A 72089-nucleotide genomic window follows, 5' to 3' on the forward strand; every position below is an offset into this window, starting at 1 on the left:
CTGAAGCTCTCCTGTACTGACACATCAACCTATGAAACAGCCATGTATGTCTGCTGCATCATGATGCTCCTCATCCCTTTCTCTGTCATCTCAGCCTCTTATACAAGGATTCTCATCACTGTTTATAGAATGAATGAAGCAGAAGGAAGGCGAAAGGCGGTGGCCACTTGCTCCTCACACATGGTGGTTGTCAGCCTCTTTTATGGTGCTGCCATGTACACCTATGTGTTGCCTCACTCTTACCATACCCCTGAGAAGGACAAGGCCGTATCTGCCTTCTACACTATCCTCACACCCTTGCTCAACCCACTCATCTATAGCCTCAGGAACAAGGATGTTAGCAGGGCTTTAAAGAAAACTCTGGGCAAGTGTTTGTCCTCAGGAAGTGTATCCACCTTCTAAAGAAATTTCATTTGCCTCATACAATTTGAAGAAAAGAATACAAAACATTATCATTACCTCAAGATTTACATATTGGAAACTTAACAAGTCATTCACATGCCAGCAAGCAAAAGTGGGGTATTCTTGGGATTTGAAAAGCTGACTGCAGGATTTTGAGAAGTTAGCCTTTTTGGGGGGGGGGAGTATAAGTGTTCTGAACAGTGGATAGCTTGAGCTGGAGTTGTAATAAAGTTGCGTTTTTGATAGCCACTGTCTGCTTTCCACAAAGCACGCATGCCATTGGAAATTATGAAGTTGCCTGTTTCTTGCAACAGTCAGTAATGGCAAAGGAAATGCTTATCTTCAGCTATTCCTTTGACTTTCCCACCAGTCTCTCTCTTAGACAATTTACAAATTGACCATTTCAAAAAAAAATCAACTGTCCAAATATTGTTTTTATTGTATTTCAAATGTTATTTCAATCTCTACAAACGATGTTGTTGCTATTCCACATTTAATTCAATCAAGTCAATATTGGCATTATTTGTTGAAAACAACGGTTTGGTTCTATGTTATTAACTTTCTCAACTGAATCTCATAAATAGGCTCGTAAACACAATAGCACACATCAACTTTTGGAGGAGGCCAGCAATTTTAATTCTTTCTCCTTAAAGTTTTACTAAAATCATCCTAGAATAATGAATTCAGTATTTTAAAAGTGTGGTTTTGAAGCATTGGTAAACAGGTATTGCTCCTATATTTTCTACCCCTCCTTGCCTCCAACTCTTAATGATATCATTTTATTTTTATTTTATTTTTTTAATAAATTAATTTTTATTGGTGTTCAATTTACCAACATACAGAATAACACCCAGTGCTCATCCCGACAAGTGTTCCCCTCAGTGCCCGTCACCCATTCACCGCCACCCCCCGCCCTCCTACCCCTACACCACCCTAGTTCATTTCCCAGAGTTAGAAGTCTTTTTTTTTTTGAGTTAGAAGTCTTTATGTTCTGTCTCCCTTTCTGATATTTCCCACACATTTCCTCTCCCTTCCCTTATATTCCCTTTCACTATATTTTATATTCCCCAAATGAATGAGAACATACACTGTTTGTCCTTCTCCGATTGACTTACTTCACTCAGCATAATACCCTCCAGTTCCATCCACGTTGAAGCAAATGGTGGGTATTTGTCATTTCTAATGGCTGAGTAATATTCCATTGGATACATAAACCACATCTTCTTTATCCATTCATCTTTCGATGGGCACCGAGGCTCCTTCCACAGTTTGGCTATTGTGGACATGGCTGCTAGAAACATCGGGGCGCGGGTGTCCTGGCGTTTCATTGCATCTGAATCTTTGGGGTAAATCCGCAGCAGTGCAATTGCTGGGTCGTAGGGCAGATCTATTTTTAACTCTTTGAGGAAACTCCACACAGTTTTCCAGAGTGGCTGCACCAGTTCACATTCCCACCAACAGTGCAAGAGGATTCACCTTTCTCCACATCCTCTCCAACAACTGTGGTTTCCTGCCTTGTTAATTTTCCCCATTCTCACTGGTGTGAGGTGGTATCTCATTCTGGTTTTGATTTGTATTTCCCTGATGGCCAGTGATGAGGAGCATTTTCTCATGTAGGATGTTGGCCATGTCTATGTCTTCCTCTGTGAGATTTCTGTTCAAGTCTTTTGCCCATTTCATGATTGGATTGTTTGTTTCTTTGCTGTTGAGTTTAATAAGTCTTTATAGATCTTGGAAACTAGCCCTTTATCTGATAACGTCATTTGCAAATATCTTCTCCCATTCTGTAGGTTGTCTTTGAGTTTTGTTGACTGTATCCTTTGCTGTGCAAAAGCTTCTTATCTTGATGAAGTACCAATAGTTCATTTTTGCTTTTGTTTCTTTTGCTTTCGTGGATGTATCATGCAAGAAGTTACTGTGGCCGAGTTCAAAAAGGGTGTTGCCTGTGTTGTACTCTAGGATCTTGATCGAATCTTGTCTCACATTAAGATCTTTCATCCATTTTGAGTTTATCTTTGTGTATGGTGCAAGAGAGAGGTCTAGTTTCATTCTTCGGCATGTGGATGTCCAATTTTCCCAGCACCATTTATTGAAGAGACTGTCTTTCTTCCAGTGGACCGTCTTTCCTCCTTTGTCGAATATTAGTTGACCATAAAGTTCAGGGTCCACTTCTGGGTTCTCTATTCTGTTCCATTGATCTATGTGTCTGATTTTGTGCCACTACCATACTGTCTTGATGACCACAGCTTTGTAGTACAACCTGAAATCTGTCATTGCGATGCCCCCAGATATGGTTTTCTTTTTTAAAATTCCCCTGGCTATTCGGGGTCTTTTCTGATTCCACACAAATCTTAAAATAATTTGTTCTAAGTCTCTGAAGAAAGTCCATGGTATTTTGATAGGGATTGCATTGAACGTGTAAATTGCCCTGGGTAACATTGACATTTTCACAATATTAATTCTGCCAATCCATGAGCATGGAATATTTTTCCATCTCTTTGTGTCTTCCTCAATTTCTTTCGGAAGTGTTCTGTGGTTTTTAGGGTATAGATCCTTTACCTCTTTGGTTAGGTTTATTCCTAGGTATCTTATGCTTTTGGGTGCAATTGTAAATGGGATTGACTCCTTAATTTCTCTTTCTTCAGTCTCATTGTTAGTGTATAGGAATGCCATTGATTTCTGGGCATTGATTTTGTATCCTGCCACGCTACCAAATTGCTGTATGAGTTCTAGCAATCTTGGGGTGGAGGCTTTTGGGTTTTCTACGTAGAGTATCATGTCATCGGCGAAGAGGGAGAGTTTGACTTCCTCTTTGCCAATTTGAATGCCTTTAATGTCTTTTTGTTGTCTACTTGCTGAGGCTAGGACTTCCAGTACTATGTTGAATAGCAGTGGTGAGAGTGGACATCCCTGTCTTGTTCCTGATCTTAGGGGAAACGCTCTCAGTGCTTCCCCATTGAGAATGATATTTGCTGTGGGCTTTTCGTAGATGGCTTTTAAGATGTCGTGGAATGTTCCCTCTATCCCTACACTCTGAAGAGTTTTGATCAGGAATGGATGCTGTATTTTGTCAAATGCTTTCTCTGCATCTAATGAGAGGATCATATGGTTCTTGGTTTTTCTCTTGCTGATATGATGAATCACATTGATTGTTTTATGAGTGTTGAACCAGCCTTGTGTCCCGGGGATAAATCCTACTTGGTCATGGTGAATAATTTTCTTAATGCACTATTGGATCCTATCGGCTAGTATCTTGTTGAGAATTTTTGCATCCATGTTCATCAGGGATATTGGTCTGTAATTCTCCTTTTTGGTGGGGTCTTTGTCTGGTTCTGGAATTAAGGTGATGCTGGCCTGATAGAACGAATTTTCTATCTTTCCAAACAGCTTTAGTAGAATAGGTATGGTTTCTTCTTTAAACGTTTGATAGAATTCCCCTGGGAAGCCATCTGGCCCTGGACTCTTGTGTCTTGGGAGGTTTTTGATGACTTCTTCAATTTCCTCCCTGGTTATTGACCTGTTCAGGTTTTCTATTTCTTCCTGCTCCAGTTTTGGTAGTTTGTGGCTTTCCAGGAATGTGTCCATTTCTTCTAGATTGCCTAATTTATTGGCGTAGAGCTGTTCATAATGTTTTTTAAATTGTTTGTATTTCCTTGGTGTTGGTAATGATCTCTCCTTTCTCATTCATGATTTTATTAATTTGAGTCTTCTCTCTCTTCTTTTTAATAAGGTTGGCTAATGATTTATCTATCTTATTAATTCTTTCAAAGAACCAACTCCTGGTTCTATTGATCTGTTCCACAGTTCTTCTGGTCTCAATTTCGTTGAGTTCTGCTCGAATTTTAATTAACTCTCTTCTGCTGGGCGTCAGGTTGATTTGCTGCTTCTTCTCTAGCTCCTTTATGTGTAAGGTTAGCTTTTGTATTTGAGTTCTTTCCAGTTTTTGAATGGATGCTTGTATTGCGATGTATTTCCCTCTCAGGACTGCTTTTGCTGCATCCCAAAGATTTTGAACAGTTGTATCTTCATTCTCATTAGTTTCCATGAATCTTTTTAATTCTTCCTTAATTTCCTGGTTGACCCTTTTATCTTTTAGCAGGATGGTCCTTAACCTCCACGTGTTTGAGGTCCTTCCAAACTTCTTCTTGTGATTGAGTTCTAATTTCAAGGCATTATGGTCTGAGAATATGCAGGGGACGGTCCCAATCTTTTGGTATCGGTTCAGACCCGATTTGTGACCCAGTATGTGGTCTATTCTGGAGAAAGTTCCATGTGCACTTGAGAAGAATGTGTATTCAGTTGAGTTTGGATGTAAAGTTCTGTAGATATTTGTGAAATCTATCTGGTCCAGTGTATCATTTAAAGCTCTCGTTTCTTTGGAGATGTGCTTAGAAGACCTATCGAGGGTAGAAAGAGCTAGATTGAAGTCACCAAGTATAAGTGTATTATTAAATGATATCATTTTAAAGGAGCAACCAGGGAAATTCGAAATAACATCTTTCTCACTGCATTTATGTTGTCTGATGGTCTAACTTTTTATTTCTAACAATTCTTATGATAGGACTCTTTTGAGAGCTAAAGGTTGATTATTCTTTTGGAAATTAACATATTTATTATTCAATTATTGTTACTCACTTTTTAATATTCTCATATTCTTAAATTTAGCCTTATTTATTTATTTTAATAACTGTACTTTAACCAGTATTCTTTGGAGGTAGAGAAAATTATTTGTTTCTCTTCTGTTTTTCATGCTTTTCCTTACTTGACAAAATTCATTCTCTTTTAGGTTCTCTGCCTTTCTAACATCCTGCTTTCTTATCTTAGAGCTTACTTACATTCCATTATCTATGAAGAAAATATTTTGCAACATAAAAAACAACATGTGTTTATATAAAACCGTATTTGAAAAATCTATAAGTATTAGGGTGGCTTAAATGTGTATAGGCAAGTTCACTGGGAGTTAATATATGTTTTCAAAATTACATTGTTTTCATACTTTGAAAAAGAAAATGAGAAACATCTCATTATAGAGCTTCCAAAGACAACTTATTTTTCTATTTTGGATTTCCACAGATTACAGTTGGATGATGGCATTGTTTCTTATCCTTAAATGTAGGCATCTGTCCTACATTTTCATCAATAACACTCAAATTGGAACCAATCCACTATAATCTGATATCCTAGGATTCCTCAACCTAGTTCTTCACTCTCTTTGAACTTTATTTTCTAACATCTGTGTCATGAAGAGAATGATTTGGATGAGGATTAGTCAGTTTAGGCCATTTTCTGTTTTGGAAATAGTGGGTATGCATTATAAGTGAATTATTGTAGGAAAGAATTAGAGAGGTTAGAAAAATTATATTCTCATTATGGACAAATTTTACCATTGTAACCCTTGTAAAATTCTAATTATAGAATAGTTTAGTATATAAAATTGAACAAAATAATTTATTGAACTCTTGTTTCTGAATTATTAAATTAGGATATTCTAACCTATTTCTTTTTTAAAAAAGATTTTATTTCTTTATTAATGAGAGACAGAGAGAGAGAGAGAGAGAGAGAGAGAGAGAGGCAGAGACATGACAGGTGGAGAAGTAGGCTCCATGCAGGGAGCCCTATGTGGGACTCAATCCCGGGACCCTGGGATCATGCCCTGAGCCAAAGGCAGATGCCGATCCACTGAGTTACCCAGGAGTCCCTTATAACCTATTCCTTACCTCATAACAAATAAATCTAGAGAATATGAGATTACCGGTGCAAAGCAATTTTGGCTTTGGAAGGTGCTTTATGCCATGATGTATTATTATGATTAATTCATCACTATAGATCAGGGACAGTGAAACTTGCTTCCCTCAACCACTTCTATTCCAGTCTTGTTTCTTGACATTGCACTTAAAGCATAATTCTTTCTTGACGAAATCAGATTACAGAGGGTAATCAATTCCTTCTAATTCCCACATAAGACCTCTAATAAAATATACAGAAAATTTTTTAAGGACTGTTATTAGTCTGAGTGGTCATTACACATACTTCTGATAGAATAAGTCATTGCCTCTAGTATATCTTGAGGGCTGATGTCATGAGGTCCCTTTACATTGATTTTCACCTGACCTCAGAAATTAAAGAACCTAAGCAAAAACTCCTCGACATGAAAATAGTTTTTTGGTGGGAGAAAGCTACTCAACCAACTGTGTAGTGTTTTACTCCTTATTTTCCCAACCTAATGAAACACAAAGGGCTACATTCCTCCAGACACATTTGTCATGTATGTTTCCTTTTTTTTCAGTTTAGTTTTGGACATATACTTGGTACTCAAATTAGTAAATTGAAAGAATGAAATAAATGTCAAATGTTCTATAATACTGTTCCTTTCAACATCAGTCTATTTTCTCCCTTCTAGAGTAGTAGTAGCATATTTGCCATTAGTGGGCTCTGTCTTTCCTCAATGTAAGACTTTTTATTTCCTCTCTCTTTTTCTTATACTCCTTCTTCTCTTCCTTGATTTATATCCCTTTCTCTTCCATTCCTGACTAACATGTCTTACCTCCTAACCTTTTTCCACTTTTCTTTTTCTCACCCTTTGCTCTTGCACTTTTTCCATTTCTACTTTTTCTGTTATTTTGACTATACTCCAGCTTCCCCTGGAGGTGGTGTATCTGAAGTGTCACTGCACTTCTGCAGTGGTGGATGAGATTTTAACTAGCTTAGATTAGCAGGATATCCAGGAACAAAGGAGTTTCATGGTCTTTTGAAATGGGCTTCTAAACTGTATTAGCAATGATGTGATAGGGAAAGGTGATTTAGCTAATGTAGAGAAATTTGTAACAGAAACTTATTTAACACAGATGCACTTGTCTTGGTTAGATGCTCTTAGTTGTAGCAAGAGGTTTATGTAAAAGAAAACAGAGGCAAATCTGTATCTGGTCCTTTTATAGTATGCTCCGTAGTGTTCTCTGGTTCTGATATATCAATATAAATATTTTTAGTCTAAAATAAATGAAAATTCACCCAATAGTCCAGAATCTACTGTTCCATAATAAGAGATAACTATAGAGAATTTTGTTTCCTACTATGGGAAGGAATCTGATTCTCAACCTATGACTGCATTCTCTGACTCGGGTGTCAGATCCATCATGAGTGCTCTGGTTAGGCTCTTTCATCTGCTTGTGACTTCTTATGACATTTTGCTTTAGAATGTAGACATCGATTTTAGTGATTCCCAGTCTTTGTTTATAGGTATCCCAGAGTACCTTCAATAATCTCAGGAGAAATGCTCTGAATATGATTGTCTTCACTTAGTTACTTGTAGGAAATAAATATATTAAGCTGACTTTGGTAATAGTTATAGGATTATTGTAGGTGAAGTAAAAATCATTAAGCAATAAGAAGACAATTATTTTGTTTATTTATTGGAAACATCACTGCAATACTGTATCATGGAATATTGGAACTTGAAGTAACCCTGCAGATGGTTGTGTCAAAACTTTTTATTTAATGGAAGAAACAAACAAATATCTGAGAATGGAAATCAATGCCTAATTACACATGAGAAATAGCAAAACTTTAGCTGTAATCCCAGTATCCTTATCCCAAGTCTAGGCATCTTCGGCATTTCTTCTGAGTCTTTCCACTTAAATCTTTTCTCAGAAGATATGGTTGAAGTCTATAATTTCTGAGCCATTGTTAAGATCCAATATTCTACCAGCTGTGAAATTTCCCTTTCCCAGTTCTCTGAATGTCTTCATGCTTGATTCTTCTGAATTTCCATTTAGGAAACCTTTGTCTTTGTCTTCCAGGGACAAGAATAAAACTAAAATCTTTAGAAATTTAGAAAGGACATTCTAAAAAAATACATTAATGTAGGTTTTATCATAATAAATAGCAGAATTTTAATCAAACAGAATTCACTGCAAATGCCAGGTAGCCCATTTTAGTGGTGTCAGTGGACAAAATTACTTGAACTCAAACCAAACACTGGGAATATAAATAACCCAGACTTTGGGGATTGATGTTTTGGACTATAGAGACCGTGTCTATACCTCTATGCAAGGCATATTACTGGAAATCTGGAAATTCCTGAAGGCGTGGAAGATGAGGAAGGGGAGAGCTAAAAAAAAAAAAAAAAAAAAAAACAAAAACAAAAATGAGTCAAGAACATGAAAAGCAAGGTGGAGAAGTCACAAAATATCTATCATCTATAAATAATTTGGGATCTTGTATTTTTACAAAATAACTAAGTTCAACACTAGATGAAAAATTGTGATATTCACAGGCTGTGCTGCTTCCCTTACCAAATTAGATGCTAATAATAATAGACACCTGACTTAATTGTTATATCAACACTTCCCAATCATTCTCACAACATGGGTATCAAAATAAATGATAGAGTGCTTGGGGTGCTCAGTCAGTTAAATGTCTAACTCTTGGTTTCAGCTTAAGTTATGATCTTGGGGTCCTGGAATAAAGCCTCTCATTGGGCTCTGCACTCAGTAGGGAGTTTGCTTGAGATTCTCTCTCTCCCTCTCTCTGCCCACTCCCCAGCTTGTGTTCTGTCACTGAAATAAATAAGTGAATCTTTAAAAAGAAATAGATAAATACATACATACTAGTCATGTGGCAAACTGGTGGCTGTTGACAACCAGATCAACTCCCTGCTGGCTGTAGTCAGTGTGGGTGCCACAGACCAATCCAGAGCTAAGAGGGTCAATATGTGGTTGTACCCCATTGGAGGCTCTATACTAAGCCACATCACAGTAAAGGGAGGATCCTATTCAAATTGACTGAGCATCTCACTGAGGAAATTTTGTATTTATTGGAGACATAAGAATTATTCTTCAAGAATAATTAGTTTTTAAATAGCATTCTAAGTGGCTAGAAATATGTGTGAGTTTTAATCTGTAATGTAGAGGATGTGAGACTTAAGGTCTAGGCCTAATACATTTGTGAGGATTAGAAATCATGATAGGAATGTGCCCATCACCAGGTGTAGTGCATACAAAGCATTCTATCACGATATTTGTTATCATTATTATTATTGCTATTATTTCATTAGTAATACTTAAGTTGTCCACCTCCCCAAACAAGACCACCTTTTTATTTACTCTCTAGATAAATAAAATGAATTTCATTTTTAGAAACTTCTATTTATTTCACATTTAAGTTTATTAATATATTTATGCAAAGTAATTTTAGAAAATGTATGACTTCTGTTTTACTTCATCTCTTATTCATTTTTCTTTCCTTCCCCTTCCACTCTATTTCCATTAATACATTCTTCTCTTCTATTTTCTTGTCTCTTTATCATGTCTCCTTATTTCATACTGAATTTCAATTCCTTCTCCACTAATCACTAAATAAATAATTATAAAAAACACTTAACCTCTGTCAAATGCATATTTTTACATAATTTTATTCAAACAAAATAGGCCAGTGACATGAGAGAAATTTTTAGTTTGGCATAGCTTCTTTTAAATATATTGTTTTCATTTTATTTTTTATTTTTTTATAACTTTATTTTTTATTGGTGTTCAATTTGCCAAGATATAGAATAACACCCACTGCTCATCTCGTCAAGTGCCCACCTCAGTGCCCGTCACCCAGTCACCCCCACCTCCGGCCCACCTCCCCTTCCATGACCCCTAGTTCGTTTCCCAGAGTTAGGAGACTTTCATGTTCTGTCTCCCTTTCTGATATTTCCCACTCATTTTTTCTCCTTTCCCCTTTATTCCCTTTCACTATATTTTATACTCCCCAAATGAATGAGACCATATAATGTTTGTCCACCATTTGCTTCGACATGGATGGAACTGGAGGGTATTATGCTGAGTGAAATAAGTCAATCAGAGAAGGACAAACATTGTTTTCATTTTAAATTTAAATGAGCCTTGGACAGCCTTGGGTGGCTCAGTGGTTTAGCGCCGCCTCGGCCCAGGGCGTGATCCTGGAGACCCACATCAGGCTCCCTGCATGGAACCTGCTTCTCCCTCGGCCTGTGTCTCTGCCTCTCTCTCTCTTTCTCTCTGTCGCTCATGAATAAATAAATAAAATATTTAAAAATAAATAAATAAATGAGCCTTACTTATACTCCTAGGCCACATTTCTTTTATAATTATTCTAGAATGATGCCAGGGTAAGGTAAGTAGTTCAATGACAAAATTTCAAGAAATAATTACACTCTTACTTGAGAAAAGAATTCATACTCTAGAAAGATGGGTTTTGGTTGACCTTCCTTATAATGCAGAAAGTAAACCTTGTAAATTTAGATTAATTGCTAACCTGGGGATTCCTCCTGCAAGATGCTGAAATCCATTATTAATTAAAAATATTCTGACCTAGCCCCACCTCCCTATCCAAGCATTTAAGAAGTCTTATTTTCCACTGTCACCCTACTAAGGCTTGGACTCTGCTATTCTGAGGTAGGACCTTAGATTTTCATGGAAACCAAATAATATATTCCCCAGAGAGTGAGATACTTTCTTTAGGCATCACTCTGTGACGATTAGAAAGTCTCCTCAAGATTAAAAATGATGAATTTATGCATTCACTTTTTTTACAATTAGATTATTGGAAAAGGGATATTTTAGTTCAAAATATGGGACCCTAAGGGGAACCTGGTATAGTTTGTAAGGATGTGCATGGATTCACTGAAGAGGAAAGGGCTTAAAAGAGCTGACTGGTTGAAAGAAGGTGCTTAGTATTTATTATGAGGAGTTTTCAGGCATTAATGTGTAGGTGTCAAATATGTTACCCAGGGAGAAGCATGGATTTCCCTCTGAATATTTTTAAGACAAGGGTTACCTTCTTTATAAGTAGATAGGTATAGTTGAAGTCTTTCTGCATGCTTGGGACAAAGCTGAGATATGTTCATTGTCTGCCAGGAGCAGCCACAAGAAGATACAGAGGCAAGGCTCAGAAAAAAAAAAGAGAAAAGAAAGAAAAAGAAAAAGAAAGAAAGAAAGAAAGAAGAAAGAAAGAAAAAAGAAAGAAAGAAAGAAAGAAAGAAAGAAAGAAAGAAAGAAAGAAAGAAAGAAAGAAAAAAAGAAAACTGTATTATACTTACAGGTCTTAGAGACAGGAAGCATGGCACAACACCAAGAGCTAAATGGAAAAATTACGAAGATGGTCAGGAGGCAGGAGGCAGGAGTGAGGCTTTTATTGGGGGTTTCTCCTGGAAAGATAAGACAAGGTATGGGAAACAGGTTAGGATTGGCTCCTTTAGGTAATTTTGTCTGGTTTTACTGTGATCTCTAGTTGCCTGGTACCTAGCTCTGGAATGATTAGGGCAGAGAAGTATTTCCTCTAAGGGTGCACATGCCAGATAGAGGAGGTCTGGGTCTGAATAGGTTAGTTTTCATATCAAAGACATGGCTCTAGCTGAGCCTTTTGCTATCTCTGAAAATTTGGCTAGTCCTGGAAGTGGCAGACCTTCCATGGTTAGAAAGGTTTTTAAGATGGACAAAACATTATAACATGCAGAAAACTGAAAATATATGCATACAGGGTATCAGAAAGGATTGTTCCAAAACTTCTCATTCTTAGACAGCACTTCTTCGTGATAAAATATTGCCTAATCTCACTTGGAATTCTCTTCTTTCAAGAAGCTATGAAGGTTACAAATTACCTGGGTTTCTGTGGCTTTTCCCAGAACAACTGCAGGTCTGTTGTCTTGAAATGTGACTCTTCTACCAACTGGCACCCTACACAGAGCTCCTCCTACATCTCTTTACTTTCCTTCATTTAGAAGACCACAGGCAGGATCAACACCCCTTACAAAGCTCATTCTTCCTTTCCACACTTTGACTGGACCTCCTCCACTCCCATGTCCTAGCAAGGCTGGGTAGTTAATACTGAACAGTCTATGGGTCAGGGTATTCTGTGACTCAAACAGCAGGAAGGCCTGAGTCTGAGGTCATGCACATATTTTTTTTCTTTCTTAGAAAAAAAGAAAACCAAACCAAAAACTCAAATTTGGGAGGAGAATGGGAAAAAAAAAAAAGCCAGGAGCCTTGAATAGAGAAAAATGGTAGTAGAGGAAAGTTTACTTTCCTTGCATTTGTAAATAAGCCAAATAACACATTACCTTAAGCAAGAATGTGAACACTGATATTAAAATTAGATCCTAGGAGCTGATGTAAACAGAAGTTAATTGTTAAAAAATCATTGTAGATATTATCACTGCTTAATTGCCATTCCAAATATCCTACAATACAAATTAATCATGCACTTTGACCATGTGTCACATTAGTTTTTATATATTTGATTCATTGACAAAGTAAACATATGTTCCTTTGTGCTGTCTCTTAATGTGCTACTCCCTTAGCAGGGTCTGTTCCTTATATACATATTCTTTCTTCTCTCTCTGTGCCACACACACACACACACACACACACACACACACACACAATCTAGATGCATTTTTTAATGCAATGAGTCTACGGTTAATTTTTGAAATAAAAAATATGATTTAGAATTATATCTTTCAAAAAAATAAATAAAATTATATCTTTCCCTCAACTTTCATAATCTATTTTTCTAGAATGTACACTAAGAAAGGATCCAAATGTCAGAAAAATTTTCATTCCTTAATCAAGGAAATTTGAAGCAATAAGAGTGATTTACATCTATGTAAATCTCTGTAGAGTCTAGTATGAGTGTTCCTATAAAATAAAATAATGTGGCCCATATTTTGATTCAAAAGTAATTAGTTATTTTCTTAGGCAATTTTCAGATTGTTTGGTCATATTCTTTGCTATATCAGTTCTTTACTGTACTTTTAAAGGGATGATTGGAGCTGATTTGATATTCTTAGTAAATGAAATAGAAAATCCTCAATGTACCTCAAAGTGAAAAAATGATGGTTGGTTAAGATAAAATTATTGCCTGCTAGCATGAATATTTTAATATAGAACCAGTTATTGTGGAGACCTATAAACACAATTTCAGTTATAATATCTCAAATTCTTTGTATACAAGTTAGACCTGTGCCTGTCACAAGAAAATCTTTTGCATATTAAAGAAAGCAGAAGTAGCTGACTTTCTTTTTTATTTTTTTTAGTTTCTGATGTAATGTTCAAAAATTCCTCAGTTGCCTATAACACCCAGTGCTCACTTCATGTGCCATCCTTAATGCCCATCACCCAGTTACCCCATCCCCCCATCCACCTCCCTCCAGTGACCCACAGTTTGTTTCCCAGAGTTAAGAGTCTCTCATGGTTTGTCTCCCTCTCTGATTTCTTCCCATTGAATTTCCCCTCCTTTCCCCTGTGACCCTCTGTGCCGTTTCTTATATTCCTCATATGAGTGAAACCATATAATAAATATATTTCTCCAATTGACTTAATTCACTTAGAATAATACTCTCCAGTTCCATCCATGTGAATGTAGATGGTAAGATTTCATTCATTCTTTCTGATAGCTGAGTAATATTCCATTTTATATGCCACATATTCTTTGTTCATTCATCTGTCGATGGAAATCTCACTTCCTTCCACAGCTTGGCTTTTGTGGACTTTAGAAGTCACTGATTTTCATCAAATTTGTTGAGAGTTAGAGTTGATATCCAGGTATGATTTATTGATTATCCAGACATTTGTTTTTATCCTGCTTAGCTAATAAGGTATAATAAATGTAAATTCAACACAGAATATATTTTATATTCCCCCTCTGAATCTCACTTATTTTTTTTAATATTACTCATAGTATAAATCCATCTTTGATGAACATTTAGAAAGAAAAATAAGTCTCTCTATTGTTCTGATTGGTTTTAGTTTCACATAAAAGGATAATTATTCCTTTTCAATGCTTCAGAGACTACATATTTCATTTATATGGAACAAAAAATATCTGGGTATCTTTGTAGTATTTGTAGCCAACATATTACATAGAATTAAAGCTCTTTAATAATTCTTCACTGAAAAGGAGAAGAGAAACAATACAAAACAATAATAATAATAAACTAATTCCTCAATATCCATGAACATATTCAAAAGATGCACATTTACATTCCTCAAGAATAAAAAGTATGAGAATTGATTCCATCTAGTTCAAGGGAGTTTTAACAGTATTGTATCTTTTTCCTTTTAAATTCAGAAACCATTTTCCCATCTGGAGTTATCTTTACTTATAAATATGAAGGACCAGTAAGACAGTACAAAAATAAATGTTAAGGAATGAAAAAATAACTAACAATGGATTCCTAAGATAATATAACATTTTAATAGAATCAGAATGCCTCCCTATCAGAAAAGCTATGTTAATGTTTTGGCTGACCAATAATTTAAGAAAAGTTTAGGTCACCATAGAATAAAATGATCCAGCATTAAGTCCTAAAATTTCAACCTACTCCACAGTGGCAATCAAAAAGCCTGCCTTGATGAACTGGAACCTCTCCTTGTGGAATGGCTATCCTCATTAGAGAGTTATCATCCCAAATTATCCCATAAGAACAGAGACCGAACTGTTTAAAATTCCTATATCAAAAAAGGCAAACTTCTTTTGCAGCACACCTCACAATAGCAGAGCAGACTCTGATCCTCAATTTAAGTTAGTAGCATTTCCCTGCTAACCCCTAATGTTGCAACCATTCAAAAAGCTGTTTATGAATAACGGCAACCCCAGGATGCCTGGGTAGCTCAGTTGGTTAAGTGTCTGACTCTTGATTTCAGCTCAGGTGATGATCTCAGAGGTGTCAGATCAAGCCCCACATTAGACTGTATACTGGGTATGGAACCTGCTTGTGATTTTCTCTCCTTCTCTCTCTCTCTCCTTCTGCCTGTCCTTCCATCTCTCTCTCAACAATAATAAATAATAACAATAACAACAAAAACAGCCCCAAATACTAAATTTATTAGATTATTGGGTCCATGTTTATTTTCTATCAATTTATGAAATCATAAATGTATATGTATGGTTTTAACAATGTAATCATCTTAAGAGCAGAGAACAACTTAAATTCAATCAACCCTTGAATATTGGTTGCAAGCATCATGGAGGAGAGGGCACAGCTATCAACCTCAGGAAATATTTCATCTAAAGTAATAAGATTATGAAGAATATAAAGAAGTAGTTCAAAATAAAATAAAGCAAATTCTGAAAGTGAGTCTGTATGAAATATTATATTTACATCACATGTCCAGCCTACAGAAATATAGACCAACAATAACCCTTCACAGATAATGAAAGTGTTAATTTATAGATTAATTTATCTGTCCAATATCACATGACCTTTAATATTGAAACTGGAATTCACAATGATTCTGATGTCCATATTCTGTCCTTTATCCCATGTTGCTTCTGATACATTATACATGGTGGGCCCTGCCTAAATATAGATTATTAATTAACTCAGCAACATTTTGCCTTTGGAGCCCTAGGAGCTACCATGTGACATGAGCATGGAGGCCATTCTCCAGAACTCCACTGATTTTATCCTTCTGGGCCTTATCACCCATCCTGCATTTCCTGGGATTATCTTTGCAGTGGTTTTCTCCATTTTTTTGGTGGCTGTCACAGCCAATGTGGTCATGATTCTACTCATCCATGTTGACTCTCGCCTCCATACACCCATGTACTTTTTACTCAGCCAGCTTTCCATCATGGACACTGTTTACATTTGCATCACTGTTCCCAAGATGCTTCAAGACCTTCTGTCCAAGGAAAAGATGATCTCCTTCTTGGGATGTTCCCTTCAGATCTTCCTCTACCTGACTCTAATTGGAGGTGAATTTTTCCTGCTAGGCCTCATGGCCTATGACCGGTATGTAGCTGTGTGTAAACCCCTGCGATACCCTCTCCTCATGAACCGCAGAATTTGCTTATTCATGGTGGTGGGTTCCTGGGTTGGTGGGTCCTTAGATGGATTCATGCTGACACCCTTTACTATGAGTTTCCCCTACTGTGGGTCCCGAGAAATCAATCACTTTTTCTGTGAAATCCCAGCAGTACTGAAATTGTCATGTGTTGACACATCACTCTATGAGACTCTGATGTATGCCTGCTGTGTGCTAATGCTGCTCATTCCCATATCCATTATCTCTATTTCCTACACACACATCCTACTCACTGTCCATCGAATGAACTCTGCTGAGGGCCGGCATAAAGCCTTTGCTACCTGTTCTTCCCACATTATGGTGGTGAGCATTTTCTATGGAGCAGCCTTCTACACTAATGTGCTGCCCCATTCCTACCACACACCAGAGAAAGACAAGGTTGTATCCGCCTTCTATACCATCCTCACCCCAATGCTCAACCCACTCATCTACAGCTTGAGAAACAAAGATGTGGCCACAGCTCTAAGAAAAGTGCTGGGGAGATGCCCCTCTTCTCAGAGAATAAGAGTGGTGGATTTGTCCAGGAAATACTAGAGGGGGACAAGTACAAACATTGTTTGTGCTTTGACAACTGGCACACAGTTATTCCAGAAAATATGCTTTTGAACCTGAAAAAAATATTTACTGTGATTTAATAATCCAGAATTATCGATAGGCAAAATCATCCCTTTCCAACCAACATTTTGGAACAAGAGTTGTAGCCTATAAGAAACATAATTAGCCAATTTGGTAGTCTGGATTCACTAGAAAACATTTTCCAGAGAGCATTCTCTTCCAATAACACCATAAATAATCCCAAATAGGCCAAATGCCCCTTTGAACGGTACTGAATAAATATTTTTATGTTAAATGTGTTCATGTTTTTCTGTCTATATTATTGACCAACTTTTGAATAGAAGTTGCAAGGAGCAGTCACCATGTCCTTGAGGATTTAATGCCAAAGATCCAATAAAAATTAAACATTTTCTAATGATAATAATGTAGTAGCTTTATTTAGGAAAATTTTATGAAGACAATTTAATTGTATTTTGGTTTCTGTATTCTTAGCTATCTTTTATGAATGTTTGTATTCTCTAACCACTGAAGTTAAACTGTGGGTAGTTATGCTGTTATTCACATAGAGTCTTATATGTGCCAGGAAATCAATAAACATTTACTAGTTGAATAAAAATTAACCTCTGTCATTAAGATAACAACATGGCTAAAATCTTTCAAAAATTTACATTCATGCCCTGCTAGGGTGGCTGGTGATGTGGGAGGTAAAGAATTGCTAAAAGAGTAGAACCACAAGCAGGCAGAATTTATTCACTCTCCAAGGGAGGAGAGGGGCCAGAGGTCAAGAGAGATATCAGCCCCGAGTTTCTGTCATGCTGGGTTTTTTAAGGGTTTTTGAAGGATGTGAGAAGGTCACTCCTGTGTCCATGGGTGGCTGGCAGGTGGCATGGAGATTGATTTTTGTCTAGGTAGAGCAGGAGGTAGCAAGTTTTTGAAGGGCTCTGTCTGGGGCTTGTCCAGGATTTGGGTTGTAGTCTGGCTAGAGAAAATTCTGTGGACTCTTTTCTGAGAATGTGGGACACTATGCCATAGAAAAATGAAAAGTTGGGATCAGTTACAGACATCTGTGAGTTTTGTCTATATGTTTGGCTGGGGAAGGGACTTTGAATAGAATCTTTTTATGGGGGATCACTGGGTGGCGCAGCGGTTTAGCGCCTGCCTTTGGCCCAGGGCGTGATCCTGGAGACCCGGGATCGAATCCCATGTCGGGCTCCTGGTGCATGGAGCGTGCTTCTCCCTCTGCCTGTGTCTCTGCCTCTCTCTCTCTCTCTCTCTCTCTCTCTCTCTCTCTGTGTGTGTGACTATCATAAATAAATAAAAATTAAAAAAAGAATCTTTTTATGTCCTCCTCTCTTTATTTTAAATTATTCTTGATTGGAAAAATGGGAAAAGGTCATTCTTCTGTAACTACTTACCGCTGAGTAGGGTCAAAGACTTGTCCCTACCTAGCTGCAATAGAAACAAGAGTGAGGGACATGCTGGTAGCACACTGCTCTGATAGATAGTCAGGGATTCCCACATGTGTGACAGATTGTTGATTAAGTTGAGTTTTGGAGAGGAACACTATAACCTTTGTAATTTTGGAAGATGAGGAGAAAGGTGGAACCAGAAATAGAAGTGGGAAAAGAGGTGCTAAGAAAAGTTCATCTACATATTGGATAGGATACTATTTGGAGGGAGAGGTTACAGAGATCTGTTACCAGAGCTTGTCCAAAGAGTTGAGGGCTATCCCTGAAACACTATAGGAGAATGGTCCAAGTTAACTGCTCGGAACATCAGGTGTTGGGGTCAGTCCAAGTGAAGCGAAAAGGTCTTGGGATTCTGGGGAGATGAAAATAGTGAAAAAAATGCATCTGTAAGATCTAATAAACTGAAGTACATGTTGGGGGGGTGGAATGATGCAGAGAAGGATTACAAATTGGGAACAATAGAATGGATGGAGACAACTGCCTCATTGGTAATTCTAGGATCCTAAACTAGTCTATTAAAAAAATCTGGCTTTTTTTACTATAAGGATGGGAGTATGATAAAGAAAGTTAGTAGGTTTTAATTTTGAGGTAAAGAATTTGGAAATGACCAATCTTCCCAGGCAGAAAGGCGCTCCCAGGGAGTTAGAGCAGGACCCCAGGAGGGCGGGGATGCCCTCGGGCTCCCTGGGACACTAACAGACACCTGCGCCCAGGGAGAGTGCGCCGAGCTCCCTAAGGGCTGCAGCACGCACGGCGGGACCCGGAGCAGCTCGGAGGGGCTCGGGCGGCGGCTCCGCGGAGGGGGCAGCGCGGCGGGAGCGCAAATCCAACAGCGCAGGTCCCGGAGCACAGGGCGCCGGGACACAGCCCAGGATCCGGCCTCCCCCGGGACAGGCAGAGGCCGGGAGGGCCCAGGAGAGCAAGGACGCTCCTGCCCGGAGGTGAGCAGATCAGTGGCCCCGCCCCGGAGCCTCCAGGCCCTGCAGATGGAGAGCTCCGGAGTTACTGTGGGAGCTGACTCCAGGGCTGCAGAGCTGGCCCCGCCACTGCGGTTGTTCCTCCTGGGGCCTCACGGGGTAAACAACCCCCACTGAGCCTCACAGTGGCCTCACCAGATAAACACCTTAAATATCCTTCACTGAGCCCAGCACCAGGCTAGGGGCTAGCAGCTCCCCCAAGTGCTAACACCTGAAAATTAGCACAACAGGCCCCTCCCTCTCCCAGAAGACCAACTAGACAAACAAGTTCCAGGGGAAGTCAAGGGACTTAAAGTATACAGAATCAGAAGATACTCCCTGGTGGGTTTTTTTTTTCCTGTTTGCTTCCCCCACCCTTTTGTTTATTTTATTATTATTATTTATGATAGTCACACAGAGAGAGAGGCAGAGACATAGGCAGAGGGAGAAGCAGGGTCCATGCACTGGGAGCCCGACATGGGATTCGATCCAGGGTCTCCAGGATCGCGCCCTGGGGCAAAGGCAGGCGCTAAACCCCTGCGCCACCCAGGGTTCCCTACCCTTTTGTTTCTTTTGTTTCTTTTTCTTTCTCTTTTTCTTCTCATTTTTTATTCCTTTTTTCTTTTTTCTTTTTCTCTTTTCTTTCCTTCTCTCTCTTTCTCTCCTTTTCCCAATAAAACTTGTTTTTGGCCACTCTGCACTGAGCAAAATGACTAGAAGAAAAACCTCACCTCAAAAGAAAAAATCAAAAAGAGCCCTTTTCTCCCACAGAGCTACAAAGTTTGGATTACAATTCAATGTCAGAAAGCCAATTCAAAAGCACTATTATAAAGCTACTGGTGGCTCTAGAAAAAAGCATAAAGGACTCAAGAGACATCATGACTGCAGAATTTAGATCTAACCAGGCAGAAATTAAAAATCATTTGAATGAGATGCAATCCAAACTAGAAGTCCTGACGACAAGGGTTAACGAAGTGGAAGAAAGAGTGAGTGACATAGAAGACAAGTTGAAGGCAAAGAGGGAAAGTGAAGAAAAAAGAGACAAACAATTAAAAGACCGTGAGGATAGATTAAGGGAAATAGATGACAGCCTAAGGAAGAAAAACCTATGTTTAATTCGGGTTCCCAAGGGTGGCAAAAGGGACAGAGGTCCAGGATATGTATTTGAACAAATAATAGCTGAAAACTTTCCTAATCTGGGAAGGGAAAAAGGCATTCAGATCCAGGAAACAGAGAGATCACCCCCTAAAATCAATAAAAACTGTTCAACACCTCGACATTTAATAGTGAAGCTTGCAAATTCCAAAGATAAAGAGAGGATCCTTAAAGCAGCAAGAGACAAGAAATCCCTGACTTTCATGAGGAGGAGTATTAGGGTAACAGCAGACCTCTCCACAGAGACATGGCAGGCCAGAAAGGGCTGGCAGGATATAGTCAGGGTCCTAAATGAGAAAAACATGCAACCAAGAATACTTTATCCAGCAAGGCTCTCATTCAGAATGGAAGGAGACATAAGGAGCTTCCAAGACAGGCAGGAACTGAAAGAATATGTGACCTCCAAACCAGCTCTGCAAGAAATTTTAAGGAGGACTCTTAAAATTCCCCTTTAAAAAGAAGTTCAGTGGAACAATCCACAAAAACAAGGACTAAATAGATATCATGATGACACTAAACTCATATCTGTCAATAGTAACTCTGAACGTGAACGGGCTTAATGACCCCATCAAAAGGCGCAGGGTTTCAGACTGGATAAAAAAGCAGGACCCATCTATTTGCTGTCTACAAGAGACTCATTTTAGACAAAAGGACACCTACAGCCTGAAAATAAAAGGTTGGAGAACCAAGTACCATTCCAATAGTCCTCAAAAGAAACAGGGGTAGCCATTCTTAGATCAGATAAACTAAAATTTATCCCGAAGACTGTAGTGAGAGATGAAGAGGGACACTATATCATACTTAAAGGATCTATCCAACAAGAGGACTTAACAATCATTAATATATATGCCCTGAATGTGAGAGCTGCCAGATATACCAATCAATTAATAACCACAGTTAAGACATAGTTAGATAATAATACACTTATACTTGGTGACTTCAATCTAGTGCTTTCTACACTCAATAGGTCTTCTAAACACATCTCCAAAGAAACAAGAGCTTTAAATGATGCACTGGACCAGACGGATTTCATAGATATCTACAGAACTTTATATCCAAACTCAACTGAATACACATTCTTCTCAAGTGCACATGGAACTTTCTCCAGAATAGACCACATACTGGGTCACAAATCGGGTCTGAACCTATACCAAAAGATTGGGACCATCCCCTGCATATTCTCAGAACATAATGCCTTGAAATTAGACATAAGTCACAACAAGAATTTTGGAAGGACTTCAAACACATGGAGGTTAAGGACCATACTGCTAAAAGATAAAAGGGTCAACCAGGAAATTAAGGAAGAATTAAAAACATTCATGGAAACTAATGAGAATGAAGATACAACCATTCAAAATCTTTGGGATGCAGCAAAAGCAGTCCTGAGGGGGAAATACATCACAATACAAGCATCCATCCAAAACTGGAAAGAACTCAAATACAAAAGCTAACCTTACACATAAAGGAGCTAGAGAAAAAACAGCAAATAGATCCTACACCCAGCAGAAGAAGAGAGTTAATTAAAATTCGAGGAGAACTCAACGAAATTGAGACCAGAAGAACTGTGGAACAGATCAAGAAAACCAGGAGTTGTTTCTTTGAAAGAATTAATAAGATAGATAAACCATTAGCCAGCCTTATTAAAAAGAAGAGAGAGAAGACTCAAATTAATAAAATCATGAATGAGAAAAAAGAGATCACTACCAACACCAAGGAAATACAAACGATTTTAAAAACATACTATGAACAGCTATATGCCAATAAATTAGGCAATCTAGAAGAAATGGATGCATTCCTGGAAAGCCACAAACTACCAAAACTGGAACAGGAAGAAATAGAAAACCTGAACAGGCTAATAACCAGGGAGGAAATTGAAGCAGTCATCAAAAACCTCCCAAGACACAAAAGTCCAGGGCCAGATGGTTTCCCAGGGGAATTCTATCAAACATTTAAAGGAGAAACCATACCTATTCTACTAAAGCTGCTTAGAAAGATAGAAAGAGATGGAGTACTTCCAAATTCGTTCTATGAGGCCAGCATCACCTTAATTCCAAAACCAGACAAAGACCCCACCAAAAAGGAGAATTACTGACCAATATCCCTGATGAACATGGATGCAAAAATTCTCAACAAGATACTAGCCAATAGGATCCAAGAGTACATTAAGAAAATTATTCATCATGACCACGTAGGATTTATTCCCAGGACACAAGGCTGGTTCAACACTCATAAAACAATCAATGTGATTCATCATATCAGAAAGAGAAAAACCAAGAACGATATGATCCTCTCATTAGATGCAGAGAAAGCATTTGACAAAATACAACATCCATTCCTGATCAAAACTCTTCACAGTGTAGGGATAGAGGGAACATTCCTCGACATCTTAAAAGCCATCTACGAAAAGCCCACAGCAAATACCTTTCTCAATGGGGAAGCACTGGGAGCCTTTCCCCTAATATCAGGAACAAGACAGGGATGTCGACTCTCACCACTGCTATTCAACATAGTACTGGAAGTCCTAGCCTCAGCAATCAGACAACAAAAAGACATTAAAGGCATTCAAATTGGCAAAGAGGAAGTCAAACTCTCCCTCTTTGCCGATGACATGATACTCTAGATAGAAAATCAAAAGCCTCCACCCGAGATTCCTAGAACTCATACAGCAATTTGGCAGCATGGCAAGATACAAAATCAATGCCCAGAAGTCACTGGCATTTCTTAACACTAACAGTGAGCCTGAAGAAAGAAAATTAAGGAGTCAGTCCCATTTACAATTGCACCCAAAAGCATAAGATACCTAGGAATAAACCTAACCAAAGAGATAAAGGATCTATACCCTAAAAGCTACAGAACACTTCTGAAAGAAATTGAGGAAGACGCAAAGAGATGGAAAAATGTTCTCATGGATTGGCAGAATTAATAGTGTGAAAATGTCAATGTTACCCAGGGCAATTTACATGTTTAATGCAATCACTATCAAAATACCATGGGCTTTCTTCAGAAATTTGGAACAAATTATTTTAAGATTTGTGTGGAAACAGAAAAGAACCCGAATAGCCAGGGGAATTTTAAAAAAGAAAACCAGAGCTAGGGGCATCACAATGCCAGATTTCAGGTTGTACTACAAAGCTGTGGTCATCAAGACAGTGTGGTACTGGCACAAAAACAGACACATAGATCAATGGAATACAATAGACAATCCAGAAGTGGACCCTCAACTTTATGGTCAACTAATATTCGATAAAGAAGGAACGACTATCCACTGCAAAAAGACAGTCTCTTTAATAAATGGTGCTGGGAAAATGGGACATCCACATGCAGAAGAATGAAACTAGACCAGTCTCTTGCACCATACACAAAGATAAACTCAAAATGGATAAAGATGTAAATGTGAGATAAGATTCCATCAAAATCCTAGAGGAGAACACAGGCAACACCCTTTTTGGACTTGGCCACAGTAGCTTCTTTGCAGGATTCGTCCATGAAGGCAAGAAAAACAAAAGCAAAAATGAACTACTGGGACTTCATCAAGATAAGAAGCTTTTGCACAGCAACAGAAACAGTCAACAAAACTCAAAGACATCCTGCAGAATGGGAGAAGATATTTGCAAATGACGTATCAGATAAAGGGCTAGTTTCCAAGATCTATAAAGAACTTATTAAACTCAACAGCAAGGAAACAAACAAACCAATCATGAAATGGGCAAAAGACATGAACGGAAATCTCACAGAGGAAGACATAGACATGGCCAACATGCACATGAGAAAATGCTCCACATCACCGGCCATCAGGGAAATACAAATCAAAACCACAATGAGATACCACCTCACACCAGTGAGAATGGGGAAATTAACAAGGCAGGAAACCACAAATGTTGGAGAGGATGCCGAGAAAGGGGAACCCTCTTACACTGTTGGTGGGAATGGGAACTGGTGCAGCCACTCTGGAAAACTGTGTGGAGGTTCCTCAAAGAGTTAAAAATAGACCTGCCCTATGACCCAGCAATTGCACTGCTGGGGATTTACCCCAAAGATACAGATGCAGTGAAACGCCGGGACACCTGCACCCCGATGTTTCTAGCAGCAATGTCCACAATAACCAAACTGTGAAAGGGGCCTCAGTGTCCATCGAAAGATGAATGGATAAAGAAGATGTGGTTTATGTATACAATGGAATATTCCTCAGCCATTAGAAATGACAAATACTCACCATTTGCTTCGACATGGATGGAACTGGAGGGTATTATGCTGAGTGAAGTAAGTCAATCGGGGAAGGACAAACATTGTATGTTCTCATTCATTTGGGGAATATAAAAAATAGTGAAAGGGAATAAAGGGGAAAGGAGAAAAAATGAGTGGGAAATATCAGAAAGGGAGACAGAACATGAGAGGCACCTAACTCTGGGAAAGGAACAAGGGGTGGTGGAAAAGGAAGGTGGGCGGGGGTGGGGGTGACTGGGTGACGGGCACTGAGGGGGACACTTGGCGGGATGAGCACTGGGTGTCATGCTATATGTTGGCAAATTGAACTCCAATAAAAAATAAATTAAAAAAAAAAGATTTTAAAAAAGAATTTAAAAAGGGGGGGGGGGGCAGCCCCGATGGCTCAGCGGTTTAGCGCCGCCTTCAGCCCAGGGCATGATCCTGGGGAGCCGGGATTGAGTCCCATATTAAGCTCTCTGCATGGAGCCTGCTTCTTCCTGTGCCTGTGTCTCTGCCTCTCTCGCTCTCTCTGTGTCGTGAATAAATCAATAAAATCTTTCAAATCTTTAAAAAATAAAATGAGGTTTAAGATTATATATTTCAGGTGATATCAAAATTGTTCTTCTCCTAAATTTCCAGCATTTAACTGCAATGAATAGCGATTTTAATAACTATCCAACAAACTTGGGAAGAAAAAACCAGGAAGCAGGCTTGAAGATAGTTAAATCCATGTCTCTGGAACTTAGCTTCTAGAGAACTGATGAATCAGCAGTAAAGACAGTACTTCCTTACCTCCCTAGATAAACTGGGGGAAACTTCTTTCATGAGAAAAAATAATAATAATAATATAAATGTAGCCAAACTCAGAGCCACCTGCACATAATGATTCTTTCTAATTTGAAAGACTGTAAAAATCTGTGAGTATTTTTAAGAACAAGATTATATGCTGAGCATATATTAAGTGGTACGACCAGTACCAATAGAGAGAACGGCTCCCGATGCTATTGTTTTATTAAAAATAAATGCTCTTACAATCTTAAACTTATAATCTAACATTAATATGATTAATAATAACTTTTACTATCATGTCTACCTTAAATATAGAGAAAATTAGAGTAAAGGGATTTAAGTGACTAAAACAAATTGCCAGTTACATCCTGGAAATTTTAAAATTCAGAAATTAATATTGTTTTCTTACTCTGAGGCTTGTTCTCTCTCCACAATTACCCAAACTGGAGAGCTACTTGTTTTCAATAAGGAGGGGTTCCTACAATATATAGTCAATACTTTGGTAACATTGTTAGGTGCCTAGTACTGGTCTAAGAGCCTTACACAGACTCCATGATAATCCTGAGGACAGGGGCTATTCTCATACCCTTTTGGCCAGTGAGAAACTTGAGGAGGAGTGACTTCCCTGGTATCATATGGCTAATGAGTGACAGACCCTGGATTTTCACCCAGGCCATTGAGGTAAAGTTTCTGTCTAAGGATCAGATTAAATTGCATCATGAGTAATAAAGTGTCATCTTGGAGTTTGAAGTGATTTTAGAAAACTGGGAAATTTAAACTAGCAAATTGCAGTTGTTTATACCAATGTTAAGTCTCAATTATTTGAGGGGGAATTTTGGTATTTCTCTTTTCTTTGATAACTATTTTAATTTTCTAATACATTATGTATTTAAAAATTTATATTATCTGACTTTTTGATATGTGTATGCTAGCAAGTCCCTCTGAATTTAGCTTACAATGACTTATGTGCATATTTAAAGACCATAAAGATTTATTTCAGATGGCATCTTGTAGTACAAGGTTTAACAGTTGGGAGGAATCTGATGAATTTTGTTTTCAAATTTGAGAGCAGATGTGGGCAGTGTTCTGATGTGACTTCATGTCAGCTCAGTCATTCTCCTAATTTTTAAAGACTGAGATGTGAAAACTTACATGTATTAATTGCCCAAGTTTTTAATAAGATTATCCTTTGACTTAAAGTAATTTCTTTTTACATATATAATCTATTCTTATAGGATGACCAGAAAATATGATCCAGAAGAAACTAATATCACTTGAATCTCTACCATCAGTGAAAACTTGGATTTTTTCATAATTTCATATATGCATATGTATGTTTATATATATGTAACTATATCATTACATATGTATATATAGATGTATTTCTATTTATCATATATATTGTTGATTATATATATGATAAGGAAATTGTAAATGTGCCATTTTGTTCACTTAAGAATACAACAAAACTGTCATACCATGCTCATGATTATAGATCCACCTTACATCTCAGTAGTTGCCTGAAATTCTATTATGAAATCTAATATTAAGACAAATTTTTTAAAGATTTATTTATTTATTCATGAGAGACACACACACACACAGAGAGAGAGACAGAGAGATAGGCAGAGGGAGAAGCAGGCTCCCTGCAGAGAGCCTGATGAGGGACTTGATCCAGAATCCCAGGATCATGCCCTGAACTGAAGGCAGATGCTTAACTGCTAAGCCACCCACATGTCCTTAAAACATAAATTATTTCTATGTGTCCAATTGCAGATGCTTAAATTTATTTTGCTTTCCAACTATTGTAAACAAGACCAAGGTGAAAATTTTACGATGTTGCTCACTTATCCCTGGTTTCTGTACAAAATTTCCTACAAGCAGAAGTTTATACATATTATTTTTAGGATCCTGATATTGGATTGGTGCTCTCTCAAACATAAAATAATACACACTCCTATTCTCATCAGCAATTTGTGAGCACCTTCCTCTCCTATGATACTCAGTATTGGTACAACCCAGCTGTCAACTAGAGGTTCAAGTTAAGATTGGCAGCTAAAACTGCATTTCTACAATCTGAGGCCTTTGCAATAGAGAGAAAATAACCAGCACCTAGGCTGTTGAGGAAGCTTTCTTGTGCTTGTACTATAGGGAAGTCAGAGTGAGTCAAGCTTAAGTTCCAACCATTTAACTTTGGGCATCCAAAGCCCAGCTGTCCACTGTCAGACCAACAACTTCACATTGTATAGCCTTACACAACACGTGTGTTACAGGAATGTAGCACCGAGTGCAATTCATATATATTCAGGGAAGGAAGTAGTGGGAGCCATTTTTATGGATTTACCAACAAAATCCAGTGAGGACCACCTGGTTGGAAACAGGCCAAGAACATCTTGATTTTCCAATGATATTAAACCTAATATCTAACTCTGATCATACCCAAGTAAGGAATAATCATATTGAAAAATATGTTTTTTATGGAACCAATGATCTAGGTAAAGTGTGGGGAAGCTCTCAAAGTACCTCCATCTGTAGAGAGATTTTGATTTAAGACTGTGATGTATTATGTTAGACATAACCATAACAGTATTGAGGTCTGATCACAGAGCTAGCATTTTACTTTGTCTTTTTTTTTAATCTTGTTTTACTTTTTTAAATTTTTTACAATTTTTTTAAGTAGGCTCCAATCCAATGTGGGGCTCAACTCATGACCCCGAAATCAAGAGTCATATGCCCCATAAATGAAGCCATCCAGGAACCCCTAAAATGTTAAATAATTATCATTCCTCCCAATTTAGGAATATCTATATCTAATATCTATATATATATATATATATGTATATATATAGATATATAGATATATCAAGAGAGCAGGAGAAACTTGTTTTAAAAACTTGATAATTTAACTCATGATTTTAGATTTATAAATCATTAATAAAATTTCTCTAGTGACATTTGAGTTTATGCCACAGTGAGTTAATTTTCACACCTTCATGTAATTTTTGAAATATCTTTGAATATCTTTGTTGTTTATTCTTCATTCAGTTTTAATAGTCTTGTCCTTATGAGTCATTTATTTAGGAGTTAACTCTGCTACTTCCCCCTGACATACACAATGGAGGATTTCTTTCAAATGTGGATCTTCAAAAGGAAATATGATGTCATCTTTACAGAGCTGCATATATAATGATGGTTATACTGGTGAAAGACTGGGAATAGGAATATTGGGTGGGCATTATTATGTCTGCTTGGAGATAAGAAGTTGTCCTCAGCAGTCAATATTCAGTAGTAAGATTTGTGAGTCTGGTGTTTGGAGGATCTTTCCCAGATTACATTTGATAAGGACTTTTTTTTTCCCCTGTGGACATCAAAATAGGAAATCAGACAGCTACAGGCCAAAATGTGATACTTAGAGATTGCCCAGGGGTTAGAGAGCACTTCGTATTTCTGGAAATAATGGAATTCATATTTTACTTTGTAACTTTGTTGACAACTTTGACCAGAAATCCTAAATTTTTTAAATGTGATTATGGTTTTGTATTCTGTTTTGATTTGACTTGTCTTAGACAAATGTAAATTTAAAAGTTGTTTAAAAGGATATTGTACATTTAGGGTCAGTTGAATGTAACTGTGGAGAGTATGAGAAACAAAGTCCAGATCCTTGAACCAGGCCCAGATCTACCACTTGCCCTCCCTGTGCCTCAGTTTCTCCAACTGAAAAATAGTGATAATTATAGTAACTGACCTCACAGAGATACTGTGAAAAGTGACTATACCACAACACTAGGCCTGTGGAGTGATGAGTGGCACAGAGTAAGCATTGCAGGGATACTGACTAATCTGTTATTAGCAACATACGTCAATTATACTTATGTTTAAAAGCTGATAAAAATATTTGTGTGGCTGCTATATCAAATTAGCACTATCTTAATGGCTTTAAATGATACAAATTTATTATCTTACAATTCTGGAGGTCACAAGTCAAAAATTGGTCACATTAGGCTAAAATTAAGGAAGGCTACACTCATTTCTGAAGGTCTTAAAGGAGGGTTCATTGTTTTGAAAGCATTTTTCAGATTCTAGACTCCACTCAATTCCTTGCATCATGGTCCTCTTCATCTTTAATATCAGTGTTTGAATAATTTCACATATATCACATCTCCTCTGATTTTTGCCTCTCTCTTATAAAAACCCTTGTATTTACACTGAGCCCAATAGGACATTCCAAAATAATCTCTCTTTTTTTTTAAGTAGGCTCCACACAATTTTATTGTGGTTTGAAGACAAATACAAGGGCCTACCATTTAATTTTTTAAATTTTCATTTAACATCTTTTATAGATTATATTCACATGGATTTTAAAGAAATTCTACAAGAAATGAATCATTTAAAGAGTAAAAAGGCAATTTTCATTTCAGTAAATATTTTACAATCATTTATTTAAATATTCAACAAATATTTACCATATGCTAGCCATTCTTTTGTATTCTGGAAGCACACAGTGAACAAAATAGGCAAACTGTCTTACTCATATGACACTTCTGTCAGTGACAGGAGACAAATACAAAATTAGATGAGTGTGTTAAATGGTCTGAAGGAATATGAAAACAATAGTCATCAAGAGCTATAAAAAAATAGGCCCCTCTGAGAAGGTGGATTTGAAGGAAAGCCCTGAAAGACATGCCAGTCACACAAGTGGGCAGGAGACCCAGGCCTGGATCAGAGCAAAGACAAAAGCTACATACTGGAGGCTCCACCAGAGCAGGGACAAAGGATTAGCATGAAAGTCATATGGGATTTGCAGCACCAGGGCAAATGCACTGGAGGAAGCAGAAAATGATTTCAAAAGATGAATGTATTACAATATGATGGGCTTTGAAGTGAAATATAAAGTTTTGTAGTAGAGCTTTGAGCAGGAGTTGACCTGTTCTGATGTAAATTTTTAAGATCCCTTTGCTCTGCTGAGGTTAAACTAAAAACAGATAAGAAAGACAGAGCATAAAGATAGCAGGAAAGATACCAGAATAACCTAGATGAAATATGGCTGGAAAATTTCATTTATGAAGTGCCAACAAATGTCCCAACCTTTTGTGAGTTGTGATGTATAACTAATTTGGTCTTTTTTTCATCTTCTTAGCATAGAGCTCCTAAACCTCTCTGAATTTCCTAAATGAAAATAGCTATGTAAATGTCTTTTGTTATTCATAAAAAGGCCCTCCTACTACACCTGAATTTATGCTAATGAGGTAACTTCTTGAAATCTCCTAAGAATCAGGGCTGGTTACCAGGAAACTAATCATAATTAAAGGTATGCAATTTTTAAGCCTCTACCTCTCAGATCTCCAAGGAGAGGAGAAGGTCTAGAGGTGTCATTAATCACTGATAGCCAATGATTTGATCATCCATGTCTAAATAATCAAGCATCCATAAAAATCCAAAAGGGGTGGGGGGGTTCAGAGAGCTTCTGAATATATGAAGTTGCCAAGAGGATGGTATACCCAGAGAGGGCAATGATGCTTCTGGCCTTTTCCTACACATCTTACTTTATGTATGTCTTCTACCTAGTGATTCTTTAGTTATATACTAGTCAATCTAGTAATTAAAATATTCTGTACTCTAGAAAATTAATTAAACTGAGGGATAGGGTCATGAAAACCTTCTATTTACAGCCAGTGGTTCAGAAGCCTAAGTGATAAGCTCTATTTGGCAATTGATATCTGATTTGGGGGACAGTCTTGTAGGACTAAGCTCTTAGCCAGTGAGATATTAAGCTATCTCCATGTAGATAGTGTGGATATTGTATTAAATTGTAGGACACCCAGCTGGTCGTCTGGAAAGTTGGACATTACTAATTATGGGGAATAAACCGTCACAAATTTGGTGACTGCAAGTGTCAGAGGTGAAATAATGAGAATAGAGGAGTCACATAGAAAATACTTCTTTCTTTACAGTCTACACTTCCTAAATTATTCATTTTGCTCACCTTTGACCATTCAAATACCCAGGGAATCAATGAGACTTTACACCAACTAGTATTGACTTAGCTCTGCTATAGACTGGACAACATTCTGGCTGCCAGAAATGCAGAGAGTGAATAGGAAAGATATAGTTAAACTCTAACCCAGGTATGGCAAATGCCAATTTTATGGCATTTTATTTATGTAATTAACACAATCTATGTATTGCAGTATGAACATAAAGGCAATATAAAAAGTATTATGCTGAGAGAAACAAGTCAATCAGGAAAAGACAATTATCACATGGTTTCACTCATATGTGGAATATAAGAAATAGCACACAGGATCATTGGGGAAAGGAGGGAAAAGTGAATTGGAAGTCATCAGAGAGGGAGAAAAACCATAAGAGATTCCTAACTCTAGGAAACAAACTGAGGGTCACTGGAGGGGAAGTGGGTGGGGATGGGGTAATTGGGTAATGAACATAAAAGAAGGCATTTGATGTGATGAGCACTGAGTAGTATACACAACTGATAAATCACTGAATGCTACATCTGAAACTAAGTATGTATTATATGTTGGCTAATTGAATTTAAATTTTTTTAAAGTGTTGTTCTCCAACAAAAAGAAATAGATCTACAGTTTCTAACTTAAGATGTTTCTCTTGCTCTGTTCATTTTTCTCTAGCATTTTGCCTTGGAAAATTTCAGCCAACCAGTACTCTCTGAGGTGTCATCCATACTGAAAGTGTCTTCTCTCTTTTTCCTTCCTGGTCTTTGTGGCTTTCTGCTCTGCTGGGGCTGCCATCAACAATGTCAATGAAGAATATAACTTTATCCTCTGACTTTATCCTCCTGGGGCTTCTGGTGAACAATAAAGCTACAGGGATCGTTTTTGCTGTTATTTTTGCTATTTTCATGGTGGCTGTAACTGCAAATCTGGTCATGATATTCTTGATTCAAATGGACTCTCGTCTCCATACACCTATGTATTTCCTGCTCAGCCAGCTGTCCATCATGGACACCTTTTTCATTTGTACTACTGTCCCAAAACTTCTGGTTGACATGGTTTCTAAAGAGAAGACCATTTCCTTTGTAGGTTGTGGTATCCAGATCTTCCTCTACTTGACCATGATTGGCTCAGAGTTCTTTCTCTTAGGCCTCATGGCCTATGACCGCTACGTGGCTGTCTGTAACCCTCTTAGGTATCCAGTCCTGATGAACCGCAGGGTGTGTCTCCTGCTGGCTGCTGGTGCCTGGTTTGGTGGATCCCTGGATGGCTTTCTGCTCACCCCCATCACCATGAATGTCCCTTACTGTGGATCCCACAGTATCAACCATTTTTTCTGTGAGATCCCTGCAGTTCTCAGACTAGCCTGTGCTGACACATCCTTGTATGAAACCCTAATGTACATCTGCTGTGTACTCATGTTACTCATCCCTATCTCTATCATCTCAACCTCCTACTCTCTCATCTTGTTAACTGTCCACCGAATGCGCTCTGCTGAAGGCCGGAAAAAAGCTTTCACCACTTGCTCTTCCCACTTAACCGTAGTCAGCATTTTCTATGGAGCTGCCTTCTACACTTATGTTCTACCCCAGTCCTTTCACACTCCTGAGCAGGACAAGGTAGTGTCAGCCTTCTATACCATTGTCACCCCCATGCTCAATCCTCTTATCTACAGCCTCAGAAACAAGGATGTCATGGGGGCATTTAAAAAGATGTTTTTGCAATACTCATCTGCTCAAAAAATATCCTCAAGTGATGCTTAAGGATTCAATAAACTCATAAAAGGTCTTCCTAAGAACATTTTCTATCATCTTATTTCTTATTTCAAAGACAACTACTTGGTCATGTGTCAAAGATAATTTACAATTGATGATTAAGAGGATTTACCATCTCTAGTTTCTTGTTACCAGAGGAGAAAACCAAAGATTTTCCAATAATTATGCAGATAGATTTTGGCTATCAACAATGAGGTATTATTACATTGGTTAAAGAATTCATCTAATTCTGGTTATTGCCTCTCAGACTAAATAAAAGGGGGGGTAACCCATAGCACTTGTGGTAAAAATAGTGACTGTCAAATACTAGGCCACGATAAATAGTGAGTAAGCTAACTGACTGAATTTTGAATGTTCAAGCATTACACAACCATTTAAAAGGAATATAATATTTAACATCAAATAAAATTACTATGCCTTTTTCCAAGTTATTTTAATAACAGAGTTCTAGGAAAGATGATGTCTTTGGGAAGAAAATTTACATTGCCCAATTCTGTGTGATTCATCAACAGGACTTGGATGCAATTCAGATTTGTTTGGAGTGAGATGAAAAGTTTTTGAAGAATTTTCTGTATAGACATACTTGATAAGATGTAAATTTTTATGTGGACTATTTTATGCACACTTAGAACAGGGAACTAGATTGCATGCAAGAAGACAACTCAGGAATCTTCAAATGAGAGAAAAGATTGAATTGAGTAGTTACACAAGATTTAGCTCACGGAAAGGATGACTGTTAAGGAAAAAAGTGAAATGAAAGATAAGTCAATTGACCTCAAGGTAAAGGAAGCTAGAATTTCTACTTACTGAGATTTTGAAAACTTTTAGAGTGGCAGGAAAGAGTAAGAGAAATAATTTAGTTGTTGAGAAACTTTTGAGATATCTATTAGATACACAAAGCCAATCAGGGTTGAGGTTGTAGGTAAGGGCTGAAGGTTTAAATATAGTAGTCTTCAGAATAGAAAGACTAAAGACATAGGATTAGATGAAACTTAGGTAAGAGTAAAGAGTTAAGACCAAGGCAACTGGAGGCACCTGGGTGGCTCAGTGGTTGAGGGTCTGCCTTCGGCTCACGGGCATGATCCCAGGGTGCTGGGATCGAGTCCCACAATGAGATCCCTGCGAGGAGCCTGTTTCTCCCTCTGCCTATGTCTCTGCCTCTCTCTCTCTCTCTCTCTCTCTCTCTCTGTGTGTGTGTGTCTCTCATGTATGAATAAATAAAGTCTTTAAAAAAATTTTTAAAGACTAAGACAACTGTGTTCAGCTGGAGAGACAGTAATACAAGAGACAGTGATTGATGGAGTAAGGAGAATTCATATCTCAGATAAAAGTGAGAAACTTCAAAACTTGGAGTATTACAACTGCAGTAATTGTTGGGTTATAATGAGAGCTTTGAGTTGGCCACTGTATTTGTCAACACAAACATCAATTATGACCTTAATAGAAGCAATTCCAATGGAGTTGTGTTCCAAGAGGATTCAAAGTAAAATAGAAGGGGAGAAAATGGACAAGATGGGTACAGTATAAGTACCTTTTTTTCAATGAGAGCAGATTAAGTGGAGCAGCAGCTGGAAAGGGATATATGATATCAATACGTTTTGTTGTAAGATATTGCAGATATGTTGTTAAAGGGAATAATCTACACAAAGTATAAACTGATAATGGAGGAAGTTTCTTCCATAAGATAACCTTTGAGAGATATAGAAAGCTTAGAAACCAATTTAGAAGTAAAGAGGTTGATTTTTTTGAGTTAACATGGTCATTTCTGATACAGGTAAGTTCTCTGATTTCTATTTTCTCAGTGTAATTGGAATCATAGGTGATACAGGTAAGTTCTCTGATTTCTATTTTCTCAGTGTAATTGGAATCAAGGAGAGCTTCTACTTGTGAAGGGATGGAATGATTTCTAAAAATTTGTGAAAAGAAGAAAACATCTTGGAGCTCAATTGAGTAAATGAATAAATTAGAGATATTTGGATTGCAGGGTAGTCTTGGGAATGATTTATGATTTAGCGCAGGCATGTTTGTCAAATAGTCGAATAAGTGGTACCTAGCAAATAGTAAACACACAATGTATTACCTACAATTAATTATGGCAATAGAAATGACAAGAAAAACAGAAAAAAAACAACTGCTATCACTACTTCTACAGACTTAGCATTTCTTATATGAATAAAATATGTAGTAATCATTTGTTTTTCCAATGCCTAGACCTTGAAGCATGTATTATTTATAGCTGTTTACTTCAGTGAATTGATCTCTCTGTGAAATTAAGGGTTTTTTAACCAAAATTATTGGCCATGTGGAGCTTATTGTATAACATGATACACTTTGGAATCATAAGGTAACATACTGTCCCCTCAACATACTAATTATTTAAATATATGAGTTAAAAACACCCCACAGTACATTTAGTCTTTAAACTAGTCTTTGTGATGCCTTCTCTGGTGACAAGCTGTATTATCTAATATATTCAGTGAATAGTCGTTCTGTTACAATAGATTTTATTAAAATGTTTAGACTTCTATCTTTGCATATGCCCAGTAACTGTTCAGCTTTTGAGCTGATTTTTTTTCTGAGTTGATTTTTTTTTCTTATTCAAGTTTAAATGTTTTAAATTACTTCTACCCTACATGCCAATTTCAGATGCAAAGGAGAGCGACATTAAGATTACAGGCTTGTACTTAAACTCACTGGTGTTTGACTCTCGGTTTTTTAATTTCTGTGTTTTGTATCCTTGGACATATTACCTAACCTCTCTGTACCAAATTTTCCTGTCTTAAGGAAGGATAGCCTGTTAAAAATCAAGAAAGGGAACAGTGTTTTTACAACAGAGATTTTCTGAGTTTGTGACTTATTGTGGTAAAGGCAGTTCTGCTTTTATCATATGCTCATTTATGATTTTTCTGTGTGTCCTCAAGGCACAATTCTCACCAACAGTCCCTCTTGATTCACTAAATAACTAACACTTTAAATACCTTAACTTATATTTTAAATACCAAACTGAATCATTCATGATTATATCTGGGACACTTATATTTCTCCTCTTTATCCTTTGGCTTGATGTATCTTTACAGGAAGAATAAATCCATAAATTTGAAGAAATCCCCAGGGGATTTTTTTTTTTTTTTAGATTCTATCCAGTCCCCCATTAAGTATTACTAAACCAAATTGGCATCAATCATCTGCCACCTTGTGGATAATTAATACATTACATTATTCTAAAACTAAAATATGTCCTTGGTGTGTCCCTTAAAACATAGAAATTAAGGAGTCAATCCCATTTACTTTGCACCCAGAAGCATAAGATACCTAGGAATAAACCTAACCAAAGACGTAAAGGATCTATACCCTAAAAACTATAGAACGCTTCTGAAAGAAATTGAGGAAGACACAAAGAGATGGAAAAATATTCCATGCTCATGGATTGGCAGAATTAATATTGTGAAAATGTCAATGTTACCCAGGGCAATTTACACGTTTAATGCAATCCCTATCAAAATACTATGGACTTTCTTCAGAAAGTTGGAACAAATTATCTTAAGATTTGTGTGGAATCTGAAAAGACCTCAAATAGCCACGGGAATATTAAAAAAGAAAACCATAGCTGGGGGCATCACAATGCCAGATTTCAGGTTGTACTACAAAGCTGTGGTCATCAAGACAGTGTGGTACTGGCACAAAAACAGACACATAGATCAATGGAACAGAATGGAGAATCCAGAAGTGGACCCTTAATTTTATGGTCAACTAATATTCAATAAAGGAGGAAAGACTATCCACTGGAAAAAAGACAGTCTCTTCAATAAATGGTGCTGGGAAAATTGGACATCCACATGCAGAAGAATCAAACTAGACCACTCTCTTGCACCATACACAAAGATAAACTGAAAATGGATGAAAGATCTAATGTGAGACAAGATCCCATCAAAATCCTAGAGGAAAACACAGGCAACACCCTTTTTGAACTTGGCCACAGTAACTTCTTGCAAGATACATCCACGAAGGCAAGAGAAACTAAAGCAAAAATGAACTATTGGGACTTCATCAAGATAAGAAGCTTTTGCAAAAAAAAAAAAGAAGAAAGAAAGAAAAAAAAAGAAGATTTGCACAGCAACGGAAACAGTCAACAAAACTCAAAGACAACCTACAGAATGGGAGAAGATATTTGCAAATGACCTATCAGATAAAAGGCTAGTTTCCAAGATCTATAAAGAACTTATTAAACACAACAGCAAAGAAACAAACAATCCAATCATGAAATGGGCAAAAGGCATGAACAGAAATTTCTGCAAAGAAGACATACACATGGCTAACAAGCACATGAGAAAATGCTCCGCATCACTTGCCTTCAGGGAAATACAAATCAAAACCACAATGAGATACCACCTCACACCAATGAGAATGGGGAAAATTAACAAAGCAGGAAACAACAAATGTTGGAGAGGATGTGGAGAAAGGGGAACCCTCTTGCACTGTAGGTGGGAATATGAATGGTTCAGCCACTCTGGAAAATTGTGTGGAGGTTCCTCAAAGAGTTAAAAATAGATACGCCCAATGACCCAGTAATTGCACTGCTGGGGATTTACTCCAAAGATACAGATGCAGTGAAACGCCGGGACACCTGCACCCCGATGTTTCTAGCAGCAATGTCCACAATAGCCAAACTGTGGAAGGAGCCTCAGTGTCCATCGAAAGATGAATGGATAAAGAAGATGTGGTTTATGTATACAATGGAATATTCCTCAGCCATTAGAAACGACAATTACCCACCATTTGCTTCAACATGGATGGAACTGGAGGGTGTTATGCTGAGTGAAATAAGTCAATCGGAGGACAAACATTATATGGTGTCATTCATTTGGGGAATGTAAAAATAATGAAAGGGAATAAAGGGGAAAGGAGGAAAAATGAGTGGGAAATATCTGAGAGGGAGACAGAACATGAGAGACTCCTAACTCTGGGAAAGGAACAAGGGGTGGTGGAAAGGGAGGTGGGTGGGGAGTGGAGGTGACTGGTAATGGGCACTGCCAGATTCTTCTGGCATCTACATCTTCTGGCATTTGATGGGATGAGCACTGGGTGTTATGCTATATGTTGGCAAATTGAACTCCAATATATATATATATATATATATATATATATATATATATATATATATGGTTAGGAAAGTAAAACAAACAAAATAAAATAAAAAATAGACTACAAAATATGACATTAATGGTATTTTTATTTAAATTCAATTAACCAAGATATAGTATATCATTAATTTCAGATGTAGTGTTCAAATTATTCATTAGTTGCATATAATACCCATTTTTCATGCACGTGATGTATTAAGGGTATATTTGAAAAATTCATGTTGATTTGTTTTTCTTTCTGTCATTAAGTATTTTCTGCACTGAGCAGTTTTGATTGACATCATCATCAATATTAGAAGCAGTACTCTGTTTTTTAAAAGCACAGATGAGCTGGGTCTCAACCCCAATTTTGCCACTTACAGACTTGAGCAAATCACTTAAAGTTCTTTGTGATTCAATATTTTTATTGTCTTTATTGTCCTGAGCATTATGAAGTGGAGCTTTCTTAGCTTACATTTCTTGCTTTAGTTTTTGTCATCAGCATAATCATTATTATTGTCCTCAGCACCCAATGTGTATTTTGGATCAAGAGCTGAAGCTCAATAGTCAGAAACCTGAGTGTTAAGTCTAAGGGGATACAAACAGTTTACCATTTTCAGGTGCCTGGACTTGTAGGAACAATTAGCTGATGATGATATCCAGCTCACTGAATTGGAAAATAATTTGTTGGAGTACTTATGTTTTTAGTTGTTCTCTGTAACAGTCATGAGGTGTAAACTGTTGTTAACCCATTATAGTTATGTGTGCAGCTATCTCCTCCATTAGTGCCTGGTCTTTAAATTGTCTGTCTCTTTACATTTTTATAACTAAAAGCAAGATAGTTATCTAAAGTACCTGTACATTGGGGAAGAAATTCTTTGTTGGGCATATTTACTTGTAGCTATTTTCTATAAATTTTCTCCTTTATTGGCCCATATTTTTATGTGTTTTCCATTCTAGCATATGTATTTAAGGCATTTTTAAACATTACTTATAATTTTAGATGTATTCACACAATCCCATTGCATGACAATGAAATGTCTTCTTAATCTGTCACTAAGATTTTTCTATCATTAATATGAACATTTAAAATTTATGAAGTAGTTTACTGATGATAAATATGCAGAGATTTTTGGTAAGAAAGTATCACTATCCCGAGTTTTATGCTTCTGATATCAGAAAAGCCCTTAGTCCTGAGCTGTGAACCAGACTTGGAGAAAAAAATCCACAAAGCCAGTTGCCACCACTGGAATCTTGCAGAAGTACTGCAGGGAGTGGTAATGAGGTAAAAGGACTGTGAGGTATGGCGCATGGCTGATGTGGAAGGCCCTATTTCAAGTGCAAGAGATCAAGCAGGCAGAGTGAATTCTTCCTTCCTCTGCTTTTTAATTCTATTCAGGTCCTGAGTGGATTGGATGATACCCATCCCCATCAGAAAAGGTGACATGTTTTCCCCAGTCCACCAGTTCAGTTGCTAATTTCATCTAGATACATTCACAGACAAATTCAGGAATAATATTTAATCTGGGCACCCCATGACCTGATCAAGTTGATTGGCTCATATGGTATTTAAAAACAGAATAACATGATAGGCTTGGAGCTCAGAGTCCATAGGGAAATAATTGGCACAAGTTTGACTAGATGTAATGTGAATTTAGGTCCCTTCCACTCTTCTGGCATCTACACACAAACATACATCTCCCATGATGCCAATAGTTCTACTGATTTTGTTAAATTGAGATTCAATTTTTATATTAAGATGGTAAAAATATTTACACTAAAGTCTTTAGTTGCATTTTGTTACATTTCCTTTAAGATGGCATGTTATTGTTTTTTCCAGAATAAATCAGGTCTCCGGGTAGTTTATTTGCTTATTTTTTTTCTGCCGTATGTATCCATTCCCTTTTGATAAATATACCCTGGGTATTGTGACTGCTTTATAATTCTCCTAATCTCTTCTTTCTGAGCGATCTCTTCTGTAGCTTGTCTTCTTGCTCCCATGTACACTATATCTGCTTGCCTGGAACTTAGCTGCACAGAGCTCCTCCTGAGAGGTTTCTCCAACACTAACTTTTCTCCTTGTACCCCCACCCTCACCCGGATATCTGTATTCCAAGCCCTCCTCTTTCTGTTTTTTTTTTAAGATTTTATTTATTTATTCATGAGAATACACAAAGAGGAGAGAGAGAGAGAGAGAGAGAGAGAGAGAGAGAGGCAGAGACACAGGCAGAGGGAGAAGCAGGCTCCACGCAGGAAGCCCAGTGTGGGACTCAATCCGGAACTCCAGGATCCCATTCTGGGCCAAAGGCAGGCGCTAAACTGCTGAGCCACCTGGGCTACCCTGTTTTTGTTTTTGTTTTTTTGTTTTTTGTTTTTTTTTAAGATTTTATTTATTGGTTCATGAGAGACACACAGGGAGAGGCAGATACATAGGCAGAGGGAGAAGCAAGCTCCATCTGGAGAGCCTGATCTGGTATTTGATCTCAGGACCCCTCCCAGGATCACTACCTGAGCCAAAAGCAGATGTTCAACCACTGAGCCACCCAGGTGCCCCTCTACAGTGCTTTAAATGGAACCATTAAATGTGTGTCATTATGGTCCAAGAAAAGTTCTCAATTATTTTTAAAGAGTGTACATATTATATTAATTCCATTTCACCGCAACAAAAATATTGTAAACTAATTCTCCAACACAGTTTGCTAAAATACTGCAAAATCCGTATTTTCTAGCCATGAAAGAATTGAGTATGTCAAGAAAAAAAAAGGGAGGGGGAATCTCTAACTTTGAAACCACCTGATAATTCACAAATTCTCACAGCTAATTAGAAACTGAACATGCAGTGAAGCTTGTGGTTTTATGGTATAGATTCAAGAAGGCCCCACTTATATCCCAAAATCCCATTATTCCACTTTGGATGGTCCATCCACTTAGACCTACACTATCAAGCTCATCGTCCTCATTCACCTGGTCTCCATACCTACAGTGTTGCTCTTCTCCAATTATTCCCAATTATTTAACTTTTCTAAAATCCAGGTCTGGTCATTTTATCATCATTTGTAAATACCTGGAGCATAAAAGGGCAAGAAATGAGGGTACAAAGTGAACCTGGAAGGAGGTGCCATTGGAACATTTCCCTCCTGTTTGGCCAACCACCTGAACTTTGCTCATTGTGTTCCTTTTCTGTGTCATCATGTCCTTGAGCAAAAGCTCTGGACCTACCCAGGCTCCAGTACTCGAATGAAGGTAGCATCTAGTCATTCATTGTTCAACATTGAGATCTCGGGTTTCCTTTCAGCCTCTTTGTTTGGCTGAACTCACATGTCATTGGTAGAACTGATGTGTCCTTATTAGCTGCACCCTTTCTACATGAGGCTCAAAACAATTTGTGTATTTTATTACAACTATTTCCACAAAGTGCACCTACAGATCAAATTCCTTAGGGCAGTAGGCATTTGTTATTTATATATTAAATTCATTAGCAGTTTGTTATTATTTTTATTATAATATGGCATTGGGTATGTTTTTTGAACAAATGAAGGATTGGTTGTTTGATGGTCTTCCTCTGTTTGAATAATAAGTTATATACTTCAAATCTCAGCTCTGATGCCACCTTATGCTGGAAAGCTTCACTATGCCCTCCTCCTCTTGGGGTTAATATTTTTCTCACAGTACCTTCAACCACAATGAACTAATGATTTCAGAGAGGAAACAGCCACTGGATGTATTCAGGTTTGGAACCTAAAGAACAAAATCACCTTAATTTTAAAAAGGCCAACAAATGGGTGACGGGCACTGAGGGGGGCACTTGACGGGATGAGCACTGGGAGTTATTCTGTATGTTGGCAAATTGAACACCAATAAAAAATAAATTTATTATTAAAAAAAAGGAAAAAAAAGGCCAACTGGATTGTTGCAGTAATGATCAGTCATGTTAATATGTGCATCACTCCCAAGATTTGTCACTTACACTACCACCATACTGCAAGGACAAATTATTAAAATTGACAAAAGTCCAATGTTTTATGTTTTATTTTTATGTTATTTCAAATTTGCAGGAAATCACTGTGATTAAAATAATAATAGTATAATTAAAACTCATATACCTTTTGCCTAGGTTCTCCAATATCTTTATATCCATTTACATTATCATTTCTCTCTCTATTTATCTCTTTCATCAGTTACACAGCTTATTATATTGTTTGTAAATATTTTATTATGTATTTCTTAAGAATATGAATATTCTTCCACCGAATCACAGTGGAAACTTCAGAAAATGTAACATGGATACAACACAATTATTCAAATATTTTGAATGCAGAAGTGTAAAAATGAACAGCCTTTCAGTACAAGAAAATGATTCCTCCAAAAGACTGAATAGGTGATAACGCAGCATGGTGTGACAATCTGAGGAAAAACATTGGGATAGCATCCAAAAGTTTTAATTTGTAGAGTGAAGGGGAAAAAAACATTAGTACAAATATTTCTTACTTTAGAGTTTCCTGAAAGACAGATCCCCACTCAACATTTTTTTTAGAGCCCTTGTGACATCCTTATTTCTAAGACTATAAATTAAAGGATTTAGAACAGGAGTGAGTATGGTGTAAAAGACAGATACAATCATGTCCTTCTCAGGGGTGTGATAGGAGGTGGGGAGCATGTAGGTGTAGACAGCAGCACCATAGAAGGAGATAACCACCATCATGTGGAAAGAACAAGTGGCAAAAGCCTTCTTCCGTCCCTCTGCTGAGTTCATCCTGTGGATGGTGAAGAGGATGAAAGAATAGGAGCTTAAAATGACTGTCATAGTGATGAAGAGCATGAGGACACAGCACAGGTACATGAGTGTCTCATAGAGGGAAGTGTCTGAGCAGGAGAGCTTCATTACAGCAGGAACCTCACAGAAGAAATGGTGAATCTCTCGGGATCTGCAGAAGGGGAAGGTCATGGTGACAGGAGTGAGCATAAATCCATCCACAGATCCCAAAATCCAGGAGGAAGACACCAAGAAAAGACACACTCTATGGTTCATGAGGACAGGATAACGGAGTGGATGGCAGATGGCCACATAGCGGTCATAGGCCATGGCAGCTAGAAGAAAAAATTCTGAACCTCCTAGTGTCAAATAGAAAAACATCTGCATCCCACATTCAGGGGCTGAGATCTTATTCACACCCATGACCTGGTCCATGAGCATCTTGGGCACAGTGACAGAAATGTACATCACGTCCATGAGAGACAACTGGGTGATAAAAAAGTACATGGGGGTGTGGAGGTGAGCATCACAGTGTATCAGAAGGATCAGGATGGTGTTTCCAGAGAGGGCCATCAGGAGAGCCATGAAAATGACCACACAGAGGAGAGTTGGGTGCTTGGATTGACTGAAGAGTCCCACTAGGTCAAAATCTGATTGTACAGTATAGTTGGCCATCCAAGTAGTGTTCTCCATTGGTTTTTACCTGGTTCACCAAGGAGAACCTTGGAGTTAATAGATTACTCATGAGATATGACCACCTGAAATAAATGTTAATGAGCTTGTATGTGTGTAGTGTGTGTGTGTGCATATATATGCTTGTGTGTATATGTTTGCATACATTATATAGTGTATATGCCACTATAATAGTGAGTGAAGTTCTGCTCCTTTTTACAACAGACCCACCAGGGTATTATAGTAAATGAAATAAGTCAGACTGAGAAAGACAAATATACATAATTTCACTCATATGGAATCTAAAAACACAAATGAATAAATAACAAAAATAAAAACAGTATGAGACCTAGAAATATAGAGAAGAAATTGATGGTTACCAAGGAGGAGTGCTATGGGGTGATGGGCAGAATGGGTGACAGGGAATGGGATGTACAGTCTTCCAGTTATTGAATTAATAAATCACAGGAATAAAAGACACAGCATAAGGAATATAGCCAATAATATTACCATAATATTGTATGGTAACACATGGAAGCTACACTTGTTGTAGGCATAGCATAACATATAACTTATTGAATACCTATGTTGTATACCTAAAACTACTGTAGCATTCTTTGTCAAGTACATTTAAAAAATTTTTAACTATTGCTAATCTACAATAAGGCTGCCTCAGTTCAAAGTCATGAAGTTTCCTGATGATAGTATTTATCAATGAGTATGGAAATTTTCAGAATTGCTCCCATATAAAAACACATGCAAAAATGTGAATCATTGAAAAAAAAGAAAAGAAAATCTCTTATTTATTAACCTTTTTGGTTATGAAAGTCAAAATTGAATCAGTTTTTCTGGTGTAAGGATCTAATTGGTTCTTAAAAACTCCTAGAGATACATTCTATTTAAGAAAGATTTAGAAAATAGTTGAAACATAGCTTTGGAGGATATTTATACCAAAAATTTCAACCCCCATTGTATGTACAATCAAGCCAGACTGTGATGCTCTGTGGTTGTGCAGAGTGATCCATGCACCCGTAGCAGCAGATCAGGGTCTTCACCAATGACTAACACCTTAGATATTCCAAGGCCATTGATTTAGGAGCTCTAACTTTGAGGTTGTACTGTGTGGGTTCAGATTATCCTCTATCCACAATTCTTTTGTCCACTTTACAGAAAAATAGGTTAAGAAGGTTAGATCTCAGGTGTGTTCAGGATATTATATTTTAAATGATATAAAATAATGAAAGTGCTTAGAACATTACCAGTTACACATGAATAAGCACATATATTCTTAAAGAGTTAATATTTATAGTCACACAAAATCTATAAGAGACGGAAAGCATGGTTTGTGTTTTATAATATAAGACGGGTTACTTCAGTTTGCCAGTTTTAGTATTTATTCATACACATAAGAATTGAGATTTGATCATTTCTGCAGTCCCAGACTTTATACACACACACATACATATGAATATATAAATACAAATAAATATACACGATATATTTATTATTTTTACCCAGTTAAGTAGATCTTTATGGAAAATCCTATCTTAGGTCTATCTAGTACATGCTTCTCCAACTTCATCTACTTAAATCTACCATTTGTTCTAAATTGCAGGAAGAAGAATCTAGGTATTAACAAGATCATTGCCATTTACAAGACAAGGCTCAATTTCCTTGAAAAAAATGCTTACTATAGACAATAAAGTAGATTATGCTTGTAAAAACAATGGAGTTGCAAGGAGTAACACTGAAGAACACTGAGTTTGTCTTGGCTATAATAGAACCCTCCCCTCCAATCTCACTACAGAAAGCCTGAAAGTATATGTGTTAAATGCTCATAACAAAAGAAAAATTAAACTGATTGTGCTAAAGGAGGTCACGGTCCATCTATTCAAGCAAAAATACTGTGCGTGTGTGATTAGAGTAGAAAATTAAACTAGCTCAAAATTAAATAAGAAAGCACAGCAGAAGTAAAATATATCTGTTCTTTCTGAAAAGGATAACTTCTTTTCTATTTTCACTTCTAGAGAACAAACATTTACAACTTCTCAATTACTGACATATTAAATGCTAAATTGTAAAACTCCTTAACAACAAAACAAGAAACATTGGCTCTTCTCTCTAGGAAGAATTTAGGAATGATTATGATACAGGGATATTTCAGGAATAAATTCTGACTTTCAAAACACTCTATGCTCTTGTCATGATTTCAAAGACTATTATAATATTCAGCTTATCGATAGTCCCAGGTTCTGGGTTGCTAAAGTAGTGGACAATACCAAAGATTAATTTGATGTCTTAATATAAATCTGGTACACATTGCATCGAAAGATGTAATCTTATTCTCATTTTCCACCCCCACTGGCCCATGAAAGTTGACCTTTGTGCAAAAGTTTAAAACACCCCAATTAAAATCAAAACATACCTGTTGTCCCAGTTAATGTTTGTGGCCAAATGAAGCAAATCTCTGCTGCTTTTGGGCAAATGGCAATCAGTGTGATCAAGCCCCTCTGAGCAGCTTACCTAGCACACCAGGCAGACAATTGAATGCTGTTTATATCATGCAAAGTAGCTGGCCACCTGCTCATTCTTATTTTCTCTAACCAGTTGATAGAGTTTGACATAAACAGAACAGTGAATATTTAAATTGAAGAATTATTAATAGTGGTGGTAGGGGCACCTGAATGGTCTGTGGTAGAACAAGTGACCCTTGATCTTGGGGTTGTAAGAACCCCATATTGGGCATAGAATTTACTTTTGTTTTAAACAGTGGCGATACAATATCAACTCTTTACCTGAAGCTGACAACATCCCAGAAATTGTTCTATTGTTCTATATCATTATATATTTTACCTTCCCCAGGTGTCAATGAAGCATTTAATTATCTTATCTTCTCCTTTTTACAAAATAAGTAATTCAAATTCCCAGGGGAAGCATTGTAACATAAGATTAACGAAAGAGCAAACTCTTGGAAAGAAAGCAAAACAAAACAAAAACAGGGGAACCTGAGTGGCTCAGTCAGTTAAGTGTCTGCCTTCAGCTCAGGTCATGCTCTTGGGGTCCTGGGATTGAGCCCCAACTTAGGCTCCCTGCTCAGACAAGAGTCTGCTTCTCCCTCTCCGTGCGGCCCTCCCCCTACTCGTGCCCTCTCTTGCTCTCAAATAAATAAAATCGTAAACAAACAAACAAAAAATCCACATCATTGGTGTAACTGCCTCACATCATACAACTCACCTGAGGGAGGATTTCTGTCACAGTCTCAAATCATGTGATGGAACCCAAAGCCTATAATGTTGCCTTACCTCTCTAGACACTATCTTCCCTCCACAGTCTACAATTTAGGTATTATCACCCACTGTCACTTGCATCTAAGAAACATCAATATAATTGAGACATTTGTTTCAGTTTTCTAACTACCAGAAATAATGCCCACACAAAGTAAAATCAGCCTCATTTCTTCTATAAAATTTCAGCTTCAATAAAACAAACCTATTACTCAATAACGTGGGAGGCATGCGTATTCTCTTGTCCGTACATAAATGGAAATCAAAAAGCCATTTCCAGGGCAGCCCAGGTGGCTCAGTGGTTTAGCGCCACCTTCAGCCCAGGGCATGACCCTGGAGTCCCGCTTCGGGCCCCCTGCATGGGGCCTGCTTTTCCCTCTGCCTGTGTCTCCGCCTCCCTCTGTGTCTCTCATGAATAAATAAATAAAATCTAAAAAAAAGCCATTTCCTAGTATGCTTCAGTAAATTATTGCTACCTGAAAGATTCAATCAAAAACGGACAATTAAGACTACACTGATCTTGAGCACTAGAAATGTATGGAATTGTTGAACCATTATAACATAAACCTGAAACAAATATAATGCTGTATGTCAATGATACTTAATTTTTTAAAAAATCACATTTGTTTTTCTTCATAAAAATAGATGACAGGAAAATTAGGGAAATATGGTCAAGAATTAATAGCATGTATCAAAAGGAGAACAAGTCAAATCATCAATTACCCTTTTGCTCCTGCAATTCTTTCTATAGGATTTAACTCAGCATGAGATGACACTGTAGCCCTTATCCATCTGGGTAATGGAGTATGACTGTGGTTGACTGTATAAACAGGACAGTGACATCATCCTGGTTTCACTATGTCCGTTATGGGAGTTGATGAGTTTTGCCATTGATAAATTCCTTCTGGGACTTTAAAAAAAATGCAATTAAGAGACTTAACAACAACAACAAGGTAATAGGTATCTCTTTCACACTGTTCTGCTTCTCTCCTCATGTCTTTTTAAAATGTTTTCTTATTAACTGGAAATCTTGACCAATAGTAACAGTAATCTCAAATTTCACCATCATCAATAAATCTCATCTGCAAGATGTCGGTTTTATATGTGGTCTTAGCCTTTTTCACGTTATAAAATATGTTCTTTTCAAAGTGTATATCTATCCTCATTTAATTTTCAAAAATATTGCCTGAAGTATTAATATACTTATCTGTTTCTTATCTGGAAGAAAAGAGAGTTGCATCTGCAACTCAAAAACTAATGGGTCGAGGATAGCACCCCTATCAGGGCTGGAATTGAGAATAAAATTGAAGGGGTTTCCTTGACATTTTATCTCAATCACTCTTCATTAGATTACTGAAAAGTATAGATTATACATTTTCTTGTTACTCCATTGTAATCAGTGTTGCTTTAGTATTGCATTTTAGGGTAATTGTTTATAATTTAAAAGTTGAGTGCTGGGCACTGGGTGGCTCAGTGGTTGAGCATCTGCCTTTGGCTCAGGTCACAGTCCTGGAGTCCTAGGATCAAGTCCTGCATCGGGTTCCCTGGCAAGGAGCCTGCTTCTCCCTCTGCCTATGTCTCTGCCTCTCTATGTGTCTCTCATGAGTAGATGGATAAAATCTTTTTTTAAAAAAGTTGAGTGTTAATAATAAAAAATATGAAACATAAACCATTAAGAAGAAAGTTTAATCAATGTATTGTTTACCTAAAATTAAAATAACATTATATGCCAGTTATATTTCAATTATACAAAAGAATTCTTCTGAAACTTTTTCTATATATGTGTTCTGGACTACACTGATCACTGTCTCATGCTATCTTTTTTTTTTAATGCAATACATCTACGATGAAATGTAATTGATCAACTCTAGACTCAAAACAAAGGAACAAATTCCTGGGTATAGTACTTTCATTATCACAAGTACCTTATTTGCTGAGCTGATCTTTGCTCTTTTTAAAGAATATAAAATTATCCATTGAACAAAGGAAAGCTCATTTCTCAATACATTGACCTACTTTTCCCTCAATTTTCTTCATTTTAAAATGTCAATGAATACTTTTTTATTAATATATAGCCTTGATAGAACAATTGAATCATTACTCAAAATAATGACTTTTTTGTCTCTTCAGCTAAGTGTAGAATTTACATATAATGCTTATTTTAGGGACACCTGGGTGGCTCAGCGGTTAAGTGTCTGCCTTTAGCCAAGGGGTTGATCCTGGAGACCTAGGATCTAGTCCCACATTGCACAGCCTGCATGGACCCTGCCTCTCCCTCTGCCTCTGCCTACGTCTCTGCCTTTCTCTCTGTGTGTCTCTCATGAATAAATAAATAAATAATTTTAAAAAAATAATGCTTATTTCATTTTTTTATTATTATTTTTTTATAAATTTATTTTTTATTGGTGTTCAATTTGCCAACATATAGAATAACACCCTGTGCTCATCCCGTCAAGTGCCCACCTCAGTGCCCGTCACCCAGTTCACCCCCCACTCCCCACCCACCTCTCCTTCCACCCCCCCAGATCGTTTCCCAGAGTTAGGAGTCTCTCATGTTCTGTCTCCCTTTCTGATACTTCCCACTCATTTTTTTCTCCTTTCCCCTTTATTCCCTTTCTCTATTTTTTATATTCCACAAATGAATGAGACCATATAATGTTTGTCCTTCTCCGATTGCCTTATTTCACTCAGCATAATACCCTCCAGTTCCATCCACGTTGAAGCAAATGGTGGGTATTTGTCGTTTCTAATGGCTGAGGAATATTCCATTGTATACATAGACCACATCTTCTTGATACATTCATCTTTCGATGGACACCGAGGCTCCTTCCACAGTTTGGCTATTGTGGACATTGCTGCTAGAAACATCGGGGTGCAGGTGTTCCGGCGTTTCATTTCATCTGTATCTTATTTTAATTTAAATTCATTTTGCCAACATGTAGTATAACACACAGTATTCATCGCACCAAGTGCCCGCCTCATTGCCCATCACCCAATTACCCTATCCCTCAACCCTCCTCCCCTCCTGCAACCTTTTGTTTGTTTCCCAGAGTTAGGAGTCTCTCATTGTTTGTCTCCCTCTCCAATTTTTCCCACTAAGTTCCCCTCCTTTCCCTTATAATTCCTTTTTTCACTCTTTCTTATATTCCACGTTTGAGTGAAACAATATGATGATTATCCTTCTCCGATTGACTTACTTCACTCAGCATAATACCCTCCAGTTCCAAACTTGTTGAAGCAAATGGTGAGTACTCCTCCTTTCTGAAGGCTAAGGGATATTCCAATGTATATATAGACCCCATCTTCTTTAACCATTCATCTGTAATGGACACCGAGGCTCCTTCCACAGTTTGGCTATTGTGGACATTGCTGCCATAAACATTGGGGTGCAGGTGTTCTGGCGTTTCACTACATCTGTATCTTTGGGGTAAATCCCCAGCAGTGCAATTGCTGGGTTGTAGAGTAGCTCTATTTTGAACTTCTTTTTTCTTTTAATTTCGAACTTCTTTAGGAACCTCCACACAGTTTTCCAGAGTGGCTGCACCAGGTCACATTCCCACCAACAGTGCAAAAGGGTTCCCCTTTCTCCACATCCTCTCCAACATTTGTGGTTTCCTGTCTTGTTAATTTTCCCCATTCTCACTGGTGTGAGGTGGTATCTCATTGTGGTTTTGATTTGTATTTCCCTGATGGCAAGTGATGCGGAGCATTTTCTCATGTGCTTGTTGGCCATGTCTATGTCTTCCTCTGTGAGATTTCTGTTCATGTCTTTTGCCCATTTCAAGATTGGATTGTTTCTTTGCTGTTGAGTTTAATAAGTTCTTTATAGATCTAGGATACTAGCCCTTTATTTGATAGGTCATTTGAAAATATCTTGTCCCATTCTGTAGGTTGCCTTTTAGGGTTTTTTTTTTTTATTGTTTACTTTGCTATGCAGAAGCTTTTTATCCTGATGAAGTCCAATAGTTCATTTTTGTTTTGTTTCCCTTGCCTTCATAGATGTATCTTGCAAGAAATGAAGTGACCAAGTTCAAAAAGGGTGTGGCCTGTGTTCTCCTCTAGGCTTTTGATGGATTCTTGTTTCACATTTAGATCTTTCATCCATTTTGACGTTATCTTTGTGTATGGTGTGAGAGAATGATCCAGTTTCATTCTTCTGCACATGGCTGACCAATTTTCCCAGCACCATTAATTGAAGAGACTGTCCATTTACCAATGGATATTCTTCCCTATTTTATCAAATATTTGTTGATATATAGTTGAGGGCCCATTTCTGGGTTCTCAATTCTGTACCATTGATCTATGTGTCTGTCTGTTTTTGTGCCAGTACCACACTATCTTGATGATCACAGCTTTGTAGTACAACCTGAAATCTGCCATTGTGATGCCCCCAGCTCTGCCTTTCTTTTTCCATGTTCCCCTGGCTATTCAGGGTGTTTTCTGATTCCACACAAATTGTATAATTTTTGTTCCAACTCTCTGAAGAAAGTGCATGGTATTTTGATAGGAATTATATTGAATATGTAAATTGCCCTGGGTAGCATAGACATTTCACAATATTTATTCTTCCAATCCATGGGCATGGAATATTTTTCCATCTCTTTACCTCTTCCTCAATTTCTTTCAGAAGTATTCCATACCGCTTTGGTTAGGTTTATTCCTAGGTATCTTGTGCTTTTGGGTGCAATTGTAAATGGGATTGACTCCTTAATCTCTCTTTCTTCAGTCTCATTGTTGGTGTGTAGAAATGCCACTGATTTCTGTACATTGATTTTGTAACGTGACACATTGCTGAATTTAGTATGAGCTCTACCAAACTTGGGATGCAGTTTTAGGTTTTCAATATTCAGTATCATGTCATCTGTGAAGAGGGAGAGTTTGACTTCTTCTTTGCCAATTTGAAAGCCTTTTATTTCTTTTTGTTGTGTGATTGCTGAGGCTAGGACTTCTAGTACTACATTGAATAACAGTGATGAGAGTGGACATCCCTGTCATGTTCCTGATCTTAGGGGAAAGGCTCTTGGTTTTTCCCTATTGAGAATGGTATTTGCTCTGGGCATTTCATAATGGCTTTTAAAATACTGAGGAATGTTCCCTCTATCCCTACACTCTGAAGAGTTTTGATCAGGAATGGATGCTGTATTTTGTCAAATGCTTTCTCTGCATCTATTGAGAGGATCATATGGTACTTGTCTTTTCTTTTATTGATGTGATCTATCATGTTGATTGTCTTATGAGTGTTGAACCACGATTACACCACAGGGATAAATCCCAGTACGTCATTGAGAAAAATACTCTTAATGTATTGTTGGATCCTATTGGCTAGTATCTTGGTGCAAATTTTCCCATCCGTGTTCATCAGAGATATTGGTCAATAATTCTCCTTTTTGGTGGTGTTTTTGAATGGTTTTGGGATCAAGGTAATGCTGGCCTCATAGAAGGAGTCTAAAAGTATTCCCTCCCTTTTTATCCTTTGAAACAGCTGTAGTAGAATAAGTTTTATTTCTTCTTTAAACATTTGATAGAATTCCCCTGGGAAGCCCTCTGGCCCTGGACTTTTGTATCTTTTGAGGTTTTTAATGACTGCTCCATTTCCTTCTGGTTATTGGCCTGTTCAGGTTTTCTATGTCTTCCTATTTCAGTATTGGTAATTTGTAGGTTTCAAGGATTATATCCTTTTCTTCCAGATTGCCTAATTTGTTGACATATACATGCTCATGATAACTTATTAAAATCATTTGTATTTCCTTGATATTGATTGTGATCTCTCCTCTTTCATTCATGATTTTATCAATTTGAGTCTTTTCTCTTTTCTTTTTAATAAGACTGGCTAGGTGTTTGTTTATTTCATTAATTCTTTCAAAGAACCAGCTCCTGGTATTGGTGCTCTGTTCTATACTTCTTCTGGTCGCTATTTTATTGAGTTCTACTATTTATTATCTCTATTCTTCTGCATGGCTTAGGTTTATTTGATGTTCTTTCTCCAGTTCCTGTAGGAGTAAGGTTAACATGTGTATTTGAGTTTTTTTTCAATTTGCTGATGATGGAGGCTTCTATTGCGATGTATTTTCTTCTTAGGGCTGCTTTTGCTGTATCTCAAAGATTTTGAATAGTTGGACTTTAATTTTCATTAGTGTCCATGAATTCTTTTAGTTCTTATCTAATTTCCTGCTTGACCCATTCATCTTTTAGTAGGATGCTCTTTAATCTCCAGGTGTTTGGGTTTCACCCAAATTTCTTCTTGTGATTGAGTTATGGTTTCAAACCTTTGTGCTGTGAAAATATGCAGGGGACAATCCCAATCTTTTGGTATCAGTTGAGACTTGATTTGTGACCCAGTGTGTAGTCTATTCTGGAGAGAGTTCTATGTGCATCTGAGAAAAATGTGTATTCAGTTGCATTCAGATCGAATGTTCTGTATAAATCTATGAAATCCATTTGGTCCAGGGTATTATTCAAGGCCCTTGTTTCTTTGGTGATGTTCTGCTTAGATCTTTCATTTTCTGTAAGTGCTATGTTGAAGTCCTCTACAATTACTGTATTATTATCTATGTAACTTTAATTTGGGTTTTTTTAATAATAAATTTATTTTTTCTTGGTGTTCAATTTGCCATCATACAGAGTAGCAACCAGACTTCATCATGTCAAGTGACACCTCAGTGCCCGTCACCCATTCACCCCCTCCCTCCACCCTCCTCCCCTTCCACCACCCCTAATTAGTTTCCCAGAGTTAGGAGTCTTTATGTTCTGTCTACCCTTCTGAAACTTCCTACCCATTTATCTCCCTTCCCCTCTATTCCATTCACAATTATTAATATTCCCCAAATCAATGAAAACATATAATGTTTGTCCTTCTCCACTTGACTTATTTCACTAAGCATAATACCCTCCAGTTCCATCCACATTGAAGCAAATGGTGGGTATTTGTCATTTCTAATGGCTGAGGAATACTCCATTGTATACATAAACCACATCTTCTTTATCCATTCATCTTGCGATGGACACTGAGGCTCCTTCCACAGTTTGTCTATTGTGGACATTGCTGCTAGACATCGGGGAGCAGGTGTCCCAGCATTTCATTGCATCTGCATCTTTGGGGTAAATCCCCAACAGTGCAATTGCTGGGTCGTAGGGCAGGTCTATTTTTAACTCTTTGAGAAACCTCCACACAGTTTTCCAGAGTGGCTGCACCAGTTCACATTCCCACCAAAAGTGCAAAATATTTCCCTTTTCTCCACATACTCTCCAACATTTCTGGTTTCCTGCCTCGTTAATTTTCCTCATTCTCACTGGTGTGAGGTGGTAGCTCATTGTGGTTTTGATTTGTATTTCCCTGATGGCCACTGATGGGGAGCATTTTCTCATGTGCGTGTTGGCCATGTCTATGTCTTCCTCTGTGAGATTTCTGTTCATGTCTTTTGCCCATTTCATGATTGGATTGTTTGTTTCTTTGGTGTTGAGTTTAATAAGTTCTTTATAGATCTCAGAAACTGCTCCTTTATCTGATAAGTCATTTGCAAATATCTTCTCCCATTCTGTAGGTTGTCTTTTAGTTTTGTTGACTGTATCCTTTGCTGTGCAAAAGCTTCTTATCTTGATGAAGTCCCAATAGATAATTTGTGCTTTTGTTTCTTTTGCCTTCGTGGATGTATCCTGAAAGGAATTACTGTGGCTGAGTTCAGAAAGGGTGTTGCCTGTGTTCTCCTCTAGGACTTTGATGGAATTTGTCTCACATTTAGATCTTTCATCCATTTTGAGTTTATCTTTGTGTATGGTGCAAGAGAGTGGTCTAGTTTCATTCCTCTGCATGTGGATGTCCAATTTTCCCAGCACCATTCATTGAAGAAACTATCTTTCTTCCAATGGACAGTATTTCCTCCATAATTGAATATTAGTTGAGCATACAGTTGAGGGTCCAGTTCTGGATTCTCTATTCTGTTCCATTGATCTATGTGTCTGTTTTTGTGCCAGTACCACGCTGTCCTGATGACAACAGCTTGGTAGTACAACCTGAAATCTGGCATTGTGATGCCCCTAGCTATGGTTTTCTTTTTTAAAATTCCCCTGGCTTTTTGGGGTCTTTTCTGATTCCACACAAATCTTAAAATAATTTGTTCTAACTCTCTGAAGAAAGTCCATAGTGTTCTCATAGGGATTGCATTAAACGTGTAAATTGCCCTGGGTAACATTGACATTTTCACAATATTAATTCTGCCAATCCATGAGCATGGAATATTTTTCCATCTCTTTGTGTCTTCCTCAATTTCTTTCAGAAGTGTTCTATAATTTTTAGGGTATAGATCCTTTACCTCTTTGGTTGGATTTATTCCTTGGTATCTTATGCTTTTGGGTGCAATTGTAAATGGGATTGACTCCTTAATTTCTCTTTCTTCAGTCTCATTGTTAGTGTCTAGAAATGCCACTGACTTAAGGGCATTGATTTTGTATCCTGCCATGCTACCAAATTGCTGTATGAGTTCTAGCAATCTTGGGGTGGAGTCTTTTGGGTTTTCTATGTAGAGTATCCTGTCATCGACAAAGAGGGAGAGTTTGACTTCCTCTTTGCCAATTTGAATGCTTTTAATGTCTTTTTGTTGTCTGATTGCTGAGGCTAGGACTTCCAATACTATGTTGAATAGCAGTGGTGAGAGTGGACATCCCTGTCTTGTTCCCGATCTCAGGGGAAAGGCCCCCAGTGCTTCCCCATTGAGAATGATATTTGCTGTGGGCTTTTCGTAGATGGCTTTTAAGATGTCGAGGAAAGTTCCCTCTATCCCTACACTCTGAAGAGTTTTGATCAGGAATGGATGCTGTATTTTGTCAAATGCTTTCTCTGCATCTAATGAGAGGATCATATGGTTCTTGGTTTTTCTCTTGCTGATATGATGAATCACATTGATTGTTTTATGAGTGTTGAACCAGCCTTGTGTCCCGGGGATAAATCCTACTTGGTCATGGTGAATAATTTTCTTAATGTGTTGTTGGATCCTATTGGCTAGTATCTTGTTGAGAATTTTTGCATCCATCTTCATCAGGGATATTGGTCTGTAATTCTCCTTTTTGGTGGGGTCTTTGTCTGGTTTTGGAATTTAGGTGATGCTTGCCTCATAGAACGAATTTATAAGAATTCCATCTCTCTCTATCTTTCCAAACAGCTTTAGTAGAATAGGTATGGTTTCTTCTTTAAACGTTTGATAGAATTCCCCTGGGAAGCCATCTGGCCCTGGACTCTTGTGTCTTGGGAGGTATTCGATGACTGCTTCAATTTCCTCCCTGGTTATTGGCTTGTTCAGGTTTTCTATTTCTTGCCTGTTCCAGTTTTGGTAGTTTGTGGCTTTCCAGAAATGCGTCAATTCTTCTAGATTGCCTAATTTATTGGGGTATAGCTGTTCATAATATGTTTTTAAAATCGTTTGTATTTCCTTGGTTTTGGTAGTGATCTCTCTTTTCTCATTCATGATTTTATTAATTTGAGTCGTCTCTCTCTTCTTTTTAATAAGGCTGGCTAATGGTTTATCTATCTTATTAATTCTTTCAAAGAACCAACTCCTGGTTCTGTTGATCTGTTCCACAGTTCTTCTGGTCTTGATTTCATTCAGTTCTGCTCGAATCTTTAGTAACTCTCTTCTTCTGCTGGGTGTGATCTATTTGCTGTTTTTTCTCTAGCTCCTTTAGGTGTAAGGTTAGCTTTTGTATATGAGTTCTTTCCAGTTTTTGAATGGATGCTTGTATTGCGATGTATTTCCCCCTCAGAACTGCTTTTGCTGCATCCCAAAGATTTTGAATGGTTGTATCTTCATTGTCATTAGTTTCCATGAATCTTTTAAAATCTTCCTTAATTTCCTGGTTGACTCTTTCATCTTTTAGCAGGTTGATACATAACCTCCACGTGTTTGAATTCCTTCCAAAGTACTTGTGATTTATGTCTAATTTCAAGGCATTATGTTCTGAGAATATTCAGGGGACAATCCCAATCTTTTGGTATCATTTCAGACCCGATTTGTGACCCAGTATGTGGTCTATTCTGGAGAAAGTTCCATGTGCACTTGAGAAGAATGTGTATTCAGTTGAGTTTGGATGTAAAGTTCTGTAGATATCTGTGAAATCCACCTGGTCCAGTGTATCATTTAAAGCCTCGTTTCTTTGGAGATGTTGCGTTTAGAAGACCTATTGAGTGTAGAAAGCGCTAGGTTGAAGTCACCACGTGTAAGTGTATTATTATCTAAGTATGTCTTATCTGTGGTTATTAATTGATTGATATATTTGGCAGCTCCCACATTCGGGGCATATATATTGAGGATTGTTAAGTCCTCTTGTTGGATAGATCCTTTAGGTATGATATAGTGTCCCTCTTCATCTCTCACTACAGACTTTGGGGTAAATTTTAGTTTATCTGATATAAGGATGGCTACCCCTGCTTTCTTTTGAGGACCATTTGAATGGTAAATGATTCTCCAAACTTTTATTTTCAGGCTGTAGGTGTCCTTCTGTCTAAAATGAGTCTCTTGTAGACAGCAAATAGATGGGTCCTGCTTTTTTATCCAGTCTGAAACCCTGCGCCTTTTGATGGGGTCATTGAGCCCGTTCACGTTCAGAGATACTATTGACAGATATGAGTTTAGTGTCATCAGGATATCTATTTAGTCCTTGTTTTTGTGGATTGTTCCACTGAACTTCTTCTTAACGGGGAATTTTAAGGGTCCCCCTTAAAATTTCTTGCAGAGCTGGTTTGGAGGTCACATATTCTTTCAGTTCCTGCCTGTCTTGGAAGCTCTTTATCTCTCCTTCCATTTTGAATGAGAGCCTTGCTGGATAAAGTATTCTTGGTTGCATGTTCTTCTCATTTAGGACCCTGAATATATCCTGCCAGCCCTTTCTGGACTGCCAGGTTTCTGTGGAGAGGTCTTCTGTTACCCTAATACTCCTCCCCATGAAAGTCAGGGATTTCTTGTGTCTTGCTGCTTTAAGGATCTTCTCTTTATCTTTGGAATTTGCAAGCTTAACTATTAAATGTCGAGGTGTTGAACGGTTTTAATTGATTTTAGGGGGGGGCATCTCTCTATCTCCTGGATCTGAATGCCTCTTTCCCTTCCCAGATTAGGAAAGTTTTCAGCTATGATTTGTTCAAATACATATTCTGGCCCTGTGGCCCTTTCCGCGCCCTCGGGAACCCCAATTAAACGTAGGCTTTTCTTCATCAGGCTGTCGTTTATTTCCCTTAATCTATCCTCATGGTCTTTTAATTGTTTCTCTCTTTTTTCCTCAGTTTCCCTCTTTGCCATCAAATTGTCTTCTTATGTCACTCACTCGTTCTTCCACCTTGTTAACCGTCATCGTTAGGACTTCTAGTTTGGATTGCATCCCATTCAATTTATTTTTTATTTTCTGCCTGGTTAGATCTAAATTCTTCAGTCATGAAGTCTCTTGAGTCCTTTATGCTTTTTTCTAGAGCCACCAGTAGCTTTATAGTGCTTCTGAATTGGCTTTCTGACATTGAATTGTAATCCAAATTTTGTAACTCTGTGGGAGAGAGGACTGTTTCTGATTTTTTCTTTTGAGGTGAGGTTTTCCTTCTAGTCATTTTGCTCAGTGCAGAGTGGCCAAAAACAAGTTGTATTGGGAAAAGGAGAAAAAGAGAGGAGAAAAAGAAGGAAAGAAAAGAGAAAAAGAAAAATGAAAAAAGGAAGAAAAAAAGAGAAAGAAAAAGAAAGAAAGGAAAAAAAGGTGTGGGGGAAGCAAACAGAAATCAAAAAGAGAAAAACAAAACAAAACAAAAACCACGGGGGAGTATCTTCTGATTCTGTAGTCTTTAAGTCCCTTGACTTCCCCTGGAACTGGTCGGTCTAGGTGGTCTACTGCGGGGAGGGGCCTGCTGTGCTGATTTTCAGGTGTTAGCACTTGGGGGAGCTGCTCTGCCCCTGCCTGGTGCAGGGCTCACTGGGGGTTGTTTACCCCGTGAGGCCCCAGGAGGAACAGCCCCAGTGCCTATGGAAGCTCTGGAAGCCTGGATTCAGCCTCCGCAGGAACTACGGGGCTCTCCGTCTGCAGGGCCTGGAGGCTCCGGGGCGGGGCCGCTGATCTGCTCAGCTCGGGGCAGGAGCTTCCTTACTGTCCTGGGCCCTCCCGGCCTCTGCCTGTCCCGGGGGAGGCCGGATCCTGGGCTGTGTCCCGGCGCCCTGTGCTCCGGGGCCTGCGCTGGTGGATTCGCGCTCCCGCCCCGCAGCCCCCTCCGCGGAGCCGCCGCCCGAGCCCCTCCGAGCTGCTCCGGCCCCGCCGTGCGCGCTGCAGCCCTTAGGGAGCTCGGCGGCTCTCCCCGGGGCGCAGGAGTCTGTTAGTGTCCCAGGGAGCCCGAGGGCATCCCCGCCCTCCTGGGTCCTGCTCTAACTCCCTGCGGGCCCCTTTCCCCCGGGAAGGTTGGTGCAGCTGTGCTTCTCCGGGACGGGGCTCTCCTGTCCTGGGGACACTCGCCCCGGCCTCAGCCTGGCTCCTCGCGGGGCCCCTCCCCCTGGAGGCCTTTTGTTCCTTTATTTCTTTTTCCCCGTCTTCCTACCTTGATAGAAGCGCGAACTCTTCTCACTGTAGCATTCCAGCTGTTCTCTCTTCAAATCTCAGGCCGAATTCGTAGATTTTCAGGATGATTTGAAGGTTATCTAGGTAATTTGGTGGGGACAGGTGACTTGGGGACCCTACTCTTCCACCATCTTGCTCCCCCTCCTTAATTTGGTTTTTAATTGATTGATATAGTTGGCTGCTCCAACATTAGGGGCATAAATATTTATAATTGTTAAGTCTTCCTCTTGGATAAACCCTTTGAGAATGATATAGTGTTCCTCTGCATCTCTTATGAAATTCTTCAGCATAAACTAATTTATCTGATATGAGGATTGCTACCCTCCTTTCCTTGAGGACCATTTGGATTGTAAATGCCTCTGCACACCCTCATTTTCAGTATGGAGGTGTCCTTATGTCTAAAATGAGTCTCTTATAGACTGCATATAGATGGGTTTGGGGTTTCTTTTTTGTGTGTGATTCCCTGTGACTTTGGATGGGATCATTTAGCCCGTTCATTCTCAGAGTAACTGTTAAAAGATACGAATTTAGACAGAGTCAAAATGGCAGAGGAGTAGGGTCTTCAACTCACCTAGTCCCCCCAAATTACCTAGATAACTTTCAAATCATCCTGAACACCTACAAATTTGACCTGAGATTTAAAGAGAGAATAGCTGGAATGCTTCAGAGAGAAGGGTTTTCACTTCTAACAAGGTTGAAAGGTGGAAAAAAAAATTAAAAAGAATCAAATGGGGGAAGGGCCCCTCAAAGAGCCAGGCTAAGGGGGTGGCGAGTGCCTCCAGGACAAGAAAGCCCAGGCCCAGAGAAGTGGTAACTTTAAAAATCCATAACGGATTCTTCCAAGACAGAAAGGCACTCAGCAGGGAACTTGGGCAGAACTACAGGAGCCTCCAGTCTCCCAGAGTCACTAACAGAGGAAGTGCTCCCAGGGGATAATGCAACACTGAATGTGGGCCGAGCTCAGTAAAGGGCTGGAGAGTGCACCCGGCGGGGAGAAGCTGGTCCGGTCAGGTGGAGCTCCAGCTGGAGGGGGCTGCGGCCTGCTGCCTTCCGGAGCTACAGCCCCAGGAGTGGGATTCCAGTAGCACAGGCCCCAGTTCCCAGGGTGCCAGGGGACACAGCCCAGTACCCTGTGCTCCTTCCAGGACAGGCGGAGGTGGAGAGGGCACAGGACAGTGAGGAATTTTCATTTTCTGCTCTCTGACCTTGTCAAAATCAGCTAGGGTAAATTTACTCAGGTCGTGGTTGATATTTTTGACTTAGCCCACTCACACATCCACTCTGCACAGAGCAAAGTGACTAGAAGAAGAATTCACCACAAAAGAAAGAATCAGAAATAGTACTCTCTGCCACAGAGTTACAGAATATAGATTAAAATTCAATATCAGAAAGCCAAATCAGAAGCACAATTATAAAGCTACTGGTGGCTATGGAAAAAAAGCATAAAGGGTTTTACAGATTTCGTTACTGCAGAATTTTGATCTAATCAGAACAAGATTAAAAATAAAAAAACTAAAAATAAATTAAATGAGATGCAATCCAAACTTGAAGTCCTAACAACTAGGGTTAATGAGGTGGAAGAAAGATGAGTGACATGGAAGACAAGTTGATGGCAAGGAAGGAAGCTGAGAAAAAAAGAGAAAAACAAGTAAGAAAACATGAGGAAAGATTAAGGGAAAAAATGATAGCCTCAGAAGGAAGAATCTACCTATAATTTGGTTCCAAAAATGTCAAAAGGGCCAGAGGGCCAGAAAGCATAATGAACAAATCATATCTGAGAAATTCCCTAATTTGGGAGGGAAACAGGCATTCAGATCCAGGGTATAGAGAGGCCGCCCACCAAAATCAATAAAAACTGTTCAACACCTCGAGATTTAAGAGTGAAACTTGCAAATTCCAAAGATAAAGAGAAAGTCCTTAAAGCAGCAAGAGACAAGAGATCCCTAACTTATATGGGGAGAAATATCAGATTAACAGCCGACATCTCCACAAAGACCTGGCAGGCCAGAAAGGGATAGCATGATATATTCAGGATACTAAATGAGAAGAACATCAGCCAAGAATACTTTATCCAGAAAGGCTCTCATTCAGAATATAAGGAGAGATAAAGAGCTTCCAAGATAGACAGAAATGAAAGAATATGAACAAACTCTGTAAGGAATATTAAGGGGGTTTCAGACTACATAAAAAAGCAAGACCCATCTATTTGCAGTCTACAAGACACTCATTCTAGACCTAAGGACACCTATAGCCTGAAAATGAAAGGTTGGAGGCTCATTTACCATTCAAATGGTCCTCTAAAGAAAGCTGGGGCTAGCAATCCTCATATCAGATAAATTGAAGTTTATCCCAAAAACTGTAGTAAGATATGAAGAGGGACACTATATCATACTCAAAGGGTCTATCCACAAGAAGACCTAAAAATCATGAATATTTCTGCCCCTAATGTGGGAGCTGCCAAGTATATCAATCAATTAAAAACCAAAGTAAAGACATACTTAGATAATAAAACACTAATAGTATGAGACTTCACCATGGCACTTTCTTCAAATGGCAGCTCTTCCAAGCAGAACATCACCAAAGAAACAAGGGCTTTAAATGATACACCGGACCAGATGGATTTCACATATATATACAGAACTTTGCATCTGAATACAACTGAATACACATTCTCCTCAAGTGCACGTGGAACTTTCTCCAGATTGATGACATAGTGAGTCACAAATCAAGTCTCAAAAGACCCCAAAAGACTGGGGTTGTCCCCTGCATATTCTCAGACCACAATGCTTTGAAACTAGAACTCAATCACATGAAGAATTTTGGAAGAAACTCACACGCATGGGGTAAAAGCGCATCCTACTAAAAGTTGAATGGGTGAAATTAAAGAATTAAAAAGATTCATGGAAACTAATGAGAATGAAGATACAGCCATTCAAAAATCTTTGAGACACAGCAAAAGCAGTACTAAGAGGGAAATACATTGCAATACAAGCATCCATCAAAAAATTGGAAAAAACTCTCAAATACTGAAGCTAACCTCGCACCTAAAGCAACTGGAGAAAGAACAGCAAATAAAACTTACACCAAGCAGAAGAATAGAGATAATAAAGATTCGAGCAGAACTCAATGAAACAGAGACCACAGAAGAACTGTGGAACAGATTAACAAAACCAAGAGTTGGTTCTTTGACAGAATGAATAAGATAGATAAACCATAAACCATTAGCAACCTTATTAAAAAAAAGACAAAAGACTCTAATTAATAAAATCATGAATGAAAGAAGAGAGATCACAACCAACACCAAGAAAATACAACCAATTTTAAAAACGTATTATGAGCAGCTACACGCCAATAAATTAGGCAATCTAGAAGAAATGGATGCATTTCTGGAAAAACAAAAATTACCAAAACTGGAATAGAAAGAAATAGAAAACCTGAACAGGCCAGTAACCAGGGAGGAAATTGAAACAGTCATCAAAAACCTCCCAAGACACAAAAGTCCAGGGCCAGATGGCTTCCCAGGGCATTCTATCAAATGTTTAAAGAAGAAACCACACCTAATCTACTAAAGCTGTTTGGAAAGATAGAAAGAGTTGGAGTACATTGAAACTCGTTCAATGAGGCCAGCATCACCTTCATTCCAAAGCCAGACAAACCCCACCAAAAAGGAGAAATACAGACCAATATCCCTGATGAACATGGATGCAAAAATTCTCAACAACATACAAGCAAGGAGGATCCAATGGTACCTTAAGATTATTCACCATGACCAACTGGGATTTATTCCTGGGATGCAAGGTTGGTTCAACATTTGTAAAACAATCAATGTGATAGATCACATCAACAAGAGAATAAACAAGAACCACAGCATCCGCTCAATAGATGCAGAGAAAGCATTTGACAAAATACAGCATCCATTCCTGATCAAAACTCTTCAGAGTGTTGGGACAGAAGGAACATTCCTCAGCATCTTAAAAGCCATCTACAAGAAGCCCACAGAAAATATTCTCAATGGGGAAAACCCGAGAGCCTTTCCTCTAAAATCAGGAACATGACAGGGATGTCCACTCTCACCACTGCTATTCAGCATAGTACTAGAAGTCCTAGCCTCAGCAGTCAGACAGCAAAAGGTAAAAATATGCATTCAAATTGGCAAAGAAAAAAAATTAAAAAAAAAACAAATTGGCAAAGAAGAAGTCAACCTCTCCCTATTCACAGATAACATGATACTAAATATAGAAAACCCAAAACTGCATCCCAGTTTTGGTAGAACTCACTCAGCAATTTGGCAGTGTGGCAGGATACAAAATCAATGCCCAGAAATCAGTGGCATTTCTATGCACTAACAATGAGACTGAAGAAAGAGAGATTAAGGAATCAATCCCATTTACATTTGTACCCAAAACATAAGATACCTAGGAATAAACCTAACGAAAGAGGTAAATTATATATACCCTAAAAACTACAAACCACTTCTGGAGGAAATGGAGGAAGACACAAAGAGATGGGAAAATATTCCATGCTCATGGACTGGAAGAATTAATATTGTGAAAATGTCTATGCTACCCAGGGTAATTTACACATTCAAAGCAATCCCGATCAAAATACCATAGACTTTCTTCAGGGAGTTGGACCAAATAATCTTAATATTTGTCTGTAATTGGAAAAGACCCTGAATAACCATTAAAAAAGAAATGGACTATTAAAAAGGGGGTTATTAAAAAAGAAATCCAGAACCGGGGCATCACAATGCCGGATTTGAAGTTGTACTACAAAGCTATGTTCATCAAGACAGTATGGTACTGGCACAAAAACAGACACATAGATCAGTGGAATAGAAATGAGTACCCAGAAATGGCCCTCAACTCTATGGCCAACTAATATTTGACAAAGCAGGAAAGACTATCCACTGGAAAAAGGACAGTCTCTTCAATAAATGGTGCTGGGAAAATTGGACAGCCAGTGCAGAAGACTGAAACTAGACCACTCTCTTACACCATACACAAAGATAAACTCAAAATGGATGAAAGATCTAAATGTGAGACAAGATTCCATCAAAATCCTAGAGGAGAACACAGGCAGCACCCTTTTTAACTTGGTCACAGCAACTTCTTGCAAGATACATTCATGAAGGCAAGGGAAACAGAACTATTGTAACTTAATTAGGATAAAAATCTTCTGCAGAGCAAAAGAAACAGTCAGCAAAACTAAAAGACAACCTACAGAATGGGAGAAGATATTTGCAAATGACCTATCAGATAAAGGGCTAGTATCCAAGATCTATAAAGAACTTATTAAACTCAACACCAAAGAAACAAACAATCCAATCATGAAATGGGCAAAAGACATGAAGAGAAATCTCACAGAGGAAGACATAGACATGGCCAACAAGCACATGAGAAAATGCTCCCCATCACTGGCCATCAGGGAAATACAAATCAAAAACACAATGAGATACCACCTCTCTCCAGTGAGAATGGGGAAAATGAACTATACAGGAAACCAGAAATGTTGGAGAGGATGCAGAGAAAAGGGAACCCTTTTGCACTGTTGGTGGGAATGTGACCTGGTGCAGCCACTCTGGAAAACTGTGTGGAGGTTCCTCAAAGAGTTAAAAATAGATCTGCCCAATGAGCCAGCAATTGCACTTGGGGATTTACCCCAAAGATAAACGAAAGTGAAATTCATCCCAAAGTGAAATGCCGGAATACCTGTACCCCAATGTTTATGGCAGCAATGTCCACAATAGCCAAACTGTGGAAGGAGTCTCAGTGTCCAACAAAAGGTGAATAGATAAAGAAACCGTGGTCTATATATACAATGGAATATTCCTCAGCCATTAGAAATTACAAATACCCACCATTTGCTTCTACGTGGATGGAACTGGAGGGTATTATGCTGAGTGAAATAAGTCAATCGGAGAAGGGCAATCATAATATGGTTTCACTTATATGGGGAACATAAAAAATGGTGAAAGGGATTATAGGGGAAAGGAGAGAAATAAGCGGGAAATATCAGAGAGGGTGATAGAACATGAGAGACTCCTAACTCAGGGAAACTAACAAGGGGTAGTGGAAGGGGAGGTGCGAGGCGGGATGGGGTGACTGGGTGATGGGCACTGAGGGGGGGCACATTGTTAAACGCACAAATAAAAAAGTTAAAATATAGCTTTTGTAATTATTCTTTAAAAAAAGAATAGAAAATAGGAATTTAGTGTCTTGTATTACCTATACGGTCCCTGTTTCTGTAGGTTGTTTCTTTCAGCTCCCTTCCTCTCTTACTGGTTCCCACCTTATGTTTCATGCAGACCTGGTTTTGTGGTCACATATTCTTTCAGTTCCCATCTATTTAAAGCTCTTTATCTCTCCTTTTTTAAAGGATTTTTATTTATTTATTCATGAGAGACACACACAGAGAGAGAGAGAAGCTGAGATGCAGGTAGAGGGAGAAGCAGGCTCCATGCAGGGAGCCCAATGCGGGACTCGATCTCGGGTGTCCAGGATCACACCCTGGGAGCCACCTGGGCTGCCCTTTATCTCTCCTATTCTGAATGACAGCTTTCCTGGATAAAATATTCTTGATTGCATGTTTTTCTTATTTAGTACCCTGACTATATCATGGCAGCCCTTTCAGCCTGTAGATCTCTGTGGACAGGTCTGCTGTCGATCTGATGTTTCTTCCCATATTACGAATTTCTTGTCTCGAGCTACTCTAAGTATTTTATCTTTGAAATTTGCAATCTTCACTATTATATGTTTGGGTGTTGATTGGTTTTTGTTGACTGGGTGGAGGGAGGGTCCTCTCTATCTGTTGAATATGAATGCCTTTTTCCTTCCCCAGATAAGGGAAATACTCAGCTATGATTCATTCAAACATATTTTGTGGTCCTCTCTCTGTCTCTCTACCTCTTCTGGAATCCCAATATTATGAATATTATTCCCTTCCAACCTATCATTGATTTCCCTAAGCCTTTCTTCATGGGTTCTTAATTGTTTTTCTCTTTTTTCCTGATCTTCCTTCCTTTCCATCAACTTGTCTTCTATGTCACACACTCTCTCCTCCATCTAATTAACCCTAGCAGTTAGAACATCCAGTTTAGACTGCATCTTAGTTAAAGTATTTTTAATTTTAGCCTGATTAGATTTTTATTCTGCAGTAAGAATCTCTAGAGTCCTTTATGCTTTTTTCCAAAGCCACTAGTAATTTTATAATTGTACTTCTGAATTGTATCTCTGATATTTTACTTAAATCCCAATCAAATAGTTCTGTGGCACAGAGTGCTACTTCTGGTTCTCTTTTTTGGTGAATTCTTCCTTCTAGTCATTTTGTCCAGTGCAGAATAGCTATATGAGGTGGCTGAGTCAAAAATATCAACCACAACCTGAGCAAAATACACCTTGGACAATTCCAAAGAGGTCAGAGACCAGAAAATAAAAGAAAAAGAAAAATAGAACAAAATAAAACAAAAGGGCCATGATAGTGAAAAACAAAATTAAAAAAAAATAGGTATAAAAAAAAGAAAAGAAAAGAAAATGATGGGGATGAAGTGGTGGTGGAGACTGAATATAGTCTCACAGAATAGACCTAGAGGGTGATCCTCTAGGTTCTGGGTGTATGTTGTTCTGTATGTTAGATGATGTTAAATTACAAATTTATATAAACCAGGACAACTTTATATAGAGACCCTTGACCACAAAAACAGAAACAAGATAGTAGAGGGGGGAGAGAGAACATAGTCTCACAGAATGAACCAACATGGTGTTCCACTTGGTTCTGGGTGTATTTCGTCTGTGTGTTACAAGGTATGAACTTCCACCATTATATAACAAAACAAGACAGAAAAAAACAAAAACCCATAACTTGTATATCTACCAAAGTTAAATTCAATACATTGAAAGGAATCCAAAAATGAAGAATATATCTAAGACTAGTAATTGTAGAAATATGAAAATCAAAAAGGAAAAAACTTAAAATGAAGAGTTGGTAAAACGTTGTAGTTAAGGCAGGAAAAGAGAAAATATATTGCAAATTTTTAATATGAAAGGCATACAAACCGTATGGAAAAAAATTCAAGTTCTATATACTACTTTCCCTCAGTCCTGGAGGGACTGTGCTGCTTGGTCAGTAAACTTGCTCTTCCCTTGTTCTTTCAGCTGGTCTTCTGGGGGAGGGGTCTTAGGTGATCTTAGGCACCTGTGCCTGGGCGGAGATGCCCTGCCCCTTGCCAAGTGGCCGGGTGAGTATGAAGCTGTTTGTCCTGTGAGGCCTTTGTTCTCTAGAGGCTGCACCTTTCCCAGGTGAAAGGCAAAAAGAAAAAAAACAAAAAAATGGCAGCAGCCAGATCTCCAGCCCCCAAGTCAAGAGTTCCCCACATGTACCAAACTGCCATCTCCCAGTGCACACTGACCTAGATCCTTGTGGGGGCAGGCGCAGAGGCACTGATCTGCACAAACTTCAGGACGCCCAGAGGCAGGACATTCCTCACTCTCTCGTGCCCTCTCCAGTTCCACCTGTTTCAAAAGGAATGGAGGACTGCCTGACTCTGTCTATTGCCCAGCTCTAGGGTAAAGGGAGCTCCAGTGCGGGCCTGTGTAAGCAGCCAGCTTCTCCCAGATGCCCTAGGTGGTTTGTGGTGTTCAGCCCTTTACTGCGATCTGACCATGGTTTGTGGTGAGCTTTCTCCCAGGTTCCCCTATTCTTACTGTGTTTCCAGGAATATTGAGACTTCACTGCCCTTCCTGCAATTCTGCCCTATTTCCCCACTAAGCACTTTTCAGCCAGAGAAGACTCTTTCAGGTGCAGATTTCTACAGTTCCCAATGGACTGTTGCACTGCTTTCCTTCAGCAGCTTTCCATGGCTCCTTCCTCTTTCTCTGGCTCCCTGCTGTTTCTCTTCTTCACCTAGTTGTTCAGAACTGTTTGATTTTTTTGGGGCTCTGTTTTAGGGGTGAGGCAAGCATAGGGCCCCCCTTGGACTCTGCCATCTGAACTCCTCCCTGACAGTAATGGTCTTATGAAGAAGCAGTCCTGTAGCGCTCATCACTTTGGGTCCCATATTAACTATAACTTGATGTTTCAGGTTTATCTCCTATATGTGATGTGTGTGCACTGATGTTGTGACTGAGTCACTTTTTCTTTCAAACTACTTGACGGCAATGGCTCCCTTTGACTTTTGTGGGCAGTGCTTGGTGTCTGTGGTGTTAGTGGGCCATTCTGGGGATACCTTAGGCTTGAATTGAGCCAGACCAGGCATTTGTCATAGATGCAGAAACATCAAACTAGAGGGCACAACCTGCAGTCAGACTAGTTGTCTGTCCTGAGCCCACAGCAGGAGCCACCCTCTGACTAGTGTGTGTAGTTGCCAATCCCTCTCATAGGGTCAGGCATCACTTTGGAGTGCTACTGGCCACAATCAATGCTGCTTACACAATGCCAGGCCGGCAATACCACCCTGGATGGGTTCTGGCCAAGAGTCCTAGAGAGATTAGATCCCCTGAAGTACAGTTTAAAGGGCCTTTGGGGTGCCATGTCAGGTTGATGGTGCTCACAAATGTTGTGAACCACACGTTCACCACTGTGGAGGGGCCATGCATTGTCCCTCAGGCTGAGGCAGACCATCTGTAGTGGTAGATTCCTGAAAGCATTGCATGGGTGGGTAGTGCAGGGGAGAGGTATTCCTAACAAGCCTGTATGCAGCTAATCATCTGTGAGAGGGACCCTTCAGCGCCAGGAGTAAAGTGGCCTGTCCAGAGTGGTGGTTTTACAGAAACACAATACAGTATAGGGGCTGGTGAGGCAGGGCTGCAGTACTAGCATGCTAGGTAGCAAATATTGGCACTTTGTTGGTGGGTGAGGAAGGGAAATGGTGCCTGCCAACATTTTTGTTCCTGGAGGAGATCTCCAGTGATTTCTGTGATTAGTAAATAATTTTCCTTCCTGTTTACCCCAGGCACCTCTTAAACTACTGCTTCCATGCTGTATCTCTGGGAGCCCAGTCCACTGATTTTTTTATCCCAGATTTTAAGACCTACCTGTTGTTAAATCACAAAATTTGACCTGTAAGTTTTTAGTTTTAAAGTCAAAGATTACGGGTACTCATCTTCCTCATACAAGCTTACCAGTGCAGGTATTTGTTTCTCTTGCCTCCCCATGCCTGTGGCATCCTCCCTCCCTGAGACAGGCCCTGAGTCCATTTAGCTCCCTACCATTTCTCCACCTTTCTTACCCTCTTTGATGTGATTATTTCACTAAATTTAGTTGTGGAGTTTATCCTGCCAAGCTTTCTGTCGTTTTCTGAGGTTTTTACTCTGATGTGTAATCTAGTTGTATCACTGGGATGAAGTGAGCTTTGAGTCCTATGCCACCATCTTCCCCAGAAATCTTAACTCTCTTCTTAATTTAAATAATTTTAGGGATGCCTGGGTGGTTCAGTGCTTGAGCGTCTGCCTTCAGATCAGGGCCTGATCACAGGGTCCTGGGATAGAGTCTTGCATCGGACTTTTCCTTCTGCTTATGTCTCTGCCTCGCTCTCTCTGTCTCTCATGAATAAATAAATAAAATCTTTAAATAATAATTAATAATAATAATAATAATAATAAATTTTAGAACAACTCTGTGAGGTATAACTCAAGCAGTTCAACCAAGGAAATTTAAAAATAAATGAATATTCAGGCAAAGTAGTTGTTGCAAATAACTACTGACTTATAGAAGGAAGAATTTCGTTAGGTTTCTAATTAAAAATTAATGACTCAAGATATTGATGCTGTGTTATAGAGCTGCAGCTTTCTGTGTGAACGAACTGCTCCATCTGATCCCTTTAATTCCATTTATTTATTCATCCTTTCCTTCACTGTGCATGAAATACCTAATATTATAGGCACTGTTTGGGGTAGAAACAAAAAAGCTCTATAAGCCGGATTTCTACTAAAGAGTTGCTATATTTGGCATCTGCAGCTTTATTTTTGTGATTTTTTTTATTTTTTATTTTTTTTATTTTTGTTTCTTATAAAAATAACTTATCTGCATGCAAGTTAATACATTCAATGCCTTAGACATAACTTTAGGGTTGTAAGGATGACCAGCAGGCATACTGCTAACCTCCTGTATTACACCAGCTCTATACTAAAAGTTCCCTCCTGTAATACAAAGGTCTGCACCCTGAATGCCCTATGCCTTGCACCAGGTCTGCACCCCAAGGGTCCTGCCTTGAACTAGATATGCACCCCCTAGTGCCATCCTCCATTGCATAAGATCAATATTTCTCCAAGTGCCTTCATCCCCATGTCTATACCTCCTGACTTACACCAGCTCTGCACCCTCAACTACTCTCCCTAAGGAAGCTAGTAGAATCCCTCTGTTCTGATGTCCCTAGCAGTGCTGCCTATGAAGCTCCCTTGTACAAGGAACATTTGAATAATTTGAAGTACTTTACTGAGAGGAGAGATGCTAATTTAGATAAATGATGGTAGAAGATATTAAATGAGATTTCAGGTTTTCAGAGAACTTCAATTATATTAGTGCCATTAACAATATGAATATAGACATTAGCATGAATTCTTACTTTCATAAATTCTCAATGAGGGAGGAGGGGCAAGATGGCGGAAGAGTAGGGTCCCCAAATCACCTGTCCCCAACAAATTACCTAGATAACCTTCAAACCATCCTGAAAATCTACGAATTCGGCCTGAGATGTAAAGAGAGACCAGCTGGAAGGCTACAGTGAGAAGAGTTCGCGCTTCTATCCAGGTAGGAAGACGGGGGGAAAGAAATAAAGGAACAAAAGGCCTCCGAGGGGGAGGGGCCCCGCGAGGAGCCGGGCTGAGGCCGGGGCGAGTGTCCCCAGGACAGGAGAGCCCCGTCCCGGAGGAGCAGGAGCTGCACCAACCTTCCCGGGCGGAAAGGGGCTCGCAGGGAGTTGGAGCAGGACCCAGGAGAGCGGGGATGCCCTCGGGCTCCCGGGGACACTAACAGACACCTGCGAGCGCAGGAGAGTGCTCCGAGCTCCCTAAGGGCTGCAGCTCGCACTGCAGCAGTTCGGAGGGGCTCCAGAGCGGCTCCAGGGAGGGAGCTGCGGGGCGGGAGCGCAAATCCCACAGCGCAGGTCCCGGAGCACAGGGCACAGGGACACAGCCCAGGATCCGGCCTCCCCCGGGACAGGCAGAGGCCGGGAGGGCCCAGGACAGCAAGGACGCTCCTGCCCCAAGCTGAGCAGATCAGCGGCCCCGCCCCGGAGCCTCCAGGCCCTGCAGACGGAGAGCCCCGTAGTTCCTGCGGAGGCTGAATCCAGGCTTCCAGAGTTGCCATAGCAACTGCGACTGTTCCTCCTGAGACCTCACGGGGTAAACAACCCCCGCTGAGCCCTGCAGCAGGCAGGGGCAGAGCAGCTCCCCCAAGTGCTAACACCTGAAAATCAGCGCAACAGGCCCCTCCCCCAGAAGACCAGCTGGACGGACCAGTTCCAGGGGAAGTCAAGGGACTTAAAGTCTACAGATTCAGAAAATACTCCCCCGTGTTTTTTGTTTTTGTTTTTTTTTTTTCTTTTTTCCTTTCTTTTTGATTTCTGATTGCTTCCCCCACCCCCCTTTTTTTTC

At 38.7% G+C, this 72089-nt stretch overlaps 4 protein-coding genes across 4 annotated transcripts in view; 3 read left to right on the forward strand and 1 right to left on the reverse strand.

Annotated features, from left to right (window-relative positions):
• LOC129498260 (olfactory receptor 2T27) overlaps positions 1–402 on the forward strand; it is a 954-nt gene extending 552 nt beyond the window's left edge. The window contains exon 1 of the mRNA XM_055307559.1: positions 1–402. This exon is cut by the window's left edge and continues 552 nt beyond it. Coding sequence (XP_055163534.1) covers positions 1–402 — 402 coding nt within the window.
• Positions 403–15788: 15386 nt separating this feature from the next.
• On the forward strand, positions 15789–16763 carry LOC129498122 (olfactory receptor 2T2). Its single transcript, XM_055307344.1, has one exon. It carries the CDS (start codon positions 15789–15791, stop codon positions 16761–16763), a length of 975 nt encoding a protein of 324 aa, XP_055163319.1.
• Positions 16764–32128: 15365 nt separating this feature from the next.
• On the forward strand, positions 32129–33088 carry LOC129498237 (olfactory receptor 2T11). Its single transcript, XM_055307523.1, has one exon. The coding sequence runs from the start codon at positions 32129–32131 to the stop codon at positions 33086–33088; it is 960 nt and encodes a 319-aa protein (XP_055163498.1).
• Positions 33089–42709: 9621 nt separating this feature from the next.
• On the reverse strand, positions 42710–47924 carry LOC129498236 (olfactory receptor 2T29-like). Its single transcript, XM_055307522.1, has 2 exons — positions 47888–47924; positions 42710–43668 (listed from the first exon to the last, which is right to left on the reverse strand). The coding sequence occupies exons 1-2, from the start codon at positions 47922–47924 to the stop codon at positions 42710–42712; spliced, it is 996 nt and encodes a 331-aa protein (XP_055163497.1).
• Between the last annotated feature and the right edge of the window lie 24165 nt (positions 47925–72089).

This window comes from Nyctereutes procyonoides, unplaced genomic scaffold (genome assembly GCF_905146905.1).
Source record: "Nyctereutes procyonoides isolate TBG_1078 unplaced genomic scaffold, NYPRO_anot_genome, whole genome shotgun sequence".
In the NCBI taxonomy this organism is placed as follows: Eukaryota; Metazoa; Chordata; class Mammalia; order Carnivora; family Canidae; genus Nyctereutes; species Nyctereutes procyonoides.

Coding starts and splice junctions, on each gene's coding strand:
- LOC129498237 (XM_055307523.1), top strand. CDS start 32,129: ATGTCAATGAAGAATATAACTTTATCCTCTGACTTTATCCTCCTGGGG.
- LOC129498236 (XM_055307522.1), bottom strand. CDS start 47,924: ATGAGGAGAGAAGCAGAACAGTGTGAAAGAGATACCT. Junction 43,669..47,887: donor ACAGTGTGAAAGAGATACCT/ATTACCTTGTTG, acceptor CCAGGTAAAAAC/CAATGGAGAACACTACTTGG.
- LOC129498122 (XM_055307344.1), top strand. CDS start 15,789: ATGAGCATGGAGGCCATTCTCCAGAACTCCACTGATTTTATCCTTCTG.